The sequence below is a fragment of the Oncorhynchus masou genome, chromosome 16 (genome assembly GCF_036934945.1).
Source record: "Oncorhynchus masou masou isolate Uvic2021 chromosome 16, UVic_Omas_1.1, whole genome shotgun sequence".
Lineage (NCBI taxonomy): Eukaryota > Metazoa > Chordata > Actinopteri > Salmoniformes > Salmonidae > Oncorhynchus > Oncorhynchus masou.
The window spans coordinates 10464602-10536690 of record NC_088227.1 but is presented as its reverse complement, the minus strand read 5'-3'; the positions used below and the strand labels follow the sequence as shown (position 1 = coordinate 10536690).

The 72089-nt window shown below is 42.6% G+C and overlaps 1 protein-coding gene across 1 annotated transcript; it reads left to right on the top strand.

The window, feature by feature from the left end:
• The first annotated feature begins 18643 nt into the window (after positions 1 to 18643).
• On the top strand, positions 18644 to 20930 carry sox11b (SRY-box transcription factor 11b). The gene has a single exon (XM_064990720.1). It carries the CDS (start codon positions 18768 to 18770, stop codon positions 19869 to 19871), a length of 1104 nt encoding a protein of 367 aa, XP_064846792.1. The 5' UTR covers positions 18644 to 18767; the 3' UTR covers positions 19872 to 20930.
• Positions 20931 to 72089: the final 51159 nt, after the last annotated feature.

Here is a 72089-nt window from a genome sequence, read left to right as displayed (position 1 = left end):
TATCCGTCATGTCGTTTCTGTCTTGACTCGTTCACCTGACAAACATAGGAATTTCAGGGAGACTCATTGTGCAACGCTGTGATGAAATGAATTATAAGCTGCAGGGAGCTTCTTCTGAGGCACTAACTGAAATGGCGCGTGGTGATGTCATACCAAAAACAATATTGAGAGGCATTTTGTTGTTCTGTTAAAATACTGGAGATGACTTAGATGCCTGTGTTATATTGACGCTCTTTGAAATGATATGTTTTAGACCGAAATGTAAGTATATGTGGGTATATATGACAGAGGGTGAATGAAATGATTGATGTGTGTGGAGAAAATAGAGTGGCCTCTTTCCAAAAGCATGCAGACCTTTGATATGGAAAGGTGGAAAATAGCAGTCTATATGTGCATATTTATTCAGGCATTACATTTTATCTCCTGACCTGTATAGGATTATTTGAAACTCTATTCCATATTACATATCGTACCCCAGAGAAAATCTCATTGGGAGGTTAGCTTAATGTTGGATACAGTCTACTTGTAGGTGTCCAAGTTCTTTAACCTGAGAAAAGCATTTGCCCACAAGGCTTGTGAAGGTGTATGTGTGAGTGTGTAAAGGGAAATATTTCCACAGCTATATTTTATATTGATCATATCATAATGTCCTGGTTGTTAGGATTTACCTATTTGGATATATCTAATCCTCACATTTAGAAATGTTTACCTTTCCAGGATGCACAGTTGAGATGGGATTTTGAATATAGGTAATGCTGAGGTGGACCAGTGAGGCTTGATTACTGCCATGTTCACCTCATTAGAGATATTCTGTAAGAGCATGCACACATGTTCGCACACACTCACACACACATACACAGAAACACATAAAATTGTCTCAAGCGGTCACCCTTTCTGAACCTGCTCCACAACAAGGCTTGGCACTTTGGCCTCTCACTCTCGAGGAGCAACTTGGATAAGTAAAGTGTGCTGCTGACTACAGAGTGTACACAGGGTTCTTTTTAAAAAGGTGAAAAATGTCCATCTTCAGATCAATTCCTCAGTATAGCCATAGATTCAAGACCATTCATTCTCTATGGCCATATCGTCCTGGTATGCACGCAAGCACACATCTCACTATCTAAGGAATGAATAAGCGTTAATCCCTTCACAGACAGACCCAGAAAAAGTGCATTAGCCAGAATGGTAGGAATGAAATGAATCAATTTGAGTCCTTTCCTGTCTTCAAATGCATGCATAGATAGCGGTGGTATTTTCCTCTACCGTGCTCTACTGTTTCCTTACAGGTTGGGGGAGAGTAGTGTGGGTGAGTGAGTGCATCCCAAATAGCAACCTATTCCCTTCATAGTGCACTACGTTACACCAGGGTTTAGTTCAAAAGTAGTGCACTTTTCAGGGAATAGGGTGGCATTTGGGACGTACCCTGAGTGTGGCCCTGTTGATGGATGCTGATTCTGGGGACCTGATAAACCACTGGCTGCTGGGGATAATGTTACCTGCAGCCAGGTTGGTTCTCCATGAGTAAGCTCCCTCCCTTGCTGGCTGCCGTGCTGCAGTCAACCCCAGATTCTCCTAGCTGTGTTTGTCACGCCCCTGCTCAGGAACCGGGTCCTCTCCAAGCACTTGGTAATTAACTGGAATGTCAACACGAGATGAACTAGTTTGAAATAATTGCTTCTTTTATCTCCAAGTCATGATCATTATCTTTGTGTTTTTCTTCCTCTCCTACCCCATCGCCTCCACCTCTATTTCCCTTCCTCCCACCTGCCCTCTTCCTCCCACTCACCATTGTCTGATTTGCTCACAATTGATGACCTCCTCTACTTACCTTTAAATTAGCCTGCCCCTAGGATGGAGTGTCTTTCTGAATAGGCTTACAGGCAGCTTCAATATCAAGTAGCTGGGAGCAATTTGTGAGTAAGCCCATGACAGCTTACTAATTGGTTTAGCTTCAATTTAATTCATAGCGATGCACAGTAAAATCAGACCTATAAAAGATTTGGGGGTGAGAGAGGTCGATATTTTATTAACCCGTAGTCTTCTCCTGCTCATATACTATGCATTAAATGTTTTGTACGAATACAGTACAGCATGCAGCGAGCATACATAATATGTTGCATACATAGAAAGCATACAGAACATGCTTATATTAGCACACAAAACAGTCTACACAATACAGCTAAACATTACAAGAAGGATGAAAATATGGTAGGCCGTACAGCCCACATTAAAAAAGACTATACTTTACTATAGAATACTTTAGTACTTACTGTAGAAATCTATAGATTTATGCAGTAAGCTGCACAATATAGTATCCCGCAATTGTGTAGTGCTTACTATATAATTGTGTAGTATACTGTAGAATACTATACAAATTTCTTCAGTTCTGCCCACAACTTTTCAATAGTATCCCTTGATCACATGTAGTACTTACTATAGAATGTTAGTATATTGTAGAATACTATATTACACACCGCAGTATCACTCAATTGTGAAGTGCTCACTATAACATGTTCTAGTATACTGTGGAATACTATTCTACACACTGTAGTATCCCTCGATCCTGTAGTGCTTAATATAGAATTTTGTAGTATACTGTAGAATACTGTACTACACACTGTACTATTCCTCAATCGTGTAGTACTTACTGTAGAACATTGTAACACATTGTAGAATACACTGGACACTGTACTATCGCATACACACTATGTGCTAGGTACAGCAGCAATGCAATGGCAGCAAGAGACATCAGGGTATGCGTGCGTGTGACATCCATCAATGAGGAAGCATGTCTAGAACTGGTCAACATAAATAGACCACGTGAAAGTAGAGTGTGAATCATTTCATACTTTTGATGTCTTCACTATCATTCTACAATGTAGAAAATAGATGTTGTTTTTTTAATCTAAAAATTGAATGTGTGTCCAAACTTTTGACTGGTACTGTAAGTATTCAGACCTTTACCTTTGTTAAAGCAACTTTGGCAGTGATTACAGCCTTGAGTCTTCCTGGGTATGGTGCTACAAGCTTGGAACACCTGTATTTGGAGAGTTTCTCACATTCTTCTCTGCTGATCCTCTCAAGCTCTGTCAAGTTGGATGGGGAGAGTTGCTTCACAGCTATTTTCAGGTCTCTCCAGAGATGTTTGATGGGGTTCAAGTCCGGGCTCTGGCTGGGCCACACCTGTGTTGTCTTGGCTGTCATTGCCTGTTGGAAGGTGATCCTTCGCCCCAATCGGAGGTGCAGAGCACTCTGGAATAGGTTTTCATTAACGATCCCTCTGTACATTGCTCCGTTCATCTTTCCCTTGATCCCGACTAATCTCCCAGTCCCTGCCACTGAAAAACATCCACACAGCAGGATGCTGCCACCACCATTATTCATCGTAGGGGTGGTGCCAGGTTTCCTCCAGACATGACACTTGGCATTCAGGCCAAAGAGTTCAATCTTGGTTTCATTAGACCAGCGAATCATGTTTCTCATGGTCTGAGAGTCCTTTAGGTGCCCTTTGGCAAACACCAAGCAGGCTGTGCCTTTTACTGAGGAGTGGCTTCCGTCTGGCCACTCCACCATAAAGGCCTGATTGGTGGAGTGCTGAAGAAATGGTTGTCCTTCTGGAAGGTTCTCCCATCTCCACAGAGGAACTCTGGAGCTCTGTCAGAGTGACTATCGGGATCTTGGTCACTTCCCTTAAGTGAACAGCTCTAAGTCTGAGTCTTGGTGATTCCAAATTTCTTCCATTTAAGAATTATGGAGGCTACTGTGTTCTTGGGGACCTTCAATGCTGCAGACATATGTTTGTGCCCTTCCCCAGATCTATGCCTTAACACAATCCTGTCTCGAAGCTCTACGGACAATTCCTTTGACCTCATGGCTTGGTTTTTGTTCTGACATGTACTGTCAACTGTGGGACCTTATATAGACAGGTGTGTGCCTTTCAACATCATGTCCAATCAATTGAAATGACCATAGGTGTACTCCAATCACATTGTAGAAACATCTCAAAGATGATAAATGGTAACAGGATGCACCTGAGCTCAATTTCTAGCCTCATAGCGAAGGGTCTGAAAACTTATGTAAATAAGGTATGTCGTGGACAGTCATGACAGGTATCTGTTTTTTATTTTTAACAAATTTGCTAAAATGTCTAAAAACCTGTTTCGCTTTGTCATTATGGAATATTGTGTGTGGATTGATGAGGAAATATTTGAAATTAATCTATTTCAGAATAAGGCTGTAACATAAAACAAATGTGGAAAATGTCAAGGGGTCCGAATACTTTCCGAATGCACTGTACTTATCACCACCTGTCCTATCCAAACAGTCTATCACTACTGGTACTGTTCTGCAGTAGCTGATGCATCTTTAAAATGCACAGTGACATGATCTTCTAAAACCTAGGCCTACAATATCGAGCTGAAGCTTATGTCTAACAATTATATGCCGGTAAGCCATGATTGAAGAATAGATGTTGACCTGGTAAGAAGAAATATACTGCAAAGATGACCAGAATAATGGAAATGACCCAGTATGTTTAGCCGGTGGCAAACTGATGCCATCCGAATATCACAAGATACCACGCTGCCCGACAGCTGATCAGTTCACGTCGCGGCCCACAACATTTGAGCCAGCACGATGGTGGTAGATATGAGTCATGCTCAGTTAAATTACTGTAGCAGAGTGAGCTGCATCAGGGTATAAGATGCCTTCATACGGACAACGTACAAGCATGCATGATAACGTGTGTTAACTTGCTTACAACAATCCTAAAATGTAGTACAATACTAAAATATTGCCTAACCTGATACTTCATAATCACTTCAGCGGGAATGAACGATGACAGAACTAATTCATAGATAACTGCAAGAATGCATTTTTTTCCTCTAAGGGGCAATCTGGAATAAACCAAGAACGATTATCCCACCACTATTAGATAACTAGCTGGGAAGAAGTCTGAGAAAGTGACCACATGATGCACAAAACAGCTTTGGATGACAGTAAAACCCTATAATGCATTAGTAAATAAGACAGTACTAATTAATCCACGAAGGGGTAAATTGATCGCACCAACCATACATCACAAGAAATACACAATTAAAATACACAACAACATAAACAATAAAAAGCTGGATATTGTCAATGAATGTAAAACTAAGTGTTCATGTGAAAAAGCCTCATTACATCTGGTAAAGGATCTGCGAAAACCTTGGTTTTGCACCTGGATAAAATTAATCGGTCTGCCATCGTACTGCAGAAAAATAAAATAAAACTGCGATGCTCCAAGCAGATGCTGTGGAAGGCGTGGCTAGTGTTTGCCTCTATGACACCACAACCTCACCGTGTGCTCTTGGTAATAGAAATGACAGCAGATATGCCATAACGACTATGTGTAGAAGATACAAGACATAACAGCCAATGCATGAATTAGCATGAGCATTGACCTCAGCAAGGAGCCTAAACATACACATACACCTGCAATGGAATATTGGCAGTCATGCCATAATGCAATACTGTGTGCACATAATGAGGTAAAGAATATCAGCTAACACCTGAATAGAAAGAATTAGCATACCATACAATAGTCTAAACAAAACTGTCAATAGAATAATACTATTAGAATGCAATATGGATTGATAGGGAGGGACTAGCTATGTAAAATGCATGACACATGATTAGAAACATGGCTAATAATCAGAGCCTAAACATACTGCTACCGATAAGGATGAAGCAAATAAAACTACATTGACTGAAATTACACTGTAAAATGTATGGTAATAATGAGCTAGCAGATACTCTGATTTGCTCCGAGCAGAAAAGCAGCAAAAGTGTAGTTATATAAGCACATTAATCCAGACCAGTCTGCACATTAAGTTGAATGTATTGTTAGGTTAAAACCTCTTGATACTCCCCATCCCGGATCCGGGATCGTAAATAAAGCCTCAGGCTCATTAGCATAACGCAACGTTAACGATTTCTGAAAATCGCAAATAAAATGAAAATAATGCGCCTGCTCTCAAGCTTAGCCTTTTCTTAACAACAGTGTCATCTCAGATTTTCAAAATATGCTTTTGAACCATAGCAAATCACTAATTTGTGTAAGAGTATGCTAAGCTAGCTTAGCATTTTGAGTAGCATTTAGCACGCAACATTTTCACAAAAACCAGATAACCAAATAAATAAAATCATTTACCTTTGAAGAGCTTCGGATGTTTTCAATGAGGAGACTCTCAGTTACATAGCAAATGTTCAGTTTTTCCTGAAAGAATCTTTGTGTAGGTGAAATCGCTCCGTTTTGTACATCACATTTGGATACCGAAACGAACCGAAAATTCAGTCACCAAAACGTCAAACTTTTTCCGAATTAACTCCATAATATCGACCGAAACATGGCAAACGTTGTTTAGAATCAATCCTCAAGGTGTTTTTTCACATATCTCTTCATTGATATGCAGTTCGTGGAAGCCTGCTTTCCCCTCAGAATCGCATGGAAAAATACCAGCAGCTGAAAAAGACGCACCAATTTCGACGGAGGACACCGGGCGGACACCTGGAAAATGTAGTCTCTTATGGTCAATCTTCCAATGATATGTCTACAAATACGTCACAATGCTGCAGACACCTTGGGGAAACGACAGAAAGAGCAGGCTCATTCCTCTCGCATTCACAGCCATATAAGGAGACAATGGAAAACGGAGCCTCAAAAATCCTGCTGGTTTCTTGGTTGCCGTTTCATCTTGGTTTTGCCTGTAGCTTCCGTTCTAGGGCACCCACAGACAATATCTTTGCAGTTCTGGAAAATTCAGAGTGTTTTCTTTCCAAAGCTATCAATTATATGCATAGTCGAGCATCTTTTTGTGAGAAAATATCTTGTTTAAAACGGGAACGTTGTTCATCCAAAAATGAAATTGCGCCCCCAGAGTTTCAAGAGGTTACAGTGTAATGGATCGGCACCATCTCCTTGCTCATGATCAGAAAACATTTCCTACTCACTGTATATCGACACATAGGCCTGCATAGCTAGCCTAGCATAGGCTACTTCCTAGGAATGATTCTCCGTGATCACTGAGTGCATGACATTGGGAACTGACAAAGTGTACCATAGGCTACTGCCGAGACTAATTCTACTTAGCTAGCTAGTTTGTAGCAGCTATTGACTGACAACTGTAGAGCAGCAACATGGTTGATCCTTGCAATCAATGACATCCCCGCAGCAGCCAAGCTAGCAAGCATTCACAAAGAAAGTTCCTATGTAAAACATCAAGCATAGCGAAAAACAGCTAGTTACAGCAGCAACGCAATGGCAGCATGCATGCTGATGACATTCGGCATCGAGGAAGCATGTGTAGAACTAGTCAACTTAAATAGAATGCATGTAAGTAGGGTGTGAATCTAACTGGTGCAAAATCCACTGATGCGATCAGCTAATGCCACCAGACTCAACCACACTTAGGTTTCCCTGCTGAACCGGCTACATTTAATTAATGCCTGCAAAAACACTAGAATTTTTGCAAAAAAAAAAGTTTTTAATTTGTATATACCCCAGCCAATCCCCTCCCTAGGCCTGTGGTGGTCATGATTTTGTCAGCCGTTAACTGTCATGCAAATAACTGCCAGTCTCACTGTAATTTAATGTTAACATAAACAAGTTTAGCATCTCTGGGCTTCCATGCATAGCCTACAAGCCACTGATGCAGACCTTTGGAACATCTACATTTCAAAAAGTCTAATAAATCCATTTAATATAGCCTACACCATCACAATCAATTCATTATTTACTTTAAAGAAATATTATATGAAGAAAATGTAGCCTATTTCAGATGAACAGAAAAGCATATTCTGAGCCATCCTTTTGTTAGGCCCTGATCTGACTATGCCATATGTCTATGGGCTACACGAGTTCATTTAGCAGACATGATTTTATAATAATTACATTGGCATTATTTTATGTTATTTTATAGTAAGACGAAAACAATTGAACATAGCTGAATAAAATAGAAAGGATATTTTCCCCAAACGATTTCTGAGGGATTGTGCACATGCAGCTATTCTGTGTTGAGTGGTTACCAAGTGATATTTTGAAACATGTCCTCCCATATGGTTAATTTAGAGTTATTTATGGAGCTTTAGTTATGATACAACTTTTAGGCTATATGTTTTGATTCCCCCAGGGAACCAGTACGAAAAAAGTATTAAAATGTATGCACTCACTATGCGCTCTGGATAAGAGCGTCTGCTAAATGACTCAAATACAAATGGAATACATTCTAAGGCTGCATGATGGGACTCTAATCATGATTTTTTTTTAAAGTTGCATGAAAGGCATGTGCTCTGCTATGTTTCTTGCACGGGCTGCACGCACTTCATCAGTCCCTAATTCACAATTTAACAAGCACTTGGCAACAGAGCTGTGACTGGCCGCTTAGAGTTATTTGGCCACATTAGTTGTTATGCAAACGTTAACAAAACATATTGTATATGCCTATGGGCTAGGCTATATGATGCATGCGACTAGGATTTGAAAAAGTCTACTGCACTGTTTCTTGCCTTGGGCATCGTTCACATTTGATGATACTCTCACCCATCAAACGATTCTCAATTGAATCCTGTCTTTACATATACTAAATGATATACAGTACCAGTCAAAAGTTTGGACACACCTACTCATTCAATGCTTTTTCTTTGTTTTTACTATTTTCTACATTGTAGAATAATGGTGAAGGTATCAAAACTATAAAATAACACATATGGAATCATGTAGTAACCAAAAAAGTGTTAAACATATCAAAATATACTTTATATTTGAGATTCTTCAAAGTAGCCACCCTTTGCCTTGATGACAGCTTTGCACACGCTTGGCATTCTCTCAACCTGCTTCATGAGGTAGTCACCTGGAATTTATTTCAATTAACAGGTGTGCCTTGTTAAAAGTTAATTTGTGGAATTTCCTTCCTTCTGTGTTTGAGCCAATCAGTTGTGTAAGGGTGGTATACAGAAGATAGTATTTTACCAAATAGGGTTAAGTCCATATGTGTCATTGGTGGAGTCTTTCTGGGCAGAGCCACTTAAGTCACCTTCTCCTAACTAATCCCCGGTCTTGGAACCGCAACTGTTGGCCAGAAAGCCCTCTGGCTGATTTATGCAAGGCTATCTGAATGGACAGATCCCACCAGCCTGTGTGGAGATTCATGCCAGGTTTGAGTCTAAGAAAAAGGAGAGTGAGGCACTGGGGTACCAATGAAGTTGCACACCAGGAGCTGGGGCTGACAGAACTCCCCAACCACGACAACCAAAGTCTCCTCGGGAGTCCTGCATCAGGTCACACAGGCATGTTTACACACTCCAGAGGTGCAGCACAGGAGCCCCCCCACCTCACAACCCATAAACACCACGGGTCCGCCAGTCCCTTCCACGGTTGCCACAGGGCTCCCCACTATCTTGCGTCTCACATGGATCAGTGACACACGTGTGCAGTTTACAATTTGTGGGGTCCCTCTAAGTTTCATGGGATGTCCACAGGGGAAAGTGTCCTTTGAGGGAAGAACCTGCCCAGGCTTCTTCAGACTCTATTTCTTAGTCACCAAAAGGGTTGTTAACGGTACTTCAACAATCTGAGGGTCTACAGATTTTGAATGCTAACACATCGCATGCTGTTGAATCTGATTCGGCCAAACGAGTAATTCACCACAGTAGTCCTCAAGGATGCTTTTTTCCACATCAGAGTTCATCTTGCACACAGGTGATATCTAAGGTTTGCCTTCTAGGGCATAACCTACGGATATCTCACCTCGCCATCTCACCTCGCCATTCGGTCTGTCCCTGACCCCATGGATGTTCATGAAGTGTGCCTAAGCTGCCCCAGCCTGCCTAGAGGAGAGGCTTAAGAGTCCTGACGTACAGCAGCTAATGGTTGATCTGAAGGACACTCAAGCTCAGGCAGCGGAGCACACAACCCAAGTGTTGTCGCACCTTCTCACTCTAGGATTCAGGATAAATCATGCCAAATGCTCGCTCTTACTGACCGAAATCTACAATCTATTGGATTGTCTCTGGACTCTAGCCTGTTGAGTAGCCCTCACTGTTGATAGAGTGACAACTTTTTGCCACTGCCTCTCAGTATTTTACCTGACAACATCAGTCATGTACTGGATGTATCTGAGGCATCTTGGGCTCATGGCCTCAATGATTGTGGTAGTTCCGCTTGGCGTCCTCCTCATGAGAGACTTCCAGCACTGAGTGACCTCACTCCACCAGCACAGATGTGTGGTTCTCTCTGCAAAGTGCATATCGGCCCTTCAATGCCGGAGAGACCCATCCCTCTTGATGCAGGGCTGCCCCACTGGGAGACAGAATGCGTCACTACAGGGATGGGGGACGAAGGGTGTACGGTGAACAGTGTATATTCAGACCATCTGAGTACTGCCCATATCAACATTCTCAAGCTCTACACTGTGTTAGTAGCCCTCAGGCACTTCCGTCCGTTCCTACAGGTCCAACCTGTCCTAGTCAGGTCAGACATTACATCTACGGTGGCGTATATCAACTGCCAAGTAGGAACGCATTCCTGTCAACTTCACTCTCTGGCAAGAGAAATCTTGCTATGGAGCAGCGAACATCTGCTTTCTCGCAGAGCAACACATATGCCAGGCAGACTGATCTTGGGTTCGGATTATTGTTGTGGGTGAATCCGCTACAATGGGAGTGGGAACATCATCCAGAAGGAGGTGTAGGGGCCTTACGGCAGGGCAGCAACCGATCTGTACGCATCATCCCAAACCATCTAAATTGGGCTGAGGTCGGGTGATTGAGGAGACCAGGTCATCTGATGCAGCAGATGCTTTACGGTGGGAACCACACGTCTCACAAAGACACAGCGATTGGATCCAAAAATCTCCAATTTGGACTCAAGGCCTGATTCATGCAGTTTCCTCTGAACAGTTGATGTTGAGAAGTGTCTATTACTTGAACTCTATGACACACTTATTTGGGCTCCACTTTCTGAGGCTGGAAACACTAATGAACTTATCCTCTGCAGGAGAGGTAACACTGGGTCTTCCTTTACTGTGGCGGTCCTCATGAGAACAAGTTTCATCATAGCGCATGATAGATTTTTACAACTTCACTTAAAGAAACGTTAAAAGTTCTTGAAATATTCTGCATTGACTGACCTTCATGTCTTAAAATAATGATGGACTGTCATTTCTCTTTGCTTATTTGAGCTGTTCTTGCCATAATATGGACTTGGTCTTTTACCAAATAGGGCTATCTTCTGCATACCATCCCTACCTGCTCAAATGCATTAAGAAATTCCACAAATTAACTTTTAAGAAGGCACACCAGTTAATTGAAATTAATTCCAGGTGACTACCTCATGAGGCTGGTTGAGAGTGTGCCAAGAGTGTGCAACGCTGTCATCAAGGCATATGGTGGTTATTTGAAGAATCTCAAATATAAAATATATTTTGATTTGTTTAACATTTTTGTTGATTATTACATGATTCCATATGTGTTATTTCATAATTTTGATGTCTTCATTATTATTCTACCATGTGGAAAATAGTAAAAATAAAGAAAAGGCCTGGAATGAGTAGGTGAACACATTTTGAATGGTACTGTATATATGGAGATAGTTTGGTGCCTAAAATAAGGGGATAAATACATGTAAAATAAAAGTGTTTCTGACCTTTCTTATATCTCTCAGATATAGGACAAACACTTCAGAACTAACATCCTTTAGACTTTTTGGGGACTATCTGTTGTTCCATGTAGTTTATAATGGCTAATAGCAGTAATGCCAAATTCAATGTTTCATCCAATATTGTTTTAATCTTTTGGGGGATACCTTAAGAGGGCATACATTTCTAAATCAAATAGCTAAATAATACTTGATATGGCCATCTTAAAACAATTCCATGTTAGCTTAGACCCCCCCCCCACACACACACACTTCTCTAGAGTGTAAAGACTGTTGCTTACCTTGGCCACGTGACCTTCATGCGCTCTCGGTTCAACCTTCATGTACTCTCTCGTTTGGACATTCCTGCACCCTCTCAGGCGCACTGTCCTCTGTGAAAATAAAACTATGGGTTACGGTATGTAACACCGGTTCTCAGAAGGAGATTAGGGAGACATCTCACCAGATTGCCCCTCTTTCACGACTTGTAAAAGAGGTAATTCTTTGAATGAGGAAATTAGAGCATTGCTGGGTGCTATATAGACACGCGGGGCTGAGGAATCACTAGTACGTATTAGATTCACATGCTACAGTTATCCCAGCCATGAGTCCCTTTCTTCTTTTCATCATGGAACTTGCAATTTGAAAAGTTTTGCCTGAAGCCTCCAACTGAAATAAACGTGATTTAATTTATCCATTGTAATAATGTTTGATAGATGTGTCCATCGCTGGGCTCTGTCAGGCCATTTTGGCATTCTATTCCCTACATAGTGCACTACTTTGGACCAGACAAAAATTGTGCACTATATAGGGAATGGGGTGCCATTTGGGACACAAACACCTGGCTGCAGGAATCAATAGTCTGAAAAGGGCATACACACACATGTGAATCTATGGGTTCTCCACCAGTCCTGCATCTTGTGTATGTCCCAAATGGCACCCTATTCCCTATGTAGTGAACTACTTTTGACCAGGGACCATGGGAAACAGGGTGCCGTTTGGGGGGGGCTTATGGGCCTTCACCATACAGAGTGTAAGGGTAACAGAGCAATCCAGCAACGCAGGGCCTGGCTTTCAAACTAAACACACTCTCATTATAGCAGGTCAGCACCTGAATATATGTTTACTATTACAAGTTTACTGCTGTTGTCGGTGGGTGCTCCAGCACTGTGTAGTTTGGACACCTCCCTGTTGAGTCGGAGACACAATAGAAGCGACAACAGGTTACAAGAAGACATCATCAAATCTGCTCTGAGCTGAGCTCACACTTGTGTGGGTAGACGGTGATGAATATGCGTCCCGAGTTTTCTCTGTGTATTTCACATAGACCAGGTGGGATAAGAAGGCATGACTAAATTAGTTTCACTAAATATCCATCCATGTAACTCTAATTCAGTCTGCTACCTGATAATGAAGCAAGTTACATTCATCACATTTTAAGTGATCAATGTTCCATGTCTATGTACATAGGGCAACAGCCTCTAAGGTGCAGGGATGAGTAACCGGGTGGTAGCCAGCCAGTAACAGTGACTAAGTTTAGGGCAGGTTGGAAACCGGCTAGTGATGGCTATTTAACAGACTGATAGCCTTGAAATAGATGTTTTTCAGTCTCTCTGTCCCAGCTTTGATGCACCTATACTGACCTTCTGGATGATAGCGGGGTGAACAGGTCGTGGCTCGGGCGGCTGGGGTACTTGATGATCTTCTGTGCCTTCCTGTGGGCTGAACTCACCACCCTCTGGAGAGCCCTGCGGTTGCGGACGGTGTGGTTGCCCTACCTACAGTAATACAGCCTGACAAGATGCTCTCAATGGTGCATCTGTAAAGTTTGTGTTTGTGAAGCACTGCTGTCTTGCAAAAAGTAAAAAGCTGCAAACAACAGATTGGCCCTCTGTTTTGAGGAACATTAGGAACAAGCACAATGCTATAATATTCAAAATAAATTCACCAGATAATGTGAGCAGAGCTCCATAAGAATTTTGTAGGAAAGATACTGCTGCAACTGTTTCATTTAATTTATGAAAAGGCACTGTGGTATAATTAATGTTCAGTAGTCTGAGTGCTTTTCATTGAATCAAATTAATACCTCAGTCAGACTTAGAACCCCTTGTCCCATGAGATGAAGAGACTCTTCAGTAAAGATTAACAGGATGTTGTTTCACAGCATATGTGCATCCCAAATTGCACCCTATTCTCTATATAGTGCATTACTTTTGACCTGGGCCCATAGGGAATCCCATAAGGCTCAGGTAAACATTTGTGCACTATAAAGGGAATAGGGTCCCATTTCGGACGCATACACAATCTCCCCAACCACTCATCCACCACACATCAGTCCAGGGAGAACAGCCTGCTTTTACAGCTTTGCTTCCAAAACAATGGCAATAAAGCAAACCCCAGCTGCTTGTCTCCATACCCACACAAGATACTTTTCAGTTCACACCCCTAATGGTGGCCATTAGCTCCCCTCTTCACCTCTCTCCCTCCCCTCCTCAGCCTTCTTCTGCCCAGCACAGTTGCATTCCTAAAGCAATGGCCAGGATGCAGTGGTTTACTCATCTATGTGAATGAGAGGCCCCACGCATTAACAGATCACCCTCGATGGTGTGTGACATTGTCTTTCACTAATCTCCTTATCCTGGTGGTATGACTTAATTTTCAATGGTAAGGAATAATGATGCATAAAATACATTTGAAAAAGTACATTTGCATACATAATGTAACATACATAGGGATAGACCTACATGTAACTTGTATTTCCTCAGTGCTATTGTATGGGGGATGTGCAGTTGTACCTGAACCAATGTGACTTGCGTTTGTGAGCACAGAAATTGAAGGAAAGCAAATCGAGTACCCCTGTCTGAGGCTATTCAGAAGGAATCCATCCCAGGATCTTCAATATCAGATGGGCCCCAGTCAGAGCTCTGGTATTGATCCTATGCTTCAGCACTTCTCTATGGGTCTTTTTAGCAGAAGCTTTCAGTCCTACAAATAAGAACTGTGGAGACAGATTACTCATTACTCATATGGAGTCTGCTAGCCAGTCTACACTTATGCTTTATGCCATCTTGATATTCAAAGCTCACCTTTAACCTAGAATCCTTAATGGTGAAACAACCACGTCTATTTGCGATATTACAGCAACAAAGAGTTTGACAACAACAAGCAGTGTTTTTTCCCCTTGGACATCATTGCAATCGCGATATACACTACATGACCAAAAGTATGTGGACAGCTGCCCATCTCATTCCTAAATCATGGGTATTAATACGGAGTTGGTCACCCCTTTGCTGCTATTACAGCCTCCACTTTTCTGGGAAGGCTTTCCACTAGATGTTGGAACATTGCTGCGGGGACTTGCTTCCATTCAGTCACAAGAGCATTAGTGAGGTCGAGCACTGATGTTGGGCAATTAGGCCTGGAAGTCTGTGTTCCAATTCATCAAAAGGTGTTAGATGGGGTTGAGGTCAGGGCTCTGTGCAGGCCAGTCAAGTTCTTCTACATCGATCTCAACAAACCATTTCTGTATGGACCTTGCTTTGTGCACAGGGGCATTGTCATGCTAAAACAGGAAAGGGCCTTGCCCAAACTGTTGCCACAAAGTTGGAAGCACAGAATCGTCTAGAATGTCATTGTATGCTGTAGTGTTAAAATGTCCCTTCACTGGAACTAAGGGGCCTAGCCCGAACCATGAAAAACAGCCCCAGGCCATTATTCTTCCTCCACCAAACTTTACAGTTGGCACTATGCATTGGGGAAGGTAGGGTTCTCCTGGCATCCTCCAAACCCAGATTTGTCCACTGCACTGCCAGATGGTGAAGCGTGATTCATAACTCCAGAGAACCCACTGCTCCAGAGTCTAATGGCGGCAAGCTTTACGTCACTCCAGCTGACGCTGGGCATTGTACATGGTGATCTTAGGCTATGCCATGGAAACACATTTCATGAAGCTCCCGACAAACAGTTCCTGTGCTGACATTGCTTCCAGAGGCAGTTTGGAACTCAGTAGTGAGTGTTGCAAACGAGGACAGATGATTTTTACGTACTATGCGCTTCAGCACTCAGCAGTCCTGCTCTGTGTGCCCTACCACTTCGCGGCTGAGCCGTTGTTGCTCCTAGAGATTTCCACTTCACAAGCTCTAGCAGGGCAGAAATTTGACTGACTTGTTGAAAAGGTGGCATCCTATGATGGTGCCATGTTGAAAGTCACTGAGCTCTTCAGTAAGGCCATTTTACTGCCAATGTTTTTCCTATTGAGATTGCATGGCTGTGTGCTCAATTTTATACAGCTGCCAGTAACGGGTGTGGCTGATATAGCCAAATCCATTAATTTGAAGGGTGTCCACATATTTTTGTATATATAGTGTATGTTTTTATCATGCTGCTCAAAGCTTTAATAAATAAATACATTTAAAACATTTAAACAACAACTTTTCAAACAGCTCTTACACTAAAAGGGCATTATCATAATTGTTTTTACAAATGCACAGTATTATTCCAACCTCATAGTGTGGAAATATATATAAAACACTGCACTGGGTCTATGCTTGCTCCAAGCTCAGGATATCATTGATGCTTCTTGGAAAAGCTGTCTTGTTTTTTGGAGTGCATTTTTGCACCAGGTGTTGTGGTTGTTTTTAAATATTTAGATGTTGGACTACATTACTCCTATGGGATGATAGTTTATTGCATTTCTCATGCCACAAAACTAAATAGGCTGTTACAAGCGCTACAGGCCTGATGAAAGTAAAGAAAGTCATAAACACAAACATGATGCAACACTTCAAAAACAGCTAGTAACTCTTTGACAGGTATGATCAAATTGGAAAGTCCATTAATTCAGGTTACTGTTATTCATGAACACACACACCTAAACAAAAACACGTCAGCTGTAAATAGTCACATTGGACGAAATTTTCCTGCCAGAGTGGCTGAGTGTGTGAGCCACATGTAGCCAGCCTAATCTGATGAGAACACTGGGGCCTGAGTTGTCTGTTTTGGTAATGCATTTGAAGCTAGGGCCTGCCACACTACCCTGTGTACTTCCTGGGGAAAATAAAGCTGGTGAGTGCTCTCTCTATCTCTCGCTCGCCCTCTCTTCCTCCTCTCCCTTTCTGCATTTCTAATGTCTCACCATATGAGATTGAATGGGGGGAAGGTAGAGTAGAGTAGTGGATTTTCTGGAGTGCAGATCCAGAGGGGTAAATGATTGCCCTCTAGGGGATGAAAAGAGAGCTAGAAAAGCCTTATAAGAGGTGAATCTGGCAGCGGGGAAACAATAACTGATGCTAGGGTGGTATTTAGAGAGAGGCTGCACTGTTCCTTGACACAGCAATCTTTGCTTCAGTCTCTGATAATACGACTCTATCTCTCAGGGTCACACAGAGTGTTTCTTGGTAGTCTTTTAAACAAATCTACTTTGAAAAAAAATGTATACACCTTACACAAATGGTTATGGTCTTACAAAAAGAAGACCTGTACCAGATATAAAGTTGAAATGTATTACATTTTGAGTTTGCATCCTAATATTACTATTGTTAAACATCACAGGAGACTGAAATTTAACAAAAAAATTTGGTTGAATAATTAGGAAATTATTAAAAATATTAACATTCCATCCATGAGGCCACTACAGAGTGATTGTATCATTTGATTGCAGAAATGGGTTGCTACTGCAAAAATGAAAGTTGGGTGGTTGGTCGGGAACGTTTAGCAATCCAAAGTTTGCATGTTCGAATGTCATCATAGACAACTTTTTAAGCTAATTAGCAACTTTGCAACTACTTACTACTTTTTAACTACTTTGCAATTACTTAGCATGTCAGCTAACCCTTCCCCTAAACTTAACCCTTTAACCTAACTCCGAACCCTAACCTTAACCCTAACCTCAACCGAACTAATGTTAGCAACCTAGCTAATCATTGTAAACACATCATACGAATCATACGAATTGCAATTTGTAACATACAATACATCCTACAATTCCTATTATACTGTACGACCGCTATTGCATATGTCACTGTAATGTAACAGTAACCGAAAGGTCACTGGTTTGAATCCCTGTGCCGGCAAGGTGGAAAGATCTGCCATTCTGCCCTTCAGCAAGGCAGTTAACCCCCAACAACAACTGCACCTCGGGCACCAATGACGTGAAGATCAATTAAGGCAGCCCGGGTACCTTTCTGATTCAGAGGGATTGAGTTAAATGTGGAAGACACATTTCGGTTGAACGCATGAATTTGTGCAACTGACTAGGTATCCCCTTTCCCTTTCATATCATACTAAATGGATGTTAGTAACATATAATACGTTTTGCTCTGAGACCAGGTTGCAGACCATCACATTAAAAAACTGGAATAACTTTCTTCAAATATGTTGTACACCACGTGAGGTTGGTGGCACCTTAATTGGGGAGAATGGGCTGGTGGTAATGACTGGAGCGGAATTAGTGGATTGATATCAAATCCAGGTGTTTGATGCCATTCCATTTGGCCATTTCGGTAATAATTATGAGCCATTCTCCCCTCAGCAGTCTCCTGTGTTGTATACATCAGATGTCTACAAACAAAACAAGAGTGAAATACACATTATTGTGGGTACTGCTTAAATAATATACATTACTGAGGTCAGGCGCCACAATGAGTCTCACTAATCCATTCAATATTCTAGACATCTGTTTGGCCAGAGAAAACAACGCAATGCAATAATACTTGTTTTATGGGGAGGACTGTATGAAACTGATGCACACTTGTCTTCGACTTTCCCAATGTATCGTCTGCCAATCCCTACCATCAGTGTACATAACATTTTCCTGTCTCCACACCGTCTACCAATGAAATCTCGTGTGGCAGCAAAGGGTTAACGGAATGTCTGGAAGCTGCTGGGCGGAGTGAAGAGCTGTGATTGGGTAATTAAAAATGACGTAAACGATATGAAAGACCAAAAAACTAGCTAAGAAGGCAGTTGGTAACTTTGGGAGGGGGTTGTTTGGTTGAGCGAGAAGAGTGACATAAGCTAAGTAGCACAGCAAGGAGTTACCAGAAAGTGCCTGTGGGTATTTAAAACGCGGCAGTGGATTTGAAACACACTACGGAACATGGTGCAGCAAACAGAACACAGTGAGACAGAGAGTAGCAGAGAAGCTACAGACACTGAGGAAAGCGAACTAATGGCGTGTAGCCCGGTGCCACTGAAATCCGTGAAAGCTGACTGGTGCAAGACAGCAACCGGTCACATCAAACGACCCATGAATGCATTTATGGTGTGGTCGAAAGTCGAGAGGAGAAAGATCATGGAGCAGTCTCCGGACATGCACAACGCGGAAATCTCCAAAAGACTGGGAAAGCGGTGGAAATTGTTGAAGGACAGTGAAAAGATCCCGTTTATCAGGGAGGCCGAGAGGCTCCGGCTACAACACATGGCTGACTACCCTGACTACAAGTACCGACCCAAGAAGAAACCAAAGCTTGACAGTTCCACAAAACCAGCCGCGCAATCACCGGAGAAGACTAACATTAAACCTGTGAAAGCCCCGGGTAAGAAATTCGCTAAATTAAAAACTATGAAGGCGGTGACAACGAGACCGTCTCACGACCCTCGTTATGACTATGTTTTCACCAGTTTTACAACTAGCAAATCTGTAAAAATGGAATATTCTGATGAGGATGACGACGAGGAGGACTACGAGGAGGAAGTGTTCTCTCGGATTAAAATGGAAGAGGACGAGGAACCAATACCGTACAACATCGCCAAAGTGCCGGCGAGTCCCACTCTGAGCTCCACTGCAGAGTCTGAGGGTGCGAGCATGTACGAGGAGTCCCGGAATGCGAACGCAGCTCCTACCAGACTGTTCTACAATTTCAAGAACATTACCAAGCAGAACACAATTTGCCCTGCATCACTCTCACCAGCATCTTCATTCAGGTCGGTCTCCACCTCGTCCAGTTCCAGCGAAGACGCCGATGACTTACTGGTTGACTTCAGTTTAAATCTAGCCTCCAGTGCTCACGGAGTGGAGCTGGGGACCTCGAATTCAGGAAATCTGTCTCTTTCCTTGGTGGATAAGGACTTGGACTCTTTCAGTGAGGGCAGCCTTAGCTCTCACTTTGAATTCCCAGACTATTGCACCCCCGAATTGAGCGAGATGATCGCAGGCGATTGGCTTGACGCTAACTTTTCAGATTTGGTGTTTACCTACTAGCTATTTGGGTACAAAAGGGAATCATTCTCTAGTAGTAGCGGAAACAGTGTTATATCAGTTTCCTCTCCAGACCTGTGTGCTACCACGTAGGGAAGGAGAGGGTCCTCAATGAACTGAAACAAATTCGTTACAATGCGGTACTATTGCAAAAAAATGAAACGGTGACATTAATTTGTCACCATGACTGGTTTTATGGATTTCCCTCGGATCAGCAGTGAAACTGCTCAAATTTAAAAGCGGACCACAGTAGACTGAACTATGCATTCCCATCTCACTTGTAACCACTGGTCTGAACACGGCTGGGCTGATCCGAGGCTAAATCTGAGACACTTCATTCAGGATGTATAACTTTTCAAATGTTTTATGATTTTCTGTATTCCACAACTTTGTTTTTAATTAGTTCCGATTCCCTCCTGTAATGGAAATACTGTAAGTAGTAGGCTAACTCCGAATACTGTAAGTAGTACGCTAAATCCACAGGATGCAGCATTTTGATACATAACCAACACATACCTCATCTTTGGAAAAATATATATATTTTCTGGCATATTTTTGTACAGTTAAACGAAGGGAATGTTCTTACTGTGCTTTCAATTGTTTGTTTTTTAAAACGTTTTTTTCAGGCACTTGTACCCGGTTTCATTTAGCATGCAAGGGTTGAAAAGATGTCAAGTTGCATCGACATGCCTTGCAATTATTTTAAGCTATGGTATATGTACAGAAGAAGTAGAGCATATTCGGGGTGCTTAATGAGTTCAATTGGAATTGGTGACTGTGGACCTCATTGCTGGTACTAGATTTAAGATTGTACATGTTCTGTAAAATTGTAAAATTAGGAGTTTATGTAAATGTGTGAATGGGTCCCAAATAGCAGGTATGAAACTGGATTTTCTTTGTATTTTATCTTATTGGCACATTTTTTTTCTCTCTTTATTTTGTGCAATATAGGCTACTCTTAAATGGACTGTCCACATTTTTTTTGTAGCAAATGAAATGCGTTACTTGTCGTCATGCTGAAGTCTGTATCTTGACTAAACTGAATAAATCAGCTGGAACTGATTCAACTGAATGTCCATGTTTTTTTAATGGGGACATTATTGATAAATACTATTGGCTGTTTTTTAGGACTTTTCTGGCCAAGTGTAGCAGCTATTTGCCAAGGACAACTCTTCAGCTTGTTTAAATTACATCAAATAGCCTCATTTTTTTTCATTACTTTTCAGTGTGGGCATTTTATTGAGACCTTGGCATCCCTGAGAAATGCTCTGATATCACACCTTGCAGTGATTTGTTCAACTTTAGCATTTCTTTTACCCAATACTGTGTGAATGTCAACACCCTCTTCCAATTGTAGGCCTACAGGTTATTGTAATATATTTTTATGTTCCTGTGTTAACCTTTTAAGTCATTCTTATCAGACATCTTACAGGATCTGTGCCTGCTCATGAACAAAGGTAGACTATTTAAGTGTATTCCCACTTATGATTTTGCAGGATGTTAAACTTTGCTCCTGATAATATTGAACAACACGAAGCCAAAGAAGTACAGTAGTCATCTCAAGACTTATTGGTGAGTCAAAATACTCCGGTCCCAACACCTCTCCTGCATTGGTCTGATCGCACCCTGACCAATGGCACCCTATTCACTGTATAGTGCACTAGTTTTGACCATAGCCCTATGAGGAGTGGTGTAGGGAATAGGGTCCCATTTGGGACCTGGCCAATGTCTTCACTTGTGCTGTAAGATCAATTGTAATCTGAATTAGCGCTCTCTGTCATCTTTGGGAGCAAAGCCCACTTCAAGACATTTAGATAATATGGGCCATGGGCCATATTCACTCTTTCACCACTGTTAATGCTGTACCACTATCACTTGTTTTGAGACAGACAACTGGTAGGCTACAACTTGCATCCACACAGCCATTTTAAATAGGCTCATTGGTACCTTATTTGGATAGAGGTTAATCCACTCAATCATCTAATGTTCCTCACCTAGCTTGTCTCCTGTGGTGATATGTAAACATTGACAGCTATGGTTTGTTAGCTTTTGCCAGATAGACAGGGACCCATTTACCCCATAAAGTTTTTGTCTTAATTTGTAAAAGGAATACTGTTGCCTACCAGCTAAGCCACCACAATTTACATTTACTTTACCATGACTAGCAGAACAATTCAATCCCCACATTCACTCAGCCAAGTTGTATGTTCATAGAAGCAGTTAGGGGCGGCAGAGTAGCCTAGTGGTTAGAGCGTTGGACTAGCAACCGAAAGGTTGCAAGTTCAAATCCCCGAGCTGACAAGGTACAAATCTGTCGTTCTGCCCCTGAATAGGCAGTTAACCCACTGTTCCTAGGCCGTCATTCAAAATAAGAATTTGTTCTTAACTGACTTGCCTAGTAAAATTAAAAAAGTGTGTATGGGGTTGTGTGGCTTCCCATTTATAAATGTAGTACATGATTGGCATATTTTGATGGCATTTTCATCTATTGGTGGACTGTAAGGACACAGGACATGCTCCTATTGGCACCCTATTCCCTATATAGTGCACTACTTTTGAGCCCTATAGTAGAGCCGTATAGCTTCTAAACACATTAAAAGTCATGAAAAGATGGAGTTGGTCCAGACAACACTATGGCTTTTTGACGGATACAAAAACAGGTAGCAACCGTATCATAATAGCACAAGACTGACTGCAATGTCAACATGCCGGCACTAGGCTACTTTACTCACTAGTCCTCTCCACTGTCACAATATGCATGCATCAGCTCTAACACACACAAGGTGTGTGTTATTGCCTTTGGATCAGAGTCCTCTGTGCTCCTTCTCTTATTGACATAAGATGCTCTTCCTGTTGGAAGGAGAGAGCAGATGTGATAACCTGCAGAACTTCAAAAACGAATAGCCTGATATCATTAGCAAACACAACACATAGATAAAGGTCGTCAAGGCTATTACTCTCCTAATGTTGTTTAGAAAATCAACGCTTGGCTTGATTCCAATTTAGTGGAGAGAGGCTAGAGATTGCTTGTTCAGCCTTGTTGCAAATGTATTACATTATGGACACATTTTTGTTCATGTGATGTATTTATTTGCAATTCTACAGCTGTTCTTCATGCTCCCGCAACAGTTAGTTCTGCCCCTGTCCTTTATGGCCTGCATACCAAATGGCACCCTATTCCCTATTTAGTGCACTACTTTTGACCTGGGCCCATATAACTCTGGTAAAATCTAGTGCACTACATAAGGAATAGGGTGCCATTTTGGGAAAATCCATTGACTTGGATTTGTCCCACACACCAACAGAACATAATGATTTGGAAATATAATTTAATCTTCTTGTGGTGTGGCTGTAGCTGCGTCGTAACAGAATATAGTCTCATGGATAGGATAAGGAGTTGATCAATATCTATTTAATCTATTATGATCTGTATTATATTCATAATCCAATTCAGTTAGGCCAAAATACACTCTACCAACCGACACTCTGGGATGCCTGAGTTTCAAACCAAGACAAAGAATCCATACATTGGATTGTGGAACACAGGTCCCTGTCTAGAGTGGGCCATACATATTAGTTGGAAAACAGCCTACCAGCTCATGGTCGTTATTCATTAGTGCACACCGTAGCAAAACATTTTGCAAAAGGAAAATTTATGTTTCTTAGTCCCTCCCTGTTTCAGTCCATGTTTTGAGTATGACTCCGCTCACTCCTTCCTTTGCCGCATATATGTTCATCTGTAGAAAGAAAGTTACAATCTGGCCTGCTGTCAAAATGCATCGGTTTGAATATTAATTCCCTGTTCTTTTTGTGGAGAGCAGTGCTGTATGTCACCTCTCAGTGTACTCAAAGATCCTTGCACATACCCTTTTCTAATTGTCCTGTATTTTGAGTGAGGTAAATAAAGCACTATATTAACTGTTTTTATGGCTTTACAAATTGCAATGCTTGTAAATGAGGAAGCTTGTTGATATATCTCTAACGGCTTTCTCCTTTCCGGTACGAAGCAAAAGAAGTAAAGACGAATAGGTTTAACAGTAGAGGATAATACTTCCAAGTTTTTTATAATATCACCTCCTTCCATGTGGCTATCCTTAGAACCACTGACAACAAAGGGAATGTAATCTTCACTTAGGCCATAGAAAATCATTTAAAATGTAATACACGCCCAATTCCATTGTGTTCATAAAGCAAGACAAACAGAATTCCCATTATCGGTCTCCCCCTGCTCACCATTCTTTAGGTTGCCCTGACAACCTAAAGGTGTATCAGCGCTCCGTGTGACTCCCAAATGGCACACTATTCCCTATATAGAGGTAATCTAGTGCCATTTGGGACTCAAGCATTGTTAGTGGCTCTAATTTGAAAGTCAATCTGGTGCTGTGGCTCACTGCATGATTAGCGCAGGAAGCTGAGTGTGCTACAGGGGTTAATTATGATGAATGCAAGGCTCAGGCCTTCAGGGGTCTTAGTCCTAAAAATGAAGTGAACTCTTTCTCCAACCACATCAAGATTACATCCCAAATGGCACCCAGTTCCCTTTATAGTGCACTACTTTTGAGCCCATAGGGCTCTGGTCAAAAGTAGGGTATTTTAAAGGGAATACGGTGCTGTTTGAAGGAAATAGGGTGCCGTTTGGGACAACACCAAATGTGCCATCCTGAATCTAGGTTCTAAATTAGGTTCCTTCCTCAACGTGTGATTGTCTTGATTACCAGACTGTTTAATTCATAATCTTAGTCTGTGTTTAATAGCATAATCTCCTCCGGTTAAGATGTCTATGCTTGTCAGACACATCTAATATGGCTCAGATGAAATATGCCCCCTTGGTCTTCCTCTTAACTCGGTCATTGGCTGAATCCCAAATAACATCCTATTCCCTAGTGTTCTTCTCAAAAGTAGTGCACGATGTACAGTGACAAGAAAAAGTATGTGAACCCTTTGAAAATACCTGGTTTCTGCATAAATTGGTCAGTAAAGTTGATCTTCATCTAGGTCACAACAACAGTCTGCTTAAACTAATAACACACAAACAATTATAAATTTTCATGTCTTTATTGAACACACTGTAAACATTCACAATGCAGGTTGGGAAAAGTATGTTAACCTTTGGATTTAATAACTGCTTGACCCTCCTTCGGCAGCAACAACCTCAACCAAGCATTTTCTGTAGTTGCGGCTCAGACCTACACAACGGTCAGGAGGAATTTTGGACCATTCTGCTTTACAAAACTGTTTCAGTTTAGCAATATTCTCGGGATGTCTGGTGTGAACTGCTCTCGAGGTCATGCCACAGCATCTCAATCGGGTTGAGGTTAGGACTCTGAGCCTCTCCAGAAGGCGTATTTTCTTCTGTTATTGATTTACTTCTGTGTTTTGGGTCGTTGTCCTGTTGCGTCAACCAACTTCTGTTGAGCTTCAATTGGCGGACAGATAGTCTAACATTCTCCTGCAAAATGTCTTGATAAACTTGGGAAATCATTTTTCCATCAGTGCTGTCCAGGCCCTGAGGCAGCCCCAAACCATTTTTTTATTTCACCTTTATTTAATCAGGTAGGCTAGTTGAGAACAAGTTCTCATTTACAACTGCGGCCTGACCAAGATAAAGCAAAGCAGTGCGACACAAACAGAGTTACACATGGAATAAACAAGCGTACAGTCAATAACACAATAGAAAAAAAGAAAGTCTATATACAGTGTGTGCAAATGGCGTGAGCAGGTAAGGCAATAAATAGGCCATAGTATCGAAGTAATTACAATTTAGCAAATTAACACTGGAGTGATAGATGAGCAGATGGGGATGTGCAAGTAGAAATACAGGTGTGCAAAAGAGCAGAAAATAAAATTAAAACAATATGGGGATGAGGTAGGTAGATTGGGTGGGCTATTTATAGATGGGCTATGTACAGCTGCAGCGATCGGTTAGCTGCTCAGATAGCTGATGTTTAAAGTTAGTGAGGGAAATATGTCTCCAGCCATGATGCCCCCTCCACCATACTTTACAGTTAGGATGAGGTATTGATGTTGGTGTGCTGTGCCTTTTTTTCTCCGCTCATAGGGTTGTGTTCCTTCCAAACAACTCAACTGTAGTTTTATCTGTCCACAGAATATTTTGCCAGTAGCTCGTGGAACATCCAAGTGCGCTTTTGCAAACTTCAGACATGCAGCAAAGTTTTTTTGGACAGCAGTGGCTTTTCCGTGGTGTCCTACCATGAACACCATTCTTGTTTAGTGTTTTACATATCTTAGACTTGTCAACAGAGATGTTAGCATGTTCCAGAGATTTCTATAAGTCTTTAGCTGACACTCTAGGATTCTTCTTAACCTCATTGAGCATTCTGCGCTGTGCTCTTGCAGTCATCTTTGCAGGACGGCCACTCCTAGGGAGAGTAGCAACAGTGTTGAACTTTCTCAATTTATAGACAATTGGTCTTACCGTGGACTAATGAACATCAAGGCTTGTAGAGATACTTTTATAACCCTTTCCAGCTTTATGCAAATGAACAATTCTTAATCTTAGGTCTTCTGCGATCTCTTTGGTTTGAGGCATGTTTCACATCCGGCAATGCTTCTTGTGAATAACAAACTCAAATTCAGTGAGTGTTTGTTTTTTTATAGGGCAAGGCAGCCCAAACCAACATCTCCAATCTCGTCTCATTGATTGGACTCCAGGTTAGCTGACTCCAATTAGCTTTTGCAGAAGTCATTAGCCTAGGGTTTCACATACTTTTTACAACCTACACTGTGAATGTGTAAATTATGTATTTAATATAGACAAGAAAAATAGAATAATTTGTGTCATTATTGTAAGCACACTGTCTATTGTTGTGCCTTAGATGAAGATCAGATCAAAAGTGATGTCTAATTTATGCAGATATCCAGGTAATTCCAAAAGGTTCACATACTTTTTCTTGCCACTGTAGGTAAAGGGTGCCATTTCGGACACAGTCATTAAAGAGAAGTTGACCTGAGGATTGACCATTAGAACTGTTCTATTATGTATGATGTCGTAGTATTGACATCATACTACCTACTACTATGTTTTCTCTCTGTCAAATCACTGTTGTTGTAACATGGGATATAAGGACATTAAAACTTCTTATGGCTTGAATCCCGCTAACGGGATCGATATGACAACAGCCAGTGAAAGTGCAGGGCGCCAAATTCAAAACAACAGAAATCTCATAATTAAAATTCCTCAAACATAAGTATTTTACACCATTTTAAAGATAAACTTGTTGTCAATCCCACCACAGTGTCCGATTTCAAAAAGGTTTTACGACGGAGGCACACCAAATGATTATGTTAGGTCTGCACCTAGTCACAGAAAAACACAGCCGTTTTTCCAGCCAAACAGAGGAGTCACAAAAAGCAGAAATAGAGATAAAATTAATCACTAATCTTTGATGATCTTCATCAGATGACACTCATAAGACTTCATGTTACGCAAATCATGTATGTTTTGTTCGATAAAGTTCATATTTATATACAAAAATCTGAGTTTACATTGGCGCGTTGTGTTTAGTAGTTCCAAAACATCCAGTGATTTTGCAGAGAGCCACATAATAAACATTGATAAAAGATACAACTCTCATGGATGGAATTATAGATACACTTCCCCTTAATGCAACTGCTGTGTCAGATTTCAGATTTCACTTTACCGAAAAAGCACACCATGCAAAAATCGGAGTACAGCGCTCAGACAACAAATCAAGCCATACAGATATCCGCCATGTTGTGGAGTCAACAGAAGTCAGAAATAACATCATAAATATTCACTTACCTTTGATGATCTTCATCAGAATGCACTTCCAGGAATCTCAGTTCCACAATAAATGTTTGATTTGTTCGATAAAGTCCATAATTTATGTCCAAATACCTCCTTTTTGTTCGCGCGTTTAGCCCACTAATATAAATTCATGACGCGCAGGCCAGACAAAAAAGTCAAAAAGTTCCGTTACAGTCCGTAGAAACATGTCAAATGAAGTATAGAATTAGTATAGAATAGAAGTATAGAATTAATCTTTAGGATATTTTTCTCGGGTTTTTGCCTGCCATATGTGTTCTGTTATACTCACAGACATCATTGAAAAAAATAGAAACTTCTGTGTTTTCTATACCAATCTACGAATAATATACATATTTTAGCAACTGGGCCTGAGTAGCAGGCAGTTTACTCTGGGCACCTTATTCATCCAAGCTACTCAATACTGCCCCTAGCCATAAGAAGTTAAGGGATATTATTTAGATTGCTTTAGAAGTATTTCAAAGTCAGGAGGTAATATATAAAGAGTGAGGACAGATCATTAACAAGGTGTGATGTGAGATGTTATGTTGGTGCTTTTCTATTTATCTATTTCTATGTTCGTGCTTTTCTATAAACCAATTTCTGTGTTCATGTAATTATGAATCTGCAATTGGGCGTACGACCAGACCCTTGTTCTGAGAATGATATTTCAGTATTGAGAACAATATCTCAGAACGATATCTCAGGTCTCAGCCTAGAGGTAAACAATAATTAATTTAAGATTGACTTTGAGTGTCCCTGTGTAAGAATTTCCACATCAAAGGGTTTTAGAAGTAGATGAAAAATAAGTTAGTTAATAATGTACATGAACTCAGAAAAAAAAAGAAACGTCCTCTCACTGTCAACTGCGTTTATTTTCAGCAAACTTAACATTTGTAAATATGTGTATGAACATAAGATTCAACAACTGAGACATAAACTGAGACATGTTACTAACATAAATGGAATAATGTGACCCTGAACAAAGGGGGGGGATCAAAATCAAAAGTAACAGTCAGTATCTGGTGTGGCCTCCAGCTGCAATAAGTACTGGTGTACATCTCCTCCTCATAGACTGCACCATATTTGCCAGTTCTTCCTGTGAGATGTTCCCCCACTCTTCCAAGTCACCTGCAAGTTCCCAGACATTTCTGAGGGGAATGGCCCTAGCCCTCAACCTCTGATCCAACAGGTCCCAGATGTGCTCAATGGATTGAGATCCGGGCTCTTCGCTGGCCTTGGCAGAACACTGACATTCCTGTCTTGCAGGAAATCACGCACAGAATGATCAGTATGGCTGGTGGCATTGTCATGCTGGAGGGTCATGTCAGGATGAGCCTACAGGAAGGGTACCACATTAGGGAGGAGGATGTCTTCCCTGTAACGCACAGCGTTGAGATTGCCTGCAATGACAACAAGCTCAGTCCGATGATGCTGTGACACACCGCCCCAAACCATGACGGACCCCCCACCTCCAAATCGACCCCCGCTCCAGAGTATAGGACTCGGTGTAATCACTTATTCCTTCAACGATAAATGCGAATCCGACCATCACCCCTGGTGAGACAAACGGTAGGTTTGTGCCCATAGGCGACGTTGTTGCCGGTGATGTTTGGTGAGGACCCGTCTTAAAACAGGCCTACAAACCCTGAGTCCAGCCTCTCTCAGCCTATTGCGGACAGTCTGAGCGCTGATGGAGGGATTGTGCGTTCCTGGTGTAACTCGGGCAGTTGTTGCCATCCTGTACCTGTCCAGCAGGTGTGATGTTCGGATGTACCGATCCTGTGCAGGTGTTGTTACACGTGGTCTGCCACTGCGAGGATGATCAGCTATCCGTCTTGTCTCCCTGTAGCGCTGTCTTAGGCTTCTCACAGTACCGGCATTGCAATTTATTGCCCTGGCCACATCTGCAGTCCTCTTGCCTCCTTGCAGAATGCCCAAGGCACATTCACGCAGATGAGCAGGGACCCTGGGCATCTTTCTTTTGGTGTTTTTCAGAGTCAGTAGACAGGCATCTATAGTGTCCTAATTTTTCATAACTGTGACCTTCATTGCCTACCGTCTGTAAGCTGTTAGTGTCTTAACGACTGTTCCACAGGTGCATGTTAATTAATTGTTTATGGTTCATTGAACAGGCATGGGAAACAGTGTTAAAACCCTTTGCAATGCAGATCTGTGAAGTTATTTGGATTTTTACCAATTATCTTTGAAAGACAGCGTCCTGAAAAAGGAACATTTCTTTTTTTGCTGAGTTTATATTCAGCATACTGTATTTGGACCATGTGGGAATTTAACTTTCAAACCCTTGATATTGCCAACCCTATCTTCCTTTCTTCCCTTCATCACTTGTTTGGTTCAATTTGGTTTTGTTAAGAACTCTAAAATCGAGTACACAGCCATGCAACTCCATAGACAAACATTGGCAGTAGAATGGCCTTACTGAAGAGTTCATTGACTGTCAACGTGGCATGCCACCTTTCCAACAAGTCAGTTTGTCAAATTTCTTCCCTGTTAGAGCTGCCCCTGTCAACTTTAAATGCTGTTATTGTGAAGTTGAAACGTCTAGCAGCAACAACGCACAGTGGTAGGCCACACATGTTCACAGAACGGGATCACCTAGTGCTGAAGCGCGTAAACATTCTTTGGTTGCAACACACTACCGAGTTCCAAACTGCCTGTGGAAGCAACATCAGCACAATAACTGTTTGTCAGAAGCTTCATGAAATGGGTTTTCATTCCGTACACAAGACGTACACAAACAGGCGCTGGGAGTGGTGTAAAGCTTGCCGCCATTGGACTCTGGAGCAGTGGAAACGCGTTCTCTGGAGTGATGAATCACGTTTCACCATCTGGCAGTCCGATGGATGAATCTGGGTTTGGTGGATGCCAGGAGAACACTACCTGCCCCAATGCATATTGTTAACTGTAAAGTTTGGTGGAGGATGAATAATGGTCTAGGGCTGTTTTTCATGGCTCAGGCTAGGCCCCTTAGTTCCAGTGAAGGGAAATCTTAACTCTACAGCATAGAATGACATTCTATACGATTCTGTGCTTCCAACTTTGTGGCAACAGTTTGGGGAAGGCCTTTTCCTGTTTCAGCATGACAATGCCCCTGTGCACAATGTGAGGTCCATACATAAATGGATTGTTGAGAACCAACCACATCGAACATCTTTGGGATGAATTGGAATTTGTATTTGTATTTATTTTTTATGGATCCAAAGCAGCAGCTACTCTTCCTGGGGTCCAGTGAAATTCATGGAGCTTATACAATTTTAAAACATTACATTCACAGATTTCACAACACACCGTGTGCCCTCAGGCCCCTACTCCACCACTACCACATATCTACATTACTAAATCCATGTGTATGTATGCTATCGTGTGTGTGTGTGTGTGTGTGTGTGTGTGTGTGTGTGTGTGTGTGTGTGTGTGTGTGTCGCCCAACATTAGTGTCCAACCTCACTAATGCTTGTGGCTGAATGGAAGCAAATCCTCACAGCAATGTTCCAACATCTAGCGGAAAGACTTCCCAGAATAGTGAAGGCTGTGAGAGCAGCAAAGGTGGGACCAACTCCATATTAATGCCCATGATTTTGGAATGAGATGTTTGACGAGCAGGTGTTACTGAAAAGGGAACTAAAGTAAGTGGAACATCCCCAAATGGCAGTGGTGGAATAAGTACTCAATTGTAATACTTGAGCAAAAGTAAAGATACCTTAAAAAAAATTACTCAAGTAAAAGTGAAAGTCACCCAGGAAAATACTACTTGAGTAAAAGTCTAAAAGTATTTGGATTTAAACAAATAATAAATAAATAATTTCAAATTCATTATATTAAGCAAACCAGATAGCACCATTTTCTCTATTTTATTGACAGATAGCAGGGGCACACTCCAACACTCAGACATAATTTCCAAATGAAGCATTTTGTATTTAGTGAGTCCTCCAGATCAGAGACAGTAGGGATGAACAGGGATGTTTTCTTGATAAGTGTGTGAATTGGACCATTTTCCCGTCAAAATGTAACGAGTACTATTGTGTGTCAGGGAAAATGTATGGAGTAAAAAGTACATTATTTTCTTTAGGAATGTAGTGAAGTAAAAGTTGGAAAAAATAAATAGTAAAGTACAGATCCCCCAAAAACGACGATTTTTACAGTACTTTTACAAAACTGCCAAACGGGCGCTTAAATACATTTGGCCACACCTATACTTGGCACGAAGGCCATCTATTTTGAGGTAAATATACCACAGAACATTAAACATGACGGAGAAACCATATACATTCTCTCCAAACAGACAACGAAGAAATTGACAGTAAACTGGTGTTGAGCAGTTTGAGCTCTCCAAACAATGTTTCCACTTGGAGAATGAGAATGGCATGAATGTACAGTTAAAGTTGGATTTTACATATACATAGGTTGGAGTCAATAAATCTAGTTTTTCAACCACTCCACACATTTCTTGTTAACAAACTATAGTTTTGGCAAGTCGGTTAGGGCATCTACTTTGTGCATGACGTAAGTATTTTTTCCAACAATTGTTTACAGACAGATTATTTCACTTATAATTCACTGTATCACAATTCCAGTGGGTCTGAGGTGTACATAAACTAAGATGACTGTGCTTTTAAGCAGCTTGGAAAATTCCAGAAAATGATGTCATGGCTTTAGAAGCTTCTGATAGGCTAAGTGACATAATTTGAGTCAATTGGAGGTGTACCTGTGTATGTATTTCAAGGCCTACCTTCAAACTCAGTGCCTCTTTGCTTGACATCATGTGAAAATCAAAAAAAGAATCAGCCAAGACCTCAGAAAAGAATTGTAGACATCCACAAGTCTGGTTCATCCTTGGGGAGCAATTTCCAAAGGCCTGAAGGTATCACGTTCATCTATGCAACAATAGTAAACTTAAACTTCCGGCGCCGACAGAGATGGCCGCTTCGCTTCGCGTTCCTAGGAAACTATGCAGTTTTTTGTTTTTTTACGTGTTATTTCTTACATTAGTACCCCAGGTCATCTTAGGTTTCATTACATACAGCCGAGAAGAACTACTGTATATAAGATCAGCGTCAACTCACCATCAGTACGACCAAGAATATGTTTTTCGTGGCGCGGATCCTGTGTTCTGCCTTACAAACAGGACAACGGAATGGATCGCATGCACCGACCCAAAAAACGACTCCGAAAAAGAGGGAAACGTGGCGGTCTTCTGGTCAGACTACGGAGACGGGCACATCGTGCCCCACTTCCTAGCATTCTTCTTGCCAATGTCCAGTCTCTTGACAACAAGGTTGATGAAATCCGAGCAAGGGTAGCATTCCAGAGGGACATCAGAGACTGTAACGTTCTGTGCTTCACGGAAACATGGCTCACTGGAGAGACGCTATCCGAAGCGGTGCAGCCAACGGGTTTCTCCACGCATCGCGCCGACAGAAACAAACACCTTTCTGGTAAGAAGAGGGGTGGGGGTGTATGCCTTATGGCTAACGAGGCATGGTGCGATGAAAGAAACATACAGGAGCTCAAATCCTTCTGTTCACCTGATTTAGAATTACTCACAGTCAAATGTAGACCGCATTATCTACCAAGAGAATTCTCTTCGATTATAATCACAGCCGTATATACCCCCCCCCCCCCAAGCAGACACATCGATGGCTCTGAACGAACTTTATTTAACTCTTTGCAAACTGGAAACCATTTATCCGGAGGCTGCATTCATCGTTGTTGGGGATTTTAACAAGGCTAATCTGAAAACAAGACTCCCTAAATTTTAACAGCATATCGATTGCGCAACCAGGGGCGGAAAAACCTTGGATCACTGTTACTCTAACTTCCGCGAAGCATATAAGGCCCTGCCTCGCCCCCCTTTCGGAAAAGATGACCACGACTCCATTTTGCTGATACCTGCCTACAGACAAAAGCTAAAAAAAGAAGCCCCCACGCTGAGGTCTGTCCAACGCTGGTCCGACCAAGCTGACTCCACACTCCAAGACTGCTTCCATCACGTGGACTGGGACATGTTTCGTATTGCGTCAAATAACAACATTGACGAATACGCTGATTCGGTGTGCGAGTTCATTAGAACGTGCGTTGAAGATGTCGTTCCCATAGCAACGATTAAAACATTCCCTAACCAGAAACCTTTGATTGATGGCAGCATTCGCGTGAAACTGAAAGCGCGAACCACTGCTTTCAATCAGGGCAAGGTGTCTGGTAACATGACTGAATACAAACAATGCAGCTATTCCCTCCGTAAGGCTATCAAACAAGCTAAGCGTCAGTACAGAGACAAAGTAGAATCCCAATTCAACGGCTCAGACACAAGAGGCATGTGGCAGCGTCTACAGTCAATCACGGACTAAAGGAAGAAATCCAGCCCAGTCACGGACCAGGATGTCTTGCTCCCAGGCAGACTAAGTAACTTTTTTGCCCGCTTTGAGGACAATACAGTGCCACTGACACTGCCTGCAACGGAAAAATGCGGTCTCTCCTTCACTGCAGCCGAGGTGAGTAAAACATTTAAACGTGTTAACCCTCGCAAGGCTGCAGGCCCAGACGGCATCCCCAGCTGCGCCCTCAGAGCATGCGCAGACCAGCTGGCTGGTGTGTTTACGGACATATTCAATCAATCCCTATACCAGTCTGCTGTTCCCACATGCTTCAAGAGGGCCACCATTGTTCCTGTTCCCAAGAAAGCTAAGTTAACTGAGCTAAACGACTACCGCCCCGTAGCACTCACTTCCGTCATCATGAAGTGCTTTGAGAGACTAGTCAAGGACCATATCACCTCCACCCTACCTGACACCCTAGACCCACTCCAATTTGCTTACCGCTCAAATAGGTCCACAGACGATGCAATCTCAACCACACTGCACACTGCCCTAACTCATCTGGACAAGAGGAATACCTATGTGAGAATGCTGTTCATCGACTACAGCTCGGCATTCAACACCATAGTACCCTCCAAGCTCGTCAACAAGCTCGAGACCCTGGGTCTCGACCCCGCCCTGTGCAACTGGGTACTGGACTTCCTGACGGGCCGCCCCCAGGTGGTGAGGGTAGGTAACAACATCTCCACCCGCTGATCCTCAACACTGGGGCCCCACAAGGGTGCGTTCTGAGCCCTCTCCTGTACTCCCTGTTCACCCACGACTGCGTGGCCACGCACGCCTCCAACTCAATCATCAAGTTTGCGGACGACACAACAGTGGTAGGCTTGATTACCAACAACGACGAGACGGCCTACAGGGAGGAGGTGAGGGCCCTCGGAGTGTGGTGTCAGGAAAATAACCTCACACTCAACGTCAACAAAACTAAGGAGATGATTGTGGACTTCAGGAAACAGCAGAGGGAACACCCCCCTATCCACATCGATGGAACAGTATTGGAGAGAGTAGCAAGTTTTAAGTTCCTCGGCATACACATCACAGACAAACTGAATTGGTCCACTCACACAGACAGCATCGTGAAGAAGGCGCAGCAGTGCCTCTTCAACCTCAGGAGTCTGAAGAAATTTGTCTTGTCACCAAAAGCACTCACAAACTTCTACAGATGCACAATCGAGAGTATCCTGGCGGGCTGTATCACCGCCTGGTACGGCAACTGCTCCGCCCTCAACCGTAAGGCTCTCCAGAGGGTAGTGAGGTCTGTACAATGCATCACCGGGGGCAAACTACCTGCCCTCCAGGACACCTACACCACCCGATGTTACAGGAAGGCCATAAAGATCATCAAGGACATCAACCACCCGAGCCACTGCCTGTTCACCCCGCTATCATCCAGAAGGCGAGGTCAGTACAGGTGCATCAAAGCTGGGACCGAGAGACTGAAAAACAGCTTCTATCTCAAGGCCATTAGACTGTTAAACAGCCACCACTAACATTGAGTGGCTGCTGCCAACACACTGACACTGACTCAACTCCAGCCACTTTAATAATGGGAATTGATGGGAAATTATGTAAATATATCACTAGCCACTTTAAACAATGCTACCTTATATAATGTTACTTACCCTACATTATTCATCTCATATGCATACGTATATACTGTACTCTATATCATCGACTGCATCCTTATGTAATACATGTATCACTAGCCACTTTAACTATGCCACTTTGTTTACATACTCATCTCATATGTATATACTGTACTCGATACCATCTACTGTATCTTGCCTATGCTGCTCTGTACCATCACTCATTCATACATCCTTATGTACATATTCTTTATCCCCTTACACTGTGTATAAGACAGTAGTTTAGGAATTGTTAGTTAGATTACTTGTTGGTTATTACTGCATTGTCGGGAACTAGAAGCACAAGCATTTCGCTACACTCGCATTAACATCTGCTAACCATGTGTATGTGACAAATAAAATTTGATTTGATTTAGTACGCAAGTATAAACACCATGAGACCACACAGCCGTCATATCGCTCAGGAAGGAGACACGTTCTGTCTCCTAGAGATGAATGCACTTTGGTGCGAAAAGTGCAAATCAATCCCAGAACAGCAGTGAAAATGCTGGAGGAAACTGGTACAAAATTATCTATATCCACAGTAAAACGAGTCCTATATCAACATAATCTGAAAGGCTGCTCAGCAAGGAAGAAGCCACTGCTCCAAAACTGCCATTAAAACATCCAGACTATGGTTTGCAACTGCACATGGGGACAAAGATTGTAATTTTTTGAGAAATGTCCTCTGGTCTGATGCAACAAAAATAGAACTGTGGCCAAAATGACCATCATTATATTTGGGGGAAAAAAGTGGAGGCTTGCAAGCAGAAGAACACCATCCTAACCATGAAGCATGGGGGTGGCAGCATCATGTTGTGGGGGTGCTTTGCTGCAGGAGGGACTGGTGCACTTCACAAAATAGATGGCACCATGGAGGACAGGAAAATTTTGTGGATATATTGAAACAACATCTAAAGACATCAGTCAGGAAGTTAAAGCTTGGTCGCAAATGGGTCTTCCAAATAGACAATGACCCCAAGCATACTTTTAAAGTTGTGGCAAAATGGCTTAAGGACAACAAAGTCAAGGTATTTGAGTGGCCATCACAAAGCCCTGACCTCCATCCATAGAAGATTTGTGGGCAGAACTGAAAAAGCGTGTGTGAGAAAGGAGGCCTACAACCAGACTCAGTTACACCAGCTCTGTCAGGAGGAATGGGCCAAAGTTCACCCAACTGATTGTGGAAAGCTTGTGGAAGGCTACCCAAAACGTTTGACCCAAATTAAACTATTTAAAGGCAATGCTAACATATACTAATTGAGTGTATGTAAACTTCTGACCCACTGGGAATGTGATGAAAGAAATAAAAGCTGAAATAAATCATTTTCTCTACTATTATTCTGACATTTCACATTGTTAAAAAAAAGTGGTGATCACAAGACAGGGAATTTTTGATTAAATGTCAGGAATTGTGAAAAACTGAGTTTAAATGTATTTAGTTAAGGTGTATGTAAACTTATGACTTCAACTGTATATTATAGGTTGGAGTCATTTAAACTGGTTTTCAACCATTCCACAAATTTCTTGTTAACAAACTATAGTTTTGGCAAGTCGGTTAGGGCATCTACTTTGTGCATGACGCAAGTATTTTTTTCCAACAATTGTTTACAGACAGATTTTTTCACTGTATCACAATTCCAGTGGGTCAGAAGTGTACATACATTAAGATGACTATGCTTTTAAGCAGCTTGGAAAATTCCAGAAAATGATGTCATGGCTTTAGAATATTCTGATTTAGAAGCTAATTTACATAATTTGAGTCAATTCGAGGTGTACCTGTGGATGAATTTCAAGGCTTACCTTCAAACTCAGTGCCTCTGCTTGACATCATGGGAAAATGAAAAGAAATCAGCCAAGGCCTCAGAAAAAATATTTGGAGGCCTCCACACGTCTGGTTCATCCGTGGGGGCCATTTCCAAAGGCCTGAAGGTACCACGTTCTGAAATAATCTGTCTGTTAACAAAAGTTGGAAATATTTCTTGTGTCATGCACAAAGTAGATGTCCTAACCGACTTGCCAAAACTATAGTTTGTTAATAAGAAATTTGTGGAGTGGTTGAAAAACAAGTTTAAATAACTCCAACCTATGTGTATGTAAACCTCCGACTTCAACTGTCCATTCAGACCATTCTCATTTTCCAAGTGGAAACATTGTTTGGAGAGCTCACAAATTGCTCAACACTTGAGAAAAATAATTTTCTTTTACCAGTTTACTGTCAATTTCTTTGTTGTCTTTGTTTGGAGAGTATGTATATGGTTTCTCCATCAAGTTTAATTAATGGTACGTAAATTTCCGACTTCAACTGTATATTTAACCAAACATTGTATATTTAACCAAACATTGTAAATTAATGTGGGACTATGTTGGGATTAACAGTAACTTCACTGATGAATATATTTCTCACGGGGTATTGATAAAACATTGACTAACAATTTACACAATGAAACAAATAGTGATAACGAATTGGTGAGAGTCAGTGGAGAGAAATGTGCCTGTTGCCAGACACCCTCCCACTGATTCTGGTCTCTACATTTTACATTACGCTTGAGACACGTTCCTCACACATAAGCAGTAATCTTAATACATTGTCAGGATGTAAACCCCCCAGCAGTGACAACTTCTGTGCCACACCCAGGGACATTTTGCGGTGCAGTTATTTTCTCTCCAAGCCCAGAGAAAGGGTCAGAGCACACCCTCTCCTCTCCAGGCTCCAGAGAAAGGGTCAGAGCATACCCTCTCCTCTCCAGGCTCCAGAGAAAGGGTCAGAGCACACACTCTACTCTCCAGGCTCCAGAGAAAGGGTCAGAGCACACCCTCTCCTCTCCAGGCTCCAGAGAAAGGGTCAGAGCACACCCTCTCCTCTCCAGGCTCCAGAGAAAGGGTCAGAGCACACCCTCTCCTCTCCAGGCTCCAGAGAGAGCTCGGTCATAATCAACTCAGTGTCAGTCGGGATAAAAACCTCACACACCCCATAATAGGGCAGACACTCCTGGAACAGCAGAGGAGCAGGAAGGAGACAGTTCGGCCTCCAACACGACCTCCTCACCAGAGTGCAGAGGGAGGCGTATCACATTATTCACTTAGCCTACCACAGAGATGAGAAGCATATATTCCAGCTTTTTATGGAAACCCAAAGGATCAATACCTCCCAAGTGGCGTTCCATAGCCACCCCCCTACACACACTGTCCATTGTGCTGACACAGCACAGAGGAGATAGATTTGTTTTGCGCCAACCTGTCACTCAATCATTTGAACTTTTTTGCTATTTTTATAAAGAACATAAGACTGAAGGGGCCCAAGTTTGAACTGACGGGGCTAAGCCCCCCAGAGTGCAAAGAACCTTGGCATGACTCTGGACAACACCCCGTCATTCTCTGCAAACATCAAATCAGTAACTCGCTCCTGCAAGTTCATGCTCTAAAACACTTGTAGAGTATGACCTTTCTTCACAGTGCAGGTCCTAATTCAGGCACTTGTCATCTGCCATCTAGACTACTGCAATTCTTTGTTGGCTGGGCTACCCACTTGTGCCATCAACCCCCTGCAATCTATCCAGAATGCCGCAGCCCACCTGGTGTTCAACCTTCCTAAGTTCTCACACCCTACTGGCATCCAGTCGATGCTCACATACTCTTCAAGATCCTGGTGCTTGCTTTACGGGCAGCAAGGGAAACTGCCCCTCCTTACCTTCAGACTATGTTCATACCCTACATCCCAACCCGAGCAGTCTGTTCCACCACCTCTGGTCTCTTGGCTCTCCCAGCTCAACGGGAGGACAACTCCGCTCAGCCCAGTCAAAGCTCTTTTTATAAAAAATATAAAATAATTTTCTTGTTTAAAAGAAAAAGCTATTACGGTGGCTAGGAAAAACTCCCTAGAAATGGCAGGAACCTAGGAAGAAACCTAGAGATGAACCAGGCTCTGAGGGGTGACCAGTCCTCTTCTGACTGTGCCGGGTGGAGATTACAATAGTACATCTTGAATAACAGATGACCAGCAGGGCTTGAAATGTATCTGAATAAATGACTCTCACGGCCCCCACCTCATGTTATTATTTTTTTCATTGATTCTCAATTTGACTACAAACCTACCATCGGTATGCGTGGTCAAAGAGCTCTATGTTCATGTCATCTGACCAATGTACTGGTTCCAATCCACGTGCCAATACTGTTTAGCAAACTTCTGCCATTTGCATTTGTTGGGTTACATGAACATAAAGCTCTTTGGCCACACAAAACCAGTGATGGGTTTGGCGTCAATGACAATGCACGAGCAGAAAATAACCCCATACCTGCTGTACAATATGGTGGTGGATTTTTTTTATGTTAGGGGGCTATTTAGCTTCTGTTGGTCCTAGGGCCCCTGGGCATCAAGAACTTTCCCCAGTACTAGGACATTTTAGCCAAAAACCTGCTTGCCTCTGACAAGAGGCTGAAACTTGGCTGTAAGTGGATCTTACAGCAATGCAATAACCCCAAGCACACATCAAAATCCACAAATAAATAGTTAATTGGCTACGAAATCAACATTTTGCAATGGCCATCTCAGTCTCCGGAATTTAAACCCATTGAAAAAGGATCCGTGTCGTTATCCTTGCAAGGTGAGGTATTGAAACCAGTGGTATTGAAAACAGGGTGTCAATAATTCTGACATACACTACCGGTCAAAAGTTTTAGAACACCTACTCATTCAGGGGTTTTTCTTAATTTTACTATTTCTTACATTGTAGAATAATAGTGAAGACATAAAAACTATGAAATAACACATATGGAATCATGTAGTAACCCAAAAAGTGTTAAACAAATCAAGATATAGTTGAGATTCTTCAAATAGCCACCCTTTGCCTTGATGACAACTTTGCACACTCTTGGCATTCTCTCAACCAGCTTCAGCTAGAATACTTTTCCAACAGTCTTGAAGGAGTTTCCACAAATGCTGAGCACTTGTTGGCTGCTTTTTCTTCACTCGGTCATCTCAATTTGGTTGAGGTCGGGGGATTGTGGAGGCCAGGCCTTCTGATGCAGCACTCCATCACTCTCCTTTTTGGTAAAATAGCCCTTACACAGCCTGGAGGTGTGTTGGGTCATTGTCCTGTTGAAAAACCACAGCCTGGAGGTGTGTTGGGTCATTGTCCTGTTGAAAAACTCCTGATCGTCCCAATAAGCCCAAACCAGATGGGATGGTGTATCGCTGCAGAATGCTGTGGTAGCCAGGCTGGTTGTGTGCCTTGAATTCTAAATAAATCACAGAGAGTGTCACCAGCAAAGCACCCCCACACACCCCCCTCCATGCTTTACAGTGGGAAATATACATCAGTTCACCCACACCGCATCTCATAAAGACACTGCGGTTGGAACTCCAGACCAAACAACTTACTTCCATCAGTCTAATGTCCATTGCTTGTGTTTATTGGCCCAAGCAAGTCTCTTCTTCTTATTGGTGTCCTTTAGTAGTGGTTTCTTTGCAGCAATTCAACCATGAAGGCCTGATTTAAACAGTCTTCTTTGAGCAGTTGATGTTGAGATGTGTATGTTACTTGAACTCTGAAGCATTTATTTGGGCTGCAATTTCTTGGGGCTGCTAACTTTAATGAACTTATCCTCTGCAGCAGAGGTAACTGGGTCTTCCATTGCTGTGGCGGTCCTCATGAGAGCCAGTTTCATCATGGCGCTTGATGGCTTTTTGATGGCTGCACTTGAAGAAACTTTCAAAGTTCTTGACCTTCATGTCTTAAAGTGATGATGGACTGTCTTTTCTTTTTGCTTATTTGAGCTGTTCTTGCCATAATATGGTCTTTTACAAAATAGGGCTATCTTCTGTATACCTTGTCACAACACAACTGATTGGCTCAAACGCGTTAAGGAAAGAAATTCCACAACTTAACTTTTAACAACGCGCACCTGTTAATTGAAATGCATGCCAGGAAATGCATGCCACCTCATGAAGCTGGTTGAGAGAATGCAAAGAGTGTGCAAAGCTGTCATCAAAGGCAAAGGGCTATTTGAAGAGTCTCAAATATATTTAGATTTGTTTAACACGGTTTTTGTTACTATATGTATCATTTCATAGTGTTGATGTCTTCACTATTATTCTGCAATGTAGAAAATACTAAATGAAGAAAATTCCTTGAATGAAAAGGTGTTCAAACAACTTTTGACCGGTAGTGTATATTTTAGTGTTTGTTTTATTACTCAAAATCTCTTTCTCTGAGCAATTTTTGGGATTATACAATATAGCTAAGTATTTTAATTATTTATTTTATACAGTAATTTTTGCTCATCTTACATTTACATTTACATTTAAGTCATTTAGCAGACGCTCTTATCCAGAGCGACTTACAAATCTTTATCAAGAGTGTCAATAATTTCGGACCCCACTGTATCTATGTACTGTATATGTGCGTATGTCTACCGGGGAGAATGGATTATGCGAAAGATACATTTCCGTTGCAAATGGAAAATAAAGAAATCGTATTTTTCTTCTGTCAAAGATTTATCAGACTGACAAAAAAACTACAAGCAAATCCGCTCCAGCAACGCCATGCTGCTATTCGGAGTGAGTGAGTACCTGCTAGGGGCCATTGCCAACAGTGTTTCATGCCTGCGAACTAAGGTGGTCTTCAGGGGAAATGAAGACACAGACAGACACCCTAGACAGCCAGACATATTTTAATGTTGGTTATATGATACATACATGTGCTAACAGAATCTAGTTGCATGTGATCAAACCAAATTGGGCCTTGTGTCTAAAGCCTGAAATTATGTCCATAACTCATGAAGGCACCTGCTGCTAGGGTGCAGGTGGGGATTCAAGAGAACATCATGTTTTTGTAGTTCAGGTCAAGCCTCAAGCATACATTTCAGGCAAAGTTGTGTCCAATTTTGAAGGAGAAAAGAGGAGCTCCACTCCCTCATGTGCTCCAGGTGGAGTTAGGATTTTGTCCCAAATGACACACTATTCCCTCTATAGTGCACTACTTTGGGCGAGACACAATAGGAAATAGGATGCCTTTTGGGGACGCAGATTGATGCTCTGTCCTTAGCTCTGGATAAGAGCGTCTGCTAAATGACTTAAATGTAAATGTAAATGTACAAAGAGCTATTAAAAAGAAGGGGCATTTAATATCCAAAACCAAAGTAGAATAAAATGGATTAATGATTAAAGCCCAATTGTTATGTTGAGTTCTTTATTAAGAGACTGGGTAATCCAGCAATTCACATCTAATCCAGCAATTCACATCTGAGTTGGCTGGCTGGTTAGACAATGTCTGCCTCCCAAATGGCACCCTATTCCCTATATAGTGTACTTTTGTCCAGGGCCCCTAGCGGACTCTGGTCAAAAGTAGTACACTTATTAGGGTATAGGGTGCCATTAGGAGCATATTCACTGTACCCGTCATGTACGGTTTACCATAAGCCTTATTTTTACTTAGTTGGCCAGTTTTAAAAGACCAGCGCACGACAAACAAATCCCCTATTCAAAAGGCTCTTAAGAGACACCATACTTTCCTCATCCACTAAGTATCAACTTCAGCTCAGTTAATTGCACTGCATTTAAAACAATTTGGGCCCGTGGTGACAGAGCCTAGCTCCCTGATGAAAGCTAATGACGGCTGAAAACTAAGACCTGCATTTACATGCCGAAGCCTTTTGACAAGGCTCCCCATCATCACTCCACTTAGTACCCTACTCCTTAGCACTACTTTATATAAGGAATAGGGTGTCATTTGGGATGCACTCTTAGACATACACTTAAACATAGGAACCAGATTGACATACTTCTCAGGCGTTTTCATTTTGTCATTCTGACATGGTGGTAATTGCAGAGGGAAATGTTAGCTAGGCTAATGGACAGATGATTCAGCCTTGAGTCAGACTCAAACAAAGGCCTAAATTAAGAATATGTAACCACAGGAAGTACATACAGGGAATTGTAGTAGGCCTGGGAACAAATCTTTACTGGTAGTAAAGTAAAGACACAAGGGTCCGAGTGGTGCAGAGGTCTAAGGCACTGCATCTTAGTTCTTGAGAGGTCACGACAGACACCCTGGTTCGAATCCAGCCAGTATCACAATTGTTTGTGATTGGGAGTCCCATAGGGTGGCTCACAATTGGCCAATCGTCGCCAGGGTCGGCCGTCATTGTAAATAAGAATTTGTTCTTAACTGACTTGCCTAGTTAAATAGAATAGTCTCTCATTCAGTTGTTTTGAAAGGCCATTTCTAAGCATTATTCAGGTGACATACCAAGCGCTGCAATGATTGAAGCCTTTGGATATGGAACACTAGCGCTGAATGTTTCGATAGAGAAAAACAGATATCATACCCTCGGAGATTGTGCGGAGGTAAATCTTGCTGTGTGTAAGATATTGGGATATTACTGTGCCATGGAGAGGAGATGAGAAGATCTTTAGGGTTCAGGACAAGTCTATCTTTATTAACATGACATGGCTGCACCCCACGACGCAGCAGAAATGGTAAATCAATGACTGTATCACGTAACCTCATCCTGGTGCCAGACTTCACCCCGATTAAGTCCCATTGTAGATTTGTTAAAATGGCGGCCTAATGGAATTTCATGAGTTGTGGGGAAATGTAATAGGCTAGAGGATTAATTATATTCCTTTTGGTGCACTTACACGTTACAAAGACCGAAAATGTCCATAAAACCACAAGGTAAAGGCTTGCACATATTGCAGCAAATGTGGATCTAGCGTTCGTCTGCCGATTGCTGTGTTTTAGAGACCACTCTGTGCAAGGTCAATGTATTCCTTCCTCCAGTTAAACTTGCTTTTATTACCTTCAAGCGAATTCAAATTCTTTAACAGCACATATTTCCTTACTCCCTTCTCTGAAGTATTATAATTGACTGGACAGGTGAAAGCTATGGTCGAGCTCTTGCGTTTACCTGTCCAATCATGTCTAGGAAGGAAGGATGCACTTTCGAAGAATTCTCACAGGCCCAAGTAGCTTAAGGAGGCTAGGCTGTGCTGCTAAACTCTCTGAGTGGGAGGATACTAACTCCACCCTGAGACATTCTGAGGATGGGGTCCATTTCAGAGGATGTGTTAGGAACAATTCTAGATGGGTGAACCTCTTAGAGCTAGGGTGCAGTGTTTGGAAGTTCGGATAAATTACGTGCCCAAAGTAAACTGCCTGTTACTCAGGCCCAGAAGCTAGTATATGCATTGAATTCGTAGCATTGGATAGAAAACACTCGGCAGTTTCTAAAACTGTTCATATAAGGTCTGTGAGGATAACATAACTGATATTGCAGGTGAAAACCCTAGGAAAATCCATCCAGATGTTGTTGTTTTTTAGGTCACTTTCCATCTCAACGTTTGTCTATGGGATATACAAATGAATAGCTCCCAGATTGCAGTTCATATGGATTCCACTAGATGTCAAGTCTTTGGAAAGGGTTTAAGGCTTGTTTTTTGAAAAATGACTTAGTAATTGTAGTTTTTCAAAGGTGGCTCTCATCTTGACTGTAGCCTTGTGGCCTGTGTAAATGAGGGTGCGCACCTCGTTATTTAGTTATTTATCTCCGGTATTGAACTACTACATTCAGTCTTAAATTTGATAATTTATTTACATCTAGGGCACTTGAGGATTGATTAGAAACGTTGTTTGACTTGTTTGGACGAAGTTGATTGGTAACTTTTGGGATTCCTTTGTATGCATGCTGAACGGGTGGATTAACTGAATCAAACGCGCCAATTAAACTGACTTTTGGGGATATAAAAAAGGACTTTATCGAACAAAACAACCCTTTGTTGTGTAGCTGGGACCCTTGGGATTGCAAACAGAGGAAAATCTTCAAAGGTAAGTGATTTATTTTATCGCTATTTCTGACTTTTGTCAGAAATATATGTTTTTAATGCTTTTGTAAGCGGGGCGCTGTCCTCAAATAATCACATGGTATGCTTTCGCTGTAAAACCTCTTTGAAATCTGACAAAGCGGCTGGATTAACAAGAAGTTAAGCTTTTAAATGATGTAGGACACTGGTATGTTCATGAATGTTTAATATTACAATTTTGTAATTTGAATTTGGCGCGCTCCAGCTTCACCGGATGTTGTCAATTTTGATCCCGTTAACGGGATCCGTGTGCTAAGATTAAAAGGACGGACACTCCTGGGCTGTGTCCCACATGGCAACCTATTCCCTTTATACTGCACTACCTTTGACCAGGGCCAATAGGGCTCTCGTCAAGAGTAGTGTACTATAAAGGGAATAGGGTGTCATTTGGGCTAAAGCCTTGTCCAATGCCATACACATAGACCGGTGCTGTGCTATTCTGTTACAAGGCTGCAACTCGGCTTGTCGTTAGGAATACATGCAAGATGTGTGTATTTCTATGTGTAGTGGGGTCCATAATTATTGACACCATTGATAAAGATGAGCAAAAAATACTGCATAAAATCAATAAGCTATATTGTATGCAAAATATGTTTAATTCTCCGCTAATTCAATTGCTCAGATAAATATATATATTTTTATTGCACAATCTAAAAAAATAAATCAAAATTATTGACACCTATTTTCAACAATATAGCACCTGCGAGGATAACGACACTGATAAAATGTTGTAAAATGTTTTATGAGATTGGAAAACATATTGGGATGGATCTTAGACCATTCTTCCAAAGAGAATCTTTCCAGATACCTGATTGATCTCCTTCGTCTGTGCGTATGGACTGCCCTCTTCAATTCAAACCACAGGTTTTCAATGGGGTTCAAGTCTGGAGACAGAGAGCCATTGCAAGCTGTTGATTTTGTGGTCAATTAAACATTTCTTTGTTGAATTTGATTAGTGATTAGGGTTATTGTCTTGATGGAAGATCCACCTGGCAGAAGCCACCTCCCACTGAACACAGTTGTCAATTCAACATTGGTTCAACTTAATTGAAATTAAATTGGATACAACGTTGAGTCAACCATTGTGTGCCCAGTCGGCAATTTTTTGGCTAAAATGTCCTGGTACTTGTTAAGGTCAACAGCATCATGAACTTTACCAAGGGCCTCAGGTCCAGTGGAAGCAAAACAAACCAACAAACAAAAATACCTAAAGTTGTATTACAAAAGTAGTTTGAAATGTTTTGGAAAAGTTTACAGGTAAATTGAGATATTTTGCAGTGACGGAGAGCATATTGGAAGCTGTTTTTTTTGTTGATCAAACGCAGCAAATAAATGGACATTTTGGATATATATATCGACGGAATTAAATCAAACAAAAGGACCATTTGTGATGTTTATGGGACATATTGGAGTGCCAACAAAAGAAGCTCGTCAAAGGTAAGGCATGATTTATATTTTATTTCTGCGTTTTGTGTGGTGCCTGCAGGGTTGAAATATGCTACCCTTTGTTTACTGTTGTGCTTTCATCAGATAATAGCTTCTTATGCTTTCGCCGAAAAGCCTTTTTGAAATATGACATGTTGGCTGGATTCACAACGAGTGTAGCTTTAATTTGGTATCTTACATGTGTTATTTAATGAACGTTTGGATTTTATAGTATTTTATTTGAATTTGGCGATCTGCATTTTCCCTGGCAATTGGCCAAGTGGGACGTGACTGTCCCGCCTATCCCAGAGAGGTTTAAGGAGCATTTTGGACCTAGACTTGGCGCTCCCGTACCGCTTGCCGTGCGGTAACAGAGAGAACAGCCTATGACTTGGGTGACTGGAGTCTTTGACAGCGTTTCAGTACTTTGCTGATATAAAAACAGACAATCCTAATCAGTCAAAAATATCAAATTCCCAATTTATGCTACAAAACCAACTTTAGGTTTTAACAATAAGTTATATTTGGCTCAAAATTCCATGTCGTACAGCAAGGCATTGTTGGCAGAATATATTATGTATGTAGTTCATCAATACATTTCATTGTAGTCCAAAAAATATTGCTATCATGTTGTAAATCACACCTGGCCTGGTACACCCATTCAGGATACACTGTTTCAGGAAGTCATGACTCAATCATTTGGACAAAAATGGATGACTGTAACTAAGGCTGGGAATGTTAGTACAATCAAACTAGCAAGTGCAATGATGACAAATCAGTAATAACATGGCTAACAGGCTAGCGTATCTATTTATGTAGCTATTTATTTAATAAGCTAAAAAACATTGGCTAATTAGCTGCTGGGAGGAAGTCATGTCATTGGAGTAGAGGGTGACCAACTTTTTTCTCTCAAATCGTTTTTCAGTTGCTACAGCTAGAGGTGCTGGTATCATTTCATTAGCTAGCAAGAAATGTCAATCCCTTTGCTTGCTAGCTACAGTATGATGAACTTGAACGACTGTTATCCAGTTAGCAAATCCTTTCAAGTGTATTTTGTGGCTTTTGGCCAATGCATTCTAATGATCTAAAGTTGTGCTGAACTTGCTAGCAAATGGCTTAAATGCATAAAGACCTACTGTAGCTCTGATTGGCTGTGGCGCACAGGTCTGCTTTGACTCCGGCCCTGGACAAGAGGTTTTATGTTTTAATTACTGCAGTTTTATTTCCTGCAGTTTAATTTACTGCAGTTTCTATTAATTGTCCAAACACACTGCCACTTTCCCACTCTATATTGCTATAGACTTTTCACAAATGCCTTACTCTACGTCATCCCCTAGCATTCTCGCTTGTATATGAACAGATTTTCATAAGATTTCATGTCGCTAAAACACTGTCAGATCCACTATAAATTACAAAGTCAGTTGTGAAATATTAGGTTTCTACATTATTTAAAATCACTATTTTCCTATTGAGATGCATTACATTAAATTGTTCACTGTCTCTTTAAGAACATCATGTTTGAGTTTTTTTTATTCATTTTTTATTTAACTAGGCAAGTCAGTTAAGAACAAATTCTGAATTACAATGACGGCGTAGGAACAGTGAACACTGCCTTGTTTAGGGGCAGTGAGTGATGACAGGTAAGAGATCAGTCATTCATTCATTGCTATGATCATTGATCTCCTGAAGAAGCCATATTTTTAACTTTTTTTCTGTGCCCCCAAATGTTCGGATACAGCCTACTTGTAAAGTTTCCAGCTAGCTAGCTAGCTAATGAGGTAATGTGACTGAACAACCTGGTATCAGAGCATTTCGTATTATCCTGTATGTAAATATGGCGACATTTGGTATGATATGTTATGTTTCGTATGGTATGCATCCATTTAGTATGCTGTATTACGAATTTGCAAAACGTACAATATGTTACAAATGTGCTAAATGTATAATATGTTATCAATTTGCTAAACGTATGATATGTTACAAATTTAAATTGTTTGTGGCTAACGTTAGCTGGGTTAGCATTGAGTTTAGCTAAAACAGTTTTTGTTTCGGTTAGGGAAAGGTGTAATACTATGCTAAGTAGTTGCAAAGTAGTAAGTCGTTGAAAAGTTGCTAATTGAGCATCCCATATTTACATTGACTATGTTACATCTAATCTATGAGACCAGGCTGCTGAACAAGGTGTAAACAACTGTCACATGAGTAGTTTAGAATTTCCCTTGACATGATTTATGAATGTAAAATGCGTCCCGTCAATCCACCATAGGAAGAAAAAAACGTTAAGGTAAAATGGGTCATATCTTTTCAACTGTCTGGGCTAGAAACAAGCTGCTGTCGTAATGGTAAAACCATTATGCTAATATAGATGCACTCACTTTTTTCTCTAGGGCTCTCGGAAACAATGGTAGAGCGAAACCTAATCATTACAACAATTCTTTTCTGGATGTTTTTGTTTTTTTCTAGGCCCACTGGTGCTCCCAAATTCCAGGTAGCACAGCAAAATATTAAGGAGCATATGCAACCAAAATAGTTGCACTGCCTGTCCACTTCATGTTTTCTGTCACATTCTCACAGACATCTCCCCCATTGTAATTGTAACAGATCTTGCCAGATCATAATATAATCATGCATTATTTGATTTCATCAAATCTGATCCAAAATGGCAGGGCTGCTGTTTTCCATATCCATATGTAGTGTTGCTGTGGCAATGATAGCATGTGCAGCACAAGTGGGGTCGCACTGGTTTCCTGAGCACTTCATGTTGAGTCTGGCCTTGCCTGCATTGCTGCATTATAGCTCATCAGGCTCCTCATCTCCCTGTGTCACGCTCCACAATCCACCCCACCCCCACACACACCACCACTAACCCCCTTGTCCCAGGCAGAAAAACGGATAAGCCAGGCTGTCTGTAATTTCCTGCTGATTGTGAGTGCAGATAAGACAGACAGAGCTGCCCTGAAAGCACTGAGCAGAGCACTAAGATTTTAGGCCCTCTATGCAACTGATCCATTTGTGGATTAGCTGTATTTCATTGTGTCTAAACATGTAGAAAACTTATCCTGTGGATTTCGATTAAGGAAGCCCTCTGTACCTCTGATTCAAAAGGGTTGGGTTAATAGCGGAAGACACATTTCAGTTGAACACTTTCAGTTGTACAACTGATTAGGTATCCCCCATTCCCTTTCCTTTTCATGTTGTTGAATGGCACTGTCCTTTTTTTACTGTGATCCCTAAAAGGAAGAATCTAACCATAGTATTTACTTTGGGAAAGATAGTGTAATTGTTAAATATAGAGGCATTGCAGACAGTGGAGAGCTGGGCTCACAGTAACCTGGTTTGTGTCCCAAATGGCAACCTATTCCCTATATAGTGCACTACTTTTGACCAGAGCTCTATGGGCACTGTTCAAAAGTACTGCACTATTAGATGAATAGTGTGCTACTTGGCACACAAACTTTGCCTTTAAAGTGTAGTATGACTCAGGCTGCCAGATGAGATACTCCCATGTCTTTAGAGGGAAGAACATTTGATCTCATGCCCTCCAAGCGCACCACAAAGGAGCACGTTAAAAACAGGAAAGCGCTTCCTCCTCCTCCCTGTTTTCACCCACATACCAAATCAGAAGCTTCATTTTTGTTTTGATGTGCACTGTCAAATGTGAACACTGCTTTCAGAACAATGTTTCTCTGAGAATGCTTAAAATTCACTGCAGGGAGAATGCTTGAAATTCAATGCAACTATTCACTTAATGGTTGTCAATAAACAATATTGCAATTTGTTGGAGACAAGACCGGTGTCTGCTTTTCACTCTATGGGTTAGATGTAAATATCGATCAAAATGCTCTCTCCGGTCCTTTCGAAGTTCAATTGATTTTTTACACTTCTATTGCCGTTTACCTCATCATCCAAGTGTACACAAAATGATAGGTCAATCTAAACATTTTGGACATTAACATTCTCTCTCAAGTTATACCTATTTTTTTATGCAATTGGTAGATCTATCCTTCCCTCCTCTGCTGACTGTGGAAGAGACGGATTGATGTGCTGCATTGAGATTGTTTGTGTATGAAAGGAACCTGCTTTGTGAATTGCCTTTATTGTGTTGTCATTACAAACTTTCCAAGTGCTTTGAAAAGTTCAAAGTTCATCAGTCTTTTGAGAGCTGCTTAATAAGACTTAACGCTCCCAAAATGGGTTTGGTTTATCTAAGCTCTTGTTTTCCAAATGCTCTGTGGACAAAATGTAGAAAATTATTTTCCAGTCAAAACTTAAAACATTTTGTGACCAATTATTTAAAAATGTTTTGGTTTTAAATCACAGACAGGCAATTATCTTCAAAAAGTACGTAGATAGACCCTGCCCCCCCTCCCTCCCAGTGACCAGAGAAAAACCCTCACCATACCACCCCTTCCCTGTGGGCCTGAAAGCAAAGAAAGTAAAAAAAATATGAAAATATATTCATACAAAATATGTGGACATCCCTTCAAAGTGGTGGATTCTGCTTTTTCAGGCACACCTGTCACTCATCGATCACACAGCCATGCAATCTCCATAGACAAACATTGGCAGTAGAATGGCCTTACTGAAAAGCTGTGACTTTTAATGTGGCACCGTCATTGGATGCCACCTTTCCAACAAGTCAGTTCATCAAGTTTCTGCCCTGCTAGAGCTGCCCTGGCCAACTGTAAGTGCTGTTATTGTGAATGTCAGCACAGCAACTGTTTTATTTTTTTTTATTTTACTAGTCAAGTCAGTTAAGAACAAATTCTTATTTTCAATGACGGCCTAGGAACAGTGGGTAAACTGCCTGTTCAGGGGCAGAACGACAGATTTGTACTTTGTCAGCTCGGGGGTTTGAACTTGCAACCTTCCGGTTACTAGTCCAACTCTCTAACCACTAGGCTACCCTGCCGCCTGCTTGTCGGGAGCTTTATGAAATAAGTGCTGTTATTGTGAAGTGGAAACATCTAGGAGCAACAATGGCTCAGCCGGGAAGTGGTAGGCCACAAAAGCTCACAGAACAGGACCGCCAAGTGCTGAAAGGCATAGCGCTTAAAAATCATCAGTTTGGAACTACTGAGTTCCAAACTGCCTGTAGAAGCAATGTGAGCACAGCAACTATTCGTCGGGAGCTTTATGAAATAGGTTCCCATGGCCAAGCAGCCACAAACAAGTCTAAGATCACCATGCACAATGCCAAGTGTCGGTTGGAGTGGTTTAAGCTCGCCTCTATTGGACTCTGGAGCAGTGGAAACGCATTCTCTGGAGTGATAAGTCACGCTTCATCATCTGGCAGTCTGACGGGCAAATCTGGATTTGGTGGATGCCAGGAGAATGCAGCCTGCCCAAAAACATAATGTCAACTGTAAAGTTTGGAGGAGGAATAATGGTCATGAGGCAGTTTTTCATAGTTCGTACTATGCCCCTTAGTTACAGTGAAGGGAAATCTTAACGCTACAGCATACAATGACATTCAATTCTGTGCTTCTAACTTTGTGGCAACAGGTGGTGAAGGCCCTTTCCTGTTTCAGCATGACAATGCCCCCTTGGACAAAGTGAGGTCCATAAAGAAATAGTTTGTTGAGATTGGTATAAAAAACAGAAATACCTTATTCCCTTAAGTATTCAGACTCTTTGCTATGAGACTCGAAGTTGAGCTCAGGTGCATCCTGTTTCCATTGATCATCATTTAGATATTTGTTTGATTGGAGTCCAACTGTGGTAAATTAAATTGATTGGACTTGATTTGGAAAGGCACACACACCTGTCTATATAAGGTCCCACAGTTGACAGTGCATGTTAGAGAAAAAACCAAGCCATGAGGTCAAAGTAATTGTCCATAGAGCTCAGAGACAGGATTGTGTCAAAGCACAGATCTGGGTAAGGGTTCCAAAAAAGGTCATAATAACTAGAGCCCCAACTTTCTGACCTGAATATCACTGCCGTCATGATTTGATCTCATTTCTTCCCAGAGTTTATCTTGAAAACATCATGACCATCACATGCAGGTACCGTCAGTCCAGTAAAATTCTAATTGTTTCAATTTATACTCAGGTGTGACTCACAAGTTTTACACCTTGTGATCTACTTTGTTTTCTAATTTCTACAGAACTGTTTTATTAGGTTAATGTTACACAAGTCATGTTAAAAAAATTGGGCGGTAGATCTCGGTTTTAACTGTGAAAGTAATCTTTACTCAGAAAAAGTTGGTGACCACTGGATTAGGGTAACAGTCAATTTTAGGGTTAGGATATGGGTTAAGGTTAGGGTTATGGCTAGGGTTAGTAGATAGATAGCCTGTAGAGTATCTACAGAAGGACTATCCAAATAAAGAGCTACCGGTTTTCATTCTCATATGTATTTGCAACACAAAGAAAAGGTTGTGTATATTATATTTGTTTTCTAATTGCATCTACTTGGTCCTCCTTTGGCTTTGAAGCCTTTTCTGTTGGCTGGGCTTTGGTCTGACAAGCACCCAAGCAATATCACTGATTAACTCTGCATATATGAACCAAATATTAATTAGAATAAATTGTCCTATGAGACAAGCTTGCAGACATTTACAGTTCTGTTGTGTTGCTTTCCATAGTTATAGCAATGGTGGGAAAAGCTGGGAAAGGGATCCTTGTGTTGGCAAAGTGTGACAGCACAGAATGGCTTAAACGCTAATTATGTGTACTAGACACAAAATCGCGCACACACGAAAGCACACACACACACACTGACTCACTCAGACACACTCGTCCGTCGTCACACAAACAGCACTGCACAATACTAAGTCATTAAAAACAGAATAACAGGAAGGGAGAGAGAGAGAAAGGGAGCGTTCTCAAATTGAAGACACATGGACGTGGAGAGGAGAATTCAACAGCTGTCAGAATTGATCCTCCATCTGCTAGAGACCGGGTGCTTGTCAGACCAAAACCCAGCCAATAAAAAGTATTCAAAGCTATATGTGAACCAATTGGACATTTTTTTACATAGAGGAAAGGGGGAGGGGTGATTGGTCCCACGTATCTATGGATTGCAGGATTTTCTCTCTCTGCTATAATTAAAACAATGGAAAGAGCCTGGCCCGTCTCTCTCGCTTACTATTTCTCTTTTCTTCGCACTCCTTACCCCTATCTCTCTCCATCCCTCCCTCTCTCTTTATCCTTCCCTCCATATCTCTCTCTCTCCCATCCATGTCTCTTTCTTTCTCTCCAGCTCCAGCTTTTCCTGCTCATTTCTCAAATTAATGTGTGACCTGCACAATGCTCCCTATGTGTAAAACGACTAATTGGCTGGTTTAAATTCCTGTATGGGGGAAAGGACCTATCCACCCCAGAGCTCTTACCAATTTCCAAATCCCGCTGGGCCCTGGTCAAAAGTAGTGCTACTTAAAAGGGAATACAGTGCCATTTGGGATGCACACCAGCTTTCTCCTGATATTAGACTATTTTTGCCCACTAATATCCCTTTCAAACAGAGACGAAGATCTGACAACTTTAGCATTTAGCATATATATAAACTCAATGTTATCTTTTTTTAACTGTAGCACACTTTTTATTCACCATAACAGGAAAAAATAACACATTACAAGGTAATTATTTACAAAATATAACGAGCTGCTAATTTACTATTGTGAATGTGAAGAAATGAAATCAGTGCATTTCTGTTTGAGGAATTTAAAGCTTGCTGTCATGTCAGGTTACTGTGACAATGATCGCAACAACAGGTTCAAAGATGTTTATTTTATATTTAACTAGGCAAGTCAGTTAAGAACACATTCGTATTTACAAATGACGGCCTAGGAACAGTGAGCTTGTTCAGGGTCAGAACGACATATTTTTACCTTGTCAGCTCATTTGATCTAGTAACCTTTCGGTTACTGGCCCAACACTCTAACCACTATGCTACCTGCTGCCCCCAAAGAGCAATGTCTCTTGCTCAGTTGGGGCAAAAGCAATGGCTATATAAAAGGCAAATGCTGGCAATAATGTGGTAAACGTTTTGTTGTTTGAAATGGAACCATGTAAACATTAACTAATCATTTTTTCTGTCAACGTACTGCAAATCCTATGTGAATCAAGTATATGTTCAGAGAGGAAGCAGCAGAGGAGGGCATGTAACAATCTCAAATATACCCTGCCGTGTGTCATTGATACCCACTTCATTTTAGCGATGTTGCTTTGGCTCTCTGTCATATTAAATGTGTATCATTTACATTTACATTTAAGTCATTTAGCAGATGCTCTTATCCAGAGCGACTTATCCATTGGTTAGTTTTGCAAACATTTTTGGGGGGGATGCATGCCAGCAAAGCCATACACAGCAGATTAATTGCGCTATAACGGTGACACACAAACTGTAAGAGCCTACATAAAGCTGTCTCAACAGCAGCCCCAATACCTTACCACTGCTACACCTGGCTATCAGCGGAGCCTTGTCTGGCAACGAAACAATTCATTCAGCGTCATTTACTGCCTTTAAAAAGACACAGCTGACAAATGTGGTTTATACTGACAATTGAGATGTACAAACTATGGCATAAGGGGACAATGAGCGTATAAGAGGCAATCTGTAATTTTGATTAAGACACTAATGAGCGAGCGGGGACGGAGTCAATATAACTTTGTTTAGCACATCTGAAATGTACAGCGACAGAATTCAGAACATGAGCCGTTCTTACAGTATTCTCCCTGTACACCAAGACAGAACCGTTGGATAAATGAAGGGGGCATATAAGCAGACAATGAAAGCTCTTACAATATTCAATGATGACATTTCTCTAAAACAGGCTATAGGCTACATGTGCACCACCAAGTCAGAACAGTAGGGTAAGTTATTAGGGGGAAAAGGAGCACATGGGCTACTATTTACCTCATTTATATAGCAGTATACAAGACACTTTTGTATTCACCTGTGCTGTGCTCACTTGAACAGGAAGGTATTGCGGCGGTCCTTCGTGGGCAAATTTTGTCATCAGTCTGGCATCCCCTAGATGAATGGTGCTTACAAGACAACTGGGAACTCTGAAAAAAACAAGGTCAAATCATGATGATGTCAGTGATCTTCAGGTCGAAGCTCTAGAAAGAGGCCCGAGTTCCAGACTTGCATTTCCGAGTTGGATGAGGCAGAGTTGAGTGAAGAAGCTTCAACTGTAAACTTGATCCCGTCCTTATAAATCAAATATTACAGGTGGAGGCGTATCACGTAATTCACGTGGCCTACCACATTATTCCTACCACAGATGAACACCGTTTGTTCCCGATTTTTATGGAAACCAAAAGGAGTCATACCGGTCTGCTTTCCATAGCCCCACTACACACAAACACACACACACTCTGCGGTGCACTCTGTCCATGGTGCTGATACAGCGCAGCGGAGATACAGATATCACGCCAAACTGTCACTCAATAATTTTGACTTTTTTGCTATTTTCAGAGGGGGCTAAGCACCTTTTTACCCCCTCGTTGGACCGGGACTGGCGTGTGTACTTGTGTCTGAGTGTTTGTGTCTGAGTGTGTGTGAAAATGCAGACAGATGCATGTTGACGTCAGGAAACGGTGGATGTGCGAACGCTCTGTATGTAACGGCCACAAGCTCTATCTCTCACTGTCATCAAATGAGGTTTTTGGGAGAGGAAAAAACAATAAACATAGTCACCTGATTACAGGGCTCGAACATGCTTGGTTTACCAGTAAATGCCTGGCATGCCATTACTAGTGCATCTCAGATACAAGCCAGAGCTATCGGTGTGCAGCAACACATCTCCATTATGACACTTTCCTAGGTGATATCAAAGCACGCAGGCAAGTTAAGGCCATGAGACTTAATGGAAAAATAACATTCTTAGAAGCACACGGAAGGAATGCTTCCCAACTTGTTTGATCGTCTCAGCTGGTTTGACCTCTGTGAACAACAGAGGATCCCTGGCTCTAGTCCAACTCAGGCCGACAACAAGCTTTCTGCTCTCTCCTTTACGTTCGATTTAATCTCTGTATTTGATCTTCTACCATCTTCATGCTTTTGGCTCGGAGGAATGGACAGATGATCTGGAGTGTCGGTGATGTGTTTTAACATTTGGAATATTTCAAAGGAAAGCATAGAAGTGTTTCTTGGAGAAATGTGCTTGTTGTTCATACACAGTTATAGAGGAATAGTGACTTGTTAAAATGTGTTTGTAGATCAGTGGTGAAGACATATTTCCATTTGGGACACAGTTTGAAAGTGTCCCCCAAAATATTTTCTCAGAGCCCCTGCAGTTCTAGTTGGGGCAGCCCCTTAAACAGAACACTCTCACACAGCATCTCATTCTAAAAGAGTATTATCCTTCTCATGTTCCTGAGAAAAAGACATGGTCTGTGTCCCAAATTGCACACTACTCCCTATGTAGTGCACTACTGTTGACCAGGACCCACAGGTCTCTGGTCAAAAGAAGTGCAGTGTTTAGGGAATAGGGTGCCATTTGGGACACATGGGCACTGCCTGGAAGGGAGAACTAACTACTAGCTTCATATACAAGTGGAAGACATGTTGGAAAAATACACTTTACAATGGATGTTAGAAGCATTACAGTGAACAGTAATTAGCACGACCGCATGGACACAGATATTGCGAGGACAGCGCATTAAACGAGCTCAAGTAAAACCACCAGAGCTCCAACAAGCCTTTCAATGAAAGAGAAAAGGCTTAGGCAAAAATATTCCCATGGATTGCAATCTCTAAGCCAAGCCTGTTTGTGTTATTGTTTGAGAAATGTCTCAATTAAAATGCTTCTGGGATGAGATTTTGCCTAAGCTAAAGAAGCAACATACAGTATAAAGACATCTCACAACCATTAGCTACCACCCCCTTCACCCAATCATACCTTTCCGCTCATGTTGTCATGGGGTTGACTGATTGGGTCTATTTTACAGTAAGAGGTTCCCCACTGGACACACACTGGTTGAATAAACGTTTGTTTCAATGTAATTTGACAATATATTGTGACGTGGAATCAACATGAAAAATACATTGGATTTGCATAACCTTGTGGCTTGTGTGCCTGCAATGTATCACTCTGCCTCAAATTGAAGGACAGCCCGATCAGCGAATGAGTGTTAAGGCGGGACTCCCGAGCCTCCAATGGTTGTGGATATGTAACCCGATACCCAAAGTCATCCGGAGGCCAACTGAATTGAAACAGGGGCTGTCAGCCAGAACAATCACAAAGCAAATGGGCCTAACAAAAGTTAAATTATAAGTGAATTACCTTGATAAAACCAAGTACATTATAACAAAAGTCCCTTAAATAGGGGACTTAATCTTTAAGAGGCTAGGTCTACTATCATTCGTCCATGGTTGATTGGATCTGTGAAGTTTCTAATTTTACCTTTGGATATTGTCTTTAACATATTATTCATAATAATATGGTTCAGCATATACATACACTATGCAAGCAGAAGAAAGTAGGCTGCATTTCCTTCAAATGTTGATATTTGGTTGCATTCACAATTCAATATCCATTTAGTCTACAAATGAATAATTAATATGTTAGATTCAAGCCTCCATCTCTACCAAAAACCTAAATAAAATCAAACTTTAAATGCACTTCAAATAAAGTTTAGTCCTATTCTTCAACTTAGACTTTTGGTTGAAATGGAGGAGTGAACCCAATATATTAATAAGTTGTAGAAAATTTGAAATCAACCAACCATCCTCAATATACAAGACAATATCCAAAGGTAAAAGTGTATTATTAATATCATGAATTTGGCATCCTATTCATAGGACTCATGTTAATGTCTAAACTTCCAAAGATCCAATCAACCGTGGATGAATGATAGTATACTTAGCCACACGTTGAAATGATGGTGTCCTTTGTTGGGCAAATCAGATGTCAATGTAGCCTACAAACTCAACCTCACTCTGAATTAAACTTTCATCTACAGCTTGTGTAAGAAAAATTTACAGGAGTTACCTTCAACTATTCAATGTTGTTTAGGTATTCCACGCAAATGAGTATGGAAGCTGATCATTGCCTGAATGTGTTGACATGATAGCTCAGCTGAAACTAATACAGCTTGTTTCCTAAGCAAACCAGGGTACTCAGGAGGTAGGCATTTGGATGGTAGACTCATTATTTAAATATACTGCTAATGTAAATAAAATGTGTAATCAAAAAAAATATATATATCAGTTTCAACCGCCCAATATACTGTATATAGACACTAAATGAAAACAGTAGTGGTTGATGACTTTTTTCAAATCCAATGTACACTGCGTATACCAAACAGTAGGAACACCTTCCTAATATTGAGTTCCATCAACCCTTTTGCCCGGGAAACTGTTGTGTGACAAACCCAGCAGAGTTGCAGTTCTTGATACAAACTGCTGTGCCTGGCACCTACTACCATACCCTGTCTACACTGATTGAAGTGGATTTAACAAGTGACATCAATAAGGGATCATTTTGTAGCTTTCACCTGGATTCACCTGGTCAGCCTGTCATGAAAAGCGCAGTTGTCCTTAATGTTTTGTGTACTCAGTGTATTTTCCACGTTGATCTCACATCACAATATATTATCAAATTATGTTGAAATCACATTGATTCAAACAGTGTGTGCCCAGAAGGTCTTGATTGGAATCAAATTGGCCAGATAATGAAAGAATTCAACCTGGCTTTGATCTCTGTGCCACCTGCAGACCTACTCTCTAACCCCCGCCAGCCTTACAAAGGGCAGGAGGCTATTTCTGTTGCTGCCTCTCCACTCTTCAGCTGACTCTGTCACAATCAAAGCTGCTAGGCTACATCCCAAATGGCACCCAATTCCCTAGTTAGTGCACAACTTTGGACCAGAGCCCTACTATATAGGGAATAGGGTACCAGTTGAGAAGCAGCCCTATACTCCTTATAGATCCATCTACACTCATCTCTCTCCAGCTTGTTTCCATCTTATGAATGTGTATGTATGTCTCCCTGGGGTTAGTGTGTGACAGATGCCATGGGGTCTGGTATGCCTTTCATCCAGCTGATTAAAGTGGTTATTGTTTTCGGGGGAGTTTAAAAAAATGCCCCGCCATGCCAGGGGTATATTTATGTCTCGGAGCTTGTGACTGCTTCTCAGACACGTCAAGCTGCACCCAGATCAACCAGACTCCCATATGGTAACAGAATAAGGGAATAACATACATGCCTGTCCTATTTTGTGTGTGAGATTAAACTAAACAATGGTAAATAACAGAGGAAAGAGATTTCGGCTTTGTCCCATAAGGCACCCTTTGTCCTATATAGTTCACTGCTTTCGATCCTTATGGGCCCTGGTCCTATATAGGGGATAGGTTACGAATGGGGTCTCAGCCAGCACAACCAAGTTTGTTTATCTCCCTACAGTGAGCCCTCCATCCCAACCCCCATCACTCGAACCCTCAGTATAGTATAACCCACCACTTAAAGTTCTTCCCAGTCTCTTACATAACCCACTGACAAAGGTATTCACACCCACACAATGACCTCAACCTGACCGGCCCTCCCAGCTGGCATGAGAGAGGACTGCCGGGCATGTTGACAGAGAGTAGAAACAGGGGGAAGAAAGAGAGCGCGAGCAAGGAAGAAAGAGAGGGGGTACATGGGACAGCTGACAAGCGAAAGGTCTAAATGCCAGGGTGTGGTGTATGGGGCTAGTGTGCTCCCTCCTCCAGAAGTCCAAGCCTGCTGGGTGTCTGTTTGCTCTAGTCAAAAATAGTGTTCTATATGGTGAATAGGGTGTTATTTGTAATGCTGAGGGAAGATGGTTGTAATGCTCAGGGTGTCGTGGGTGTGGAGTCAAACACAGAGAGTGCAATGCTGTGCTCTTTAATGCACCAACGCACCACAGGGTGCTCACAATAATAACGGCCCCAAACACGGGGAATGAAAAATGTACAACTGAAAAATGCACGACCAGGAACAAACACGTTCCTCTACATCAGAGCCGAAGGTTACAATAATTAATCCCGCACAACAAACAGGCGGCCGGGCCGGCTGTCTAAAGAAGCCCAACTAATCATCACAAACAGGTGCTACCAATAAACATACAAGGAGGGGGAGGAAAGACGGTCAGTGGCAGATAATAGGCCTGTGACGACGACCGCCGAGCGCCACCCGACTGGGAAGGGAAGCCACCCTCGGTTGGACTCATGACAGGACCCCCCCGCTGACGCGCGGCTCCCGCAGCGCGCCGACACCGGCCTCGAGGTCGCCCCGGAGGACGAGGTGCAGGGCGATCCGGATGGAGGCGATGGAAATCCCTCAACATGGATGGATCCAAGATGTTCCCCACCGGTACCCAGCACCTCTCCTCTGGACCGTACCCCTCCCAGTCCACGGGGTATTGCAGGCCCCTCACCCGGCGTCTTGAGTCCAGAATGGCCCGGATCGTATACGCCGGGGACCCCTCGATGTCCAGAGGGGAGGGGGGGGACCTCCGGCACCTCACTGTCCTGCAGGGGCCCAGCTACCACCGGCCTGAGGAGAGACACATGAAACAAGGGGTTAATACGATAATAGGAAGGGAGTTGTAATCGATAACACACCTCGTTTATTCTCCTCAGGACTTTAAAGGGCCCTACACACTGCGGACCCAGCTTCCGGCAGGGCAAGCGGAGGGGTAGGTTTCGGGTCGAGAGCCAGACCCGGTACAAACACGGGGGCCTCACTGCGGTGGCGGTCAGTACTCCTCTTCTGCCGTCCACTCGCTTGTTGTAGAGATTCCTGGACGGCCCTCCAGGTCTCCTTGGAGCGCTGTACCCATTCCTCCACCGCAGGAGCATCGGTCTGGCTCGGATGCCATGGTACCAGGACCGGCTGGTACCCCAACACACACTGAAAAGGGGACATGTTAGTAGAGGAGTGGCGTAGTGAGTTCTGGCTCATTTCAGCCCAGGGAATGTATCGTGCCCACTCCCCTGGCCGATCCTGGCAATACGACCGCAGAAACCTACCCACCTCCTGGTTCACTCTCTCCACCTGCCCATTACTCTCGGGGTGATAACCGGAGGTCAGGCTGACAGAGACCCCCAAATGTTCCATGAAGGCCCTCCATACCCGGGAAGTGAATTGGGGGCCCCGATCAGAAACGATGTCCTTCGGCACCCCGTAGTGCCGAAAGACATGGGTGAATAATGCCTCCGCAGTCTGTAGGGCCGTAGGGATACCGGGTAATGGGAGGAGACGGCAGGACTTAGAGAACCGATCCACAATCACTAGAACCGTGGTGTTCCCCTGAGACGGCGGAAGATCGGTCAGGAAATCTACGGATAGATGTGACCATGGCCGTTGTGGAACGGGGAGGGGTTGTAACTTCCCTCTAGGAAGGTGCCTAGGAGCCTTACTCTGGGCGCACACTGAACAGGAGGAGACATAACCCTTAACGTCCTTAGCCAAAGTAGGCCACCAATACCTCCCATGAAGGCTCCCCACTGTCCTCGTCACCCCAGGGTGACCCGAGGAGGGTAGGACGTGAGCCCACCGAATCAGTTTGTCCCAAACACCAAACGGCACGTACTTAAGCCCCGCCGGACATTGAGGAAGCGCAGGTTCTGCCTGTAACGCCCGCTCGATGTCCGAGTCTACCTCCAATACCACTGGTGCTACCAGTTTAGAGGCGGGAAGGATGGGAGTAGGTTCGGTGGACCCATCCCCGAGGTGGAAATGTGATAACCCAGAAAGGAGACGGCTCGTTTAGAGAACACGCATTTCTCAGCCTTTGCGTATAGGTCATGCTCCAGCAGTCTACCAAGCACCTTACGTACCAGAGACACATGCGCGGTGTGAGTGGCCGAGTAGATCAGAATGTCATCGATATAAACCACCACTCCCTGTCCGCACAGGTCCCTGAGAATCTCGTCTATGAAGGATTGGAAGACGGCTGAAGCATTCTTTAACCCATACAGCATGACGAGGTACTCATAGTGGCCTGATGTGGTACTAAATGCGGTTTTCCACTTGTCTCCCTTCCGAATACGCACCAGACTATAGGCGCTCCTGAGATCCAGTTTTGTGAAGAACTGCGCTCCGTGAAATGATTCCACCGCCGTAGCGATGAGGTAGAGGGTAACTATACCCCACTGTGATGGCGTTTAGACCTCTAATCAATACACGGATGCAAACCTCCCTCCTTTTTCCTCACAAAAAAGAAACTCGAGGAGACGGGTGAGATGGAGGGCCGAATGCACCCCTGTCCCAGTGACTCCGTGACATATGTCGCCATCGCCAACGTCTCGAGAGTTGCACCCCTTCTGAAAAAACCTACACTCGATCCCTCCGATGTCAACAACTACAGACCAGTATCCTTTCTTTCTTTTCTCTCCAAAACTCTTGAACGTGCCGTCCTTGGCCAGCTCTCCCGCTATCTCTCTCAGAATGACCTTCTTGATCCAAATCAGTCAGGTTTCAAGACTAGTCATTCAACTGAGACTGCTCTTCTCTGTATCACGGAGGCTCTCCGCACTGCTAAAGCTAACTCTCTCTCCTCTGCTCTCATCCTTCTAGACCTATCGGCTGCCTTCGATACTGTGAACCATCAGATCCTCCTCTCCACCCTCTCCGAGTTGGGCATCTCCGGCGCGGCCCACGCTTGGATTGCGTCCTACCTGACAGGTCGCTCCTACCAGGTGGCGTGGCGAGAATCTGTCTCCTCGCCACGCGCTCTCACCACTGGTGTCCCCCAGGGCTCTGTTCTAGGCCCTCTCCTATTCTCGCTATACACCAAGTCACTTGGCTCTGTCATAACCTCACATGGTCTCTCCTATCATTGCTATGCAGACGACACACAATTAATCTTCTCCTTTCCCCCTTCTGATGACCAGGTGGCGAATCGCATCTCTGCATGTCTGGCAGACATATCGGTGTGGATGACGGATCACCACCTCAAGCAGAATCTCGGCAAGACGGAGCTGCTCTTCCTCCCGGGGAAGGACTGCCCGTTCCATGATCTCGCCATCACGGTTGACAACTCCATTGTGTCCTCCTCCCAGAGCGCTAAGAACCTTGGCGTGATCCTGGACAACACCCTGTCGTTCTCAACTAACATCATGGCGGTGGCCCGTTCCTGTAGGTTCATGCTCTACAACATCCGCAGAGTACGACCCTGCCTCACACAGGAAGCGGCGCAGGTCCTAATCCAGGCACTTGTCATCTCCCGTCTGGATTACTGCAACTCGCTGTTGGCTGGGCTCCCTGCCTGTGCCATTAAACCCCTACAACTCATGCAGAACGCCGCAGCCCGTCTGGTGTTCAACCTTCCCAAGTTCTCTCACGTCACCCCGCTCCTCCGCTCTCTCCACTGGCTTCCAGTTGAAGCTCGCATCCGCTACAAGACCATGGTGCTTGCCTACGGAGCTGTGAGGGGAACGGCACCGCAGTACCTCCAGGCTCTGATCAGGCCCTACACCCAAACAAGGGCACTGCGTTCATCCACCTCTGGCCTGCTCGCCTCCCTACCACTGAGGAAGTACAGTTCCCGCTCAGCCCAGTCAAAACTGTTCGCTGCTCTGGCCCCCCAATGGTGGAACAAACTCCCTCACGACGCCAGGACAGCGGAGTCAATCACCACCTTCCGGAGACACCTGAAACCCCACCTCTTCAAGGAATACCTAGGATAGGATAAGTAATCCTTCTCACCCCCCCTTAAATGATTTAGATGCACTATTGTAAAGTGGCTGTTCCACTGGATGTCAGAAGGTGAATTCACCAATTTGTAAGTCGCTCTGGATAAGAGCGTCTGCTAAATGACTTAAATGTAAATGTAAATGTCTCCTCCTGGGACAACGGGTACACGTGACTCTTGGGAAGCGCAGCGTTTACCTGGAGATCTATCGTACAATCCCTTCCCGGTCGATAAGGTGGTAATTTAGTCGCTTTACTGAAAGCAATTGCCAAATCGGCATACTCGGGGGGAATGCACACGGTGGAACCCTGGTCTGGACTCTCCACCGACGTGGCACCGATGGAAACTACCAAACACCTTCCAGAACACTCCTCTGACCACCCCTGGAGGACCCAGTCTCCACGAAATTTTAGGATTGTGCCGGGCCAGCCAGGGAATCCCCAGCACCACTGGAAACACAGGTGAATCAATAATAAAAAGACTGATACGCTCCCAATGATTCCCCTGCTTCACCATGTACAGTGGGACCGTGGTCTCCCTGGCCATCCCTGACCCTAATGGCCGGCTATCTAGGGAGTGCATGGGAAAAGGAGAATCTATCGGTACCAGCGGAACCCCTAACTTTAGGGCGAGTCCGCGATCCATAAAGTTCCCAGCTGCGCCTGAATTGACTAGCGCCCTATGCTGGGAAGAGGGAAAAAAGTGAAGGAAAAAGGTTAAGACAAACAAGTGACCAACAGGGGGTTCTGGGTGAGTTTGATGCTGACTCACCTGGGGTGATCGAGAAGCGTTCCGCCTGCCATCTCTACTCCCAGGGGAGGGGCTGGGTGGTGGAACGCACAGGACCCTCTCCGAACGCCCGCGTGCAGCCAGCAGATTGTCCAGTCGAATGGACATGTCAATCAGCTCATGCAGTGAAAGAGCGGTGTCCCGTCACGCTAACTCCCTGCGGACGTCCTCTCGGAGACGACACCTGTAGTGGTCAATAAGGGCCCTGTCGTTCCACCCAGATCCTGCTGCCAAGGTCCGGAACTCCAGCTCGTAATCCTGGGCGCTCCTCCTCTCCTGCCTGAGATGAAATAGTCGTTCTCCCACCGCTCGGCCATCTGTACGGTGATCAAACACGGCACGGTAGTGGCGGGAAAACTCTGGGTAGTGCTCCCGCGCTGAGTCTGGGCCATTCCAGACTGCGTTCGCCCACTCCAGAGCACGACCCGTGAGGCAGGAGATGAGGACACTCACCCTCTCCGCTCCCAAGGGAGTGGGTCTGACGGTGGCCAGGTATAGCTCCAGCTGAAGCAAAAACCCCTGGCAACCCGCCGCCGCTCCATCATAAGAGCTCGGTAGTGTCAGACGGAGGGTGCTGGAGTCGGGAGATGGGGAGTCCGGAGCCGGAGGTGCCGAAGGTGGAGAGAGGAGACCACTCTTCTCCTATCGGTCCATTCTCTCCATCACTTGATCCATCACAGATCCGATGGAGAACGGTGGTGTGGTGGAGATCCCGTTCCTCCATCGATGGGAGAGGGTTGGCTGCTGCTCCTGCTGACTCCATTCAGTCTTTTGGTGCGGGATTCTGTAATGCTCTGGGTGTCGTGGGTGTGGAGTCAAACGCAGGAGACAGAGTGTGCAATGCTCTGCACTTTAATGCATCAACGCACCACAGGGTGCTCACAATAATAACGGCCCCAAACACGGGGAATGAAAAATGTACAACTGAAAAATGCACAACCAGGAACAAACACGTTCCTCTACATCAGAGCCGAAGGTTACGATAATTAATCCCGCACAACAAACAGGCGGGCCGGCTGTCTAAAGAAGCCCAACTAATCATCACAAACAGGTGCTACCAATAAACATACAAGGAGGGGGAGGAAAGACGATCAGTGGCAGCTAATAGGCCTGTGACGACGACTGCCGAGTGCCACCCGACCGGGAAGGGAAGCCACCCTCGGTCGGACTCGTGACAATGGTGGAGCGCTACAGTAGGCTAGGTAATGGCTCCTCATATACAGTGGCATCCGAAATTATGAACACCCTTGATAAAGATGAGCAAAAAAAAAAAAAAGTGTTGATAGGGGACAGAATGTGGTGGGACCATCAAATAATTGGCATATAGAGTGCCTTGCAAAAGTAGTCATCCCCTTGGCGTTTTTCCTATTTTGTTTCACTACAAACTGTATTTTAAATACATTTTTATTTGGATTTCATTTTTATATGGACATACACAAAAAAGTTTTCATTTCACTTCACCAATTTGGACGAACGTTTGTCAAAAAAATTTAAGAAAAAAAGTAAACAGAAAAGTGGTGTGTACATATGTAATCACCCACTTTGCTATGAAGCACCAAAATAAGATCTGGAGCAATCAATTACCTTCAGAAGTCACATAATTAGTTAAATAGATTACACAGATGGACTTTAAGTGTCACATGATCTCCGTATATAAAGTGGGGAGAACAAGTATTTGATAACCTGCAAAGTCTGCAGTGTTTCCTACTTAAAGCATGTAGAGGTCTGTAATTGTTATCATATGTACACTTCAACTGCGAGTTACGGAATCTAAAACAAAAAAAACAGAAAATCACATTGTAGGATTTTTAAGTAATTCATTTGCATTTTATTGCATGACATAAGTATTTGATTACCTACCAACCAGTAAGAATTCCAGCTCTCACAGACCTGTAAAGTTTCTTTAAGAAGCCCTCCTGTTCTCCACTCATTACCTGTATTAACTGCACCTGTTTGAACTCGTTACCTGTATTAAAGACATGTCCACACACTCAATCAAAAAGACTCCAACCTCTCCACAATGTCCAAGACCAGAAGGCTGTGTAAGGACATCATGGATAAAATTGTAGACCTGCACAAGGCTGGGATGGGCTACAGGACAATAGGCAAGCAGCTTGGTGAGAAGGCAACAACTGTTGGCGCAATTATTAGAAAATGGAAGAAGTTCAAGATGATGGTCAATCACCCTCGGTCTGGGGCTCCGTGCAAGATCTCACCTCGTGGGGCATCAATGATCATGAGGAAGGTGAGGGATCAGCCCAGAACTACACGGCAGGACCTGGTCAATGACCTGAAGAGAGCTGGGACCACAGTCTCAAAGAAAACCATTAGTAACACACTACACCATCATGGATTAAAATCCTGCAGCGCATGCAAGGTCCCTATGCACAAGCCAGCGCATGTCCAGGCCCATCTGAAGTTTGCCAATGACCATCTGGATGATCCAGAGGAGGAATGGGAGAAGATCATGTGGTCTGATGAGAAAGAAAGAGCTTTTTGGTCTAAACTCCACTCGCCGTGTTTGAAGGAAGAAGAAGGATGAGTAGAACCCCAAGAACACCATCCCAACCATGAAGCATGGAGGTGGAAACATTCTTTGGGGATGCTTTTCTGCAAAGGGGACAGGACGACTGCACCGTATAGGGGGGGAGGATGGATGGGACCATGTATCGCGAGATCTTGGCCAACAACCTCCTTCCCTCAGTAAGAGCATTGAAGATGGGTCGTGGCTGGGTCTTCCAGCATGACAACGACCCAAAACACACAGCCAGGGCAACTAAGGAGTGTTTCCGTAAGAAGCATCTCAAGGTCCTGGAGTGGCCTAGCCAGTCTCCAGACCTGAACCCAATAGAAAATCTTTGGAGGGAGCTGAAAGTCCGTAATTGCCCAGCGACAACCCCGAAACCTGAAGGATCTGGGGAAGGTCTGTATGGAGGAGTGGGCCAAAATCCCTGCTGCAGTGTGTGCAAACCTGGTCAAGAACTACAGGAAACGTATGATCTCTGTAATTGCAAAAAGGTTTATGTACCAAATATTAAGTTCTGCTTTTCTGATGTATCAAATACTTATGTCATGCAATAAAATGCAAATGACTTAAATCATACAATGTGGTTTTCTGGATCTTTACTAGATTCCGTCTCACAGTTGAAGTGTACGTATGATAAAAATTACAGACCTCTACATGCTTTGTATGTAGGAAAACCTGCAAAATCGGCAATGTATCATATACTTGTTCTCCCCACTCTGTGTGTGTGTGTATCTGTCCTGAAAGGCCCCAGAGTCTGCAACACCACTAAGCAAAGGGGAACCACCAAGCAAGCAGCACCATAAAGACCAAGAAGCTCTCCAAACAGATCAGGGACAAAGTTGTTGAAAAGTACAGATCAGGGTTGGGTCATAAAAAAATCTGAAACTTTTAACAACCCACGGAGCACCATTAAATCCATTATTAAAAAAATGGAAAGAATATATGTTACCACAATAAACCTGCCAAAAGAGGGCTGCCCACCAAAACACACAGACCAGGCAAGGAAGGCATTAAATGAGAGAGGCAACAAAGAGACCAAAGATAACCCTGAAGGAGCTGCAATGCTCCACAGCGGAGATTGGAGTATCTGTCCACAGGACCACTTTAAGCCTCACACTAAACAGAGCTGGGCTTTATGGAAGAGTAGCCAGAAAAAAGCCATTGATTAATCTCTTTAATCTATGGGGGCGCTATTTCATTATTGGATAAAAAAAACGTGCCCGTTTTAAGCGCAATATTTTGTCACAAAAAGATGCTCGACTATGCATATAATTGACAGCTTTGGAAAGAAAACACTGACATTTCGAAAACTGCAAAGATATAATCTGTGAGTGCCCCAGAACTGATGCTACAGGCAAAACCAAGATGAAACTTCAAACAGAAAATGAGCAACATTTTTGAAGCTCTGATTTCCAATGTCTCCTTATATGGCTGTGAATGCGACAGGAATGAGCCCACAATTTCTGCCGTTTCCCCAAGGTGTCTGCAGCATTGTGACGTATATGTAGGCACATCATTGGAAAATTGACCATAAGAGACTACGTTTGCCAGGTGTCCGCCCGGTGTCCTCCGTCGAAATTGGTGCGTCATCTTCAGCTGCAAGTATTTTTCCATGGGATTCAGAGGAGAAAGTAGACTTCCATGAACGATATATCAATGAAGAGATATGTGAAAAACACCTTGAGGATTGATTCTAAACAGCGATTGCCGTGGTTCAGTCGATATTATGGAGTTAATTTGGAAAAAAGTTCGCCGTTTTGAAGACTGAATGTTCGTTTTTTTTTGGTACCCAAACATGATGTACAAAACGGAGCGATTTCTCCTACACAAAGATTCTTTCAGGAAAAACTGAACATTTGCTATGTAACTGAGTCTCCTCATTGAAACCATCCGAAGTTCTTCAATGGTAAATTATTTTATTTGAATGCTTTTCTGTTTTTTGTGAAAATGTTGCCCGCTAAATGCTACACTAGCTATCAATACTCTTACACAAATGCTTGTTTTGCTATGGTTGAAAAGCATATTTTGAAAATCTGAGATGACAGTGTTGTTAACAAAAGTCTAAGCTTGAGAGATAGCATATTTATTTCATTTCATTTTAGTTACGTTATGCTAATGAGCTTGAGGCTATAACTGGATACAGGTTTTTTTCATAGCCAAACATGAACAAAACGGAGCGATTTGTCCTACACTAATAATATTTTTTGAAAAACTGAACATTTGCTATCTAACTGAGAGTCTCCTCATTGAAAACATCTGAAGTTCTTCAAAGGGAAGTTATTTTATTTGAATGCTTTTCTTGTTTTTGTGAAAATGTTGCTGGCTGAATTCTAGGCTTATAGCTATGCTAGCTATCAATACTCTTACACAAATGCTTGTTTAGCTATGGTTGAAAAGCATATTTTGAAAATCTGAGATGACAGTGTTGTTAAAGAGGTTAACAAAAGTCTAAGCTTGAGAGCAAATATATTTATTTCATTTAATTTGCGATTTTCATGAATAGTTAACATGGCGTTATGCTAATGAGCTTGAGGCTATAAATAGGATCCCGGATCCGGGATTGCTCGACGCAAGAAGTTAAAGAAAGAAATTAGCGAACACGTTTGGTGATCGCCAAAAGGCATGTGGGAGACTCTCCAAACATATGGTAGAAGGGACTGGTCAGATGAGAATAAAATGTAGCTTTTTGGCCATCAATGAAAATGCTGTGTCTGGTACAAACCCAACACTCATCATCCTGAGAACACCATCCCCACAGTGAAGCATGGTGGTGGCAGCATCATGCTGTGGGGATGGTTTTCATCTGCAGGTAATTTGAAACTGGTTAGAATTGAAGGAATCATGGATGGCGCTAAATGCAGGGAAATTCTTGAGGGACACCTATTTCAGTCTTCCAGAGATTTGAGACTGGAACGGAGGTTCACCTTCCAGCTAGACAATGACCCTAAGCATACTGCTAAAGCAACACTCGAGTGGTTTAACGGGAAACATTTTAATGTCTTGGAATGGCCTAGTCAAAGCCCAGACCTCAATCAAATTGAGAATCTGTGGTATGACTTAAAGATTGCTGTACCCCACCGAAACCCATCCAACTTGAAGGAGCTGGAGAATAAGTATTTCCTAGAAGAATGTGCAAAAATCCCAGTGGCTAGATGTCCCAAGCTTATAGAGACATACCCAGAGACTTGCAGCTGTAATTGCTGCAAAAGGTGGCTCTACAAAGTATTGACTTCTGGGGGTGAACAGTTCTGCATGCTCAAGTTCTGTTTGTCTTATTTGTTTGTTTCACAAAAAATATTTTGCATCTTCAAAGTGGTAGGCATGTTGTGTAAATCAAATGATACAACCTGGAATGGGGGGGGGGGTTGTAAAGGCAACAACATAGGAAAAATATCAGGGGGTGAATACATATTACCCTTACAAAGTTTCCACATATGCCAGGATATTGTAAATTTAAATCAAAGCATATTGGATGATAACTTGTTTTTAACTAGGACAGAAGAATTGTCCAACATAACATCAGTACAGCAGGTCCCCTTATTGTATGGAACACTTTTAAATGTGCCTTTAGAGGCCATGCAATTTAGTACTCATCTCTATTACAAAAGCTAATTAAGTCAAAAGAGTCCCCATTTACAAAGGAAAAACACTACCTGTACCTTAGAGGCACAGAATAAGTTTGAGGAAAAACAAAAAGAAATGGAGGAACTTATTCAAGAAAGATCAAGTTTAATGTATTATAAAAAAAAGTGAACTGGATGGAATATCGGGAAAAATGCACCAAATTATTTTTTTCATCTTCAACATAGAAATGCTACCTAAAATAATTTTGTGAAACTTGTTACAAAGGGCAAGTTTCACTATCCAACCTGACAGAGCTTGAGAGGATCTGCAGAAAAGAATGGGAGAAACTCCCCAAATACAGGTGCCAAGCTTGTAGCATCATACCCAAGAAAACTTGAGGCTGTAATTGCTGCTGAAGGTTCTTCAACAATGTAACGAGTAATGTGTCTGAATACTTATTACATTTACATATGTTATTCATTTGCCCCAAAAAATGTAAAAACCTGTTTTTGCTTTTTTTAAACGAAGTAGTGTGTTTAGATTGATGAGTGAAAAAACAGATTTATTCAATTTTAGAATAAGGCTGTAACATAACAAAATTTGGAGAAAGTCAAGGGGTCCGAATGCACTGTATACATT

Excerpts from the sequence above, each read along its gene's own strand:
- sox11b (XM_064990720.1), top strand. The coding sequence starts at position 18,768 with ATGGTGCAGCAAACAGAACACAGTGAGACAGAGAGTAGCAGAGAAGCT.